Source organism: Meriones unguiculatus, chromosome 1 (genome assembly GCF_030254825.1).
Source record: "Meriones unguiculatus strain TT.TT164.6M chromosome 1, Bangor_MerUng_6.1, whole genome shotgun sequence".
In the NCBI taxonomy this organism is placed as follows: Eukaryota; Metazoa; Chordata; class Mammalia; order Rodentia; family Muridae; genus Meriones; species Meriones unguiculatus.
Window position 1 is genome coordinate 71,556,434 of NC_083349.1, and position 72,089 is coordinate 71,628,522.

Sequence of the window (72,089 nt, forward strand, 5' to 3'; positions counted from 1 at the left end):
TGGGCACACTCTGAATGAACCAGCTCTTAGTGCCAAAGAGCCGGCTGAGGCAGCAGCACGAATTCATTTCAAGGACAAGGACCGGGAAAGCTGTTAAGGTAGCATTGCTGTAACTTAACAGAATAAACTGTCAAGAAAGTGGAGGTCAGACCTGGTGAGGTTTGGCAAACAGCAGAACACTTCTGTGCTTACAAGCATCTGCCCCCGCTAAACTGGACCCTCTTCTCTTGGGTTCTAAAAAAGCAAATACCTCAGCAGAGAGACTCATCACACTAGTCACAGGGGTAAGCTCACTGGTATTCAAATGGTTTATTTTGTTGTTGTTGTTTGTTTTTCCTTTTTTAAAAAATATTTATCTATTTATTTATTATGTATATAATGCTCTATCTGCATGTACACCTGCAGGCCAGCAGAGGGCGCCAGATCTCATTATCGATGGTTGTGAGCCGCCATGTGGTTGCTGGGAGTTGAACTCAGGACCTTTGGAAAAGAAGCCAGTGTTCTTAACCTCTGAGCCATCTCTCCAGCCCTGTTGTTTGTTTTTTCAAGACGGAGTTTCTCTGTGTAATAGCCTAGGCTGTCCTGGACACCCTTTATCCATCAGTCTGTCCTCAAATACCCAGAGATACATCTGCCTCTGCCTCCCAAGTACTGGGATTAAAGGCATACACCACCGCACCCAGCTGACATTCAAATGTTTTGGCTTGCTTCACTTGGCTCCCCAAATTCTTTTGTTGGGATCACACTGCCTTATCCAGCTGAGAAGACAGGACAGGAAGCCTCAGAGACAGGGAAAGAATACAGAAGATTACTTAGCCTCAGCCATATATTCTAACAGGCATAATTCTGTTATTGCTTCCAAGATTAGAGCCAGACCTAGTAGTTCACAAATATAACCATGGCACTTAGGGGCTGAGGCAGGAAGATTGCTTTGAGTTCAAGGCCAGCTTGGGGTATACAGCAGAATTATGTTTTAAAAGCCGAGGAAAAAAGAGAGGCAGGGAGGTAAGAAGGGAAGAAGAGAAGCCAGAGGGAAGGAAGGGAAGAGGGAAGGAGGAGATGGGGAAAAAACAAAGGTGTGGGAAGAAGAAAGGGAGAGAAAAAGAGAAGACATGATGGCATCAGCTAATCTGGTAACCCCTTTATAGTCATACAAACCGCCCATGAGAGGCTCATTCTTGCCTGAAATTCTGTTATTTTATTGCACAGTTGATTCTAATCTATGCTTCCTATGGCCTGCCCATGGGAATTGTTTTTTACTTTTCATATTCCAGGACCCTGTAGCCATCTTTGTGCTCCATCTGAAAAGAGCCTGGCTGTCTTATCCGTGTGGGGACTGGAACCTTAAGGCCTTCAGACTCCGCAAGCTTGGGTCCTGTCAAGTGTCGTCTGTCTGTCATTGGGCTTTCAGCAGCTGCTAAGTGCCTTGGACATTAGTTTGCTCATCTTTGCTTGGTGACATCACAGTTTGTTCTCGCTGACACTATTTCTTAGGGGTTTGCTGAGTTTTTGTGCTAATCGCTCTGTGTGTAACCCATGGAGAGCGCACAGAATTTGTCTTTCTGTCTTCAAGCATATTTCTTCTCTTTCCTCACCTTCCTGTCACTACAACAACATGCACAGAACATCTCCCTTCTTGTCCAGATCGGCCATACTCAGAATCTGCACCACAACAGCCCCCGATGCTGCCTGTTACACCTAAAAGATCTATTTTCGGTGGCCATAGTCAGTTAAATGTCCTCTTTTCTCACACTGTTCCGGCTACCTCTTCTGACAATGCCCCCACTCACCATCTTGTTCTTGAGAATATCATGACAACGCTCCCCATGGCTTCCTTAAGCATGACTACACCCTGGCTCCTGGTTTCTTTCACACTCCAGTCCCACAAACCTCTCACAGAGGAAGTTGTCAGTACAGCGTGACATATTTAGGACAGATCTGCACACAGGAATGCTGCCTTTGGTTTACAGCTGGCAGTGGAAACTCCGTGTTTGCTGAATCCCAATGTAGAAATAGGGTCTGTTTCCTTACTGCTAAATCCCCACTGCCTTACCAGCAGAGTCTTGAGAGGAATGTTTATTGAATTATTAACCTCATTCTGGATTTTATAATCACCACTTGTTTTGATATGCAATTATCTTTCTAAGAACTTTGAGAATATTACTAGTGTTTTTTTATAGCTTACTGAATCGATCTTCGATTATTTTTGGAACATTAAAAATATTATCTGAATTATGTTATTGTAGTTTGTTATGGTGTTTTGAGAGTCTCACATGGAAGTCCAGGCTGGCTTTGAGCTTGTGATTCTTCTGCTTCTGCCTCCGGAGTGCAGATCAACCTCTGAGATATTCCAAGGCTCATGATAAGAATACAACGGTATGTCTCGGGCCGCAGGCCACTCCAGCATTGCTTTGACCTCTGCAGTCTAGAGACTGAGGATCTAAATTCAGTCATGCAGAAGATTATCATCTACATGACTGATTGCCAATAAAAACCCCTGACACAGAGGCTCAGATGAGTTTCCCTGAGTGATAATGCTTCTATTTTAGTGTTAGGAGAGTTAAAGTCAGTATTTGCAAACAAACAAAGATTTTAAGAGCTTTCCAACCCCCCCCCCCCCTTCTTGTGCCTGTCTAGGGTTTTTAGTAGTCAAATGCGGAGAACTAGTTCCTTTCAGCTCCTTCACGGCCAAACCAGGGGAGAACAGCTTCTGCCTCTCTGCCTTCTTGTCTGTGCTGACCAGGCTGTAAAGGAGCCCGCTGCATCGAACCTTGACCTTCACATTATCCTTGTTCTTGGTCTTGACTTCCTTCTGCCGGGCTGTGAGCAGAAAGTCCTTGATTTCCTCAATTTTCCTAGGCATGCACAGGAGAGCACAGAGACGGCACCCAAAGCACTCACAGCAGCAAGAGCGTTCCTGCCCTTTTTAATTCCGTGATGGAATCATAACCACATAGGACAGATACAGCTAGCTCTTCTCTGAATTTATAAAAATGGTGACTTTCTCATGCCTGTGATTCAGATTTGAGCATCTTCAGCTTCGCCTTTCTAGTTGTCAGGAACATCTTTCTCATCTTAGTTTGGAGACTCAGATTAAAGTCCTCAAAGTGGCTGCCATGGCCTGGTATCTGTGGTTCCAGAGAATACATTGTATTCTCCAAGCTTCTCCAGTCCTGGGTGTCTCTGTCAGGGACCATAACAGAGCCCTAGGAGCCATGGAGGACTCAGGGATGTATTTGGACCTGGTTGATATTTTGAATCTTACTCATAATTAACCTTTGGTGGCATAAGAATAATTGAGGGCAAAAATCAATTTAATTAGAATGTTAAACTTTAATTTGTACTAGCATTATTTTGAGACAAGGTATATCAGTTACTTTTCTGTTGCTGTGACAAAGCACACAATCAAGGCAACTTATAGAAGGAACAGTATATGAGCTTTGGTTCCAGACAGATAAGAGTCTGTTGGGATGTGGAAGCAGGTAGTTAGCAGCAGCTGGATTGGGATGCCTGGGTTCATATCTTGAGCCACAAGCAGGAAGCAGAGTGAAATCTGGGAATGATGCAAGGCTTTTAACTTCAAAGCTGGTTCCCAGAGACACACTTCCTCCAGCAAGGCCACACTTTCCAAACTACCCAAACAGCCACCAGCTGGAGCCCAAGTGTTCAAACATCTGATCCTGAGGGGACAGCTCATTTAAGCCACTATACAGTGTTTCACTGTCTATTCCTGACTGGCTTGGAACTTGCCCTGTTGACCAGGTTGGCCTGTAACCCACAGAGGACTGACTTCCTTTGCCTCTAGAGTGCTGGGATTAAAGCACAAAGAAACTTCGTAAATGGCAGTAGGTAGCTTTATTCTTTTTTCTAATCTACACATATAAAAAAGAGATAAAGGCACTTGAATCCAAGTATGGCAAGCCACATGTATAGCACGCGTCTACTCTTATACAGGTTAAAACTCCACACTCTCATGGAAATTGGCACTAACCTCCATTTTTAGTGGCTTCTATGGAAGGTGTTATGTGCATTCATTCATTTCTTCAACACGTTTGTCGAGTGTTGTATCTGCTGCTATCCCAGGCTCTGGAGACTGTGCCTCAAGAATTCAACACAGAATTGTTGTACTCATGAAGCTTATATTTAAATAAAGGAAGCCAGATATTAAACACATTTAGTAAAGTATGTGGTATGTCAGATGATGTGTGCCATGGAAAAAATTAGCAGGAACATGAGCTGCTATGAAAAAAATTAAAACAAGAGCTAGAGGCAAAAAAATGTCGAGAGAGAGAGTGTGAGAGAGAGCAAATGAGGTGCTATGTTCTGCAAGCCATTGGGGGCACTTCATCTAGGAGATTCTGGAGACTGGATCAAACGGGCAGTTTAAACCAAGGTGGAGTGAAGTTTATTAAAAGCAGACAGTCTTAGTCAGTGCTCTGTTACTGTGAGGAGACACCATGACCACAGAAACTCTTGTAGAGAAAACATTTAATTGGGGCTGGCTTACATTCAGAGGTTTAGTCCACTATCATTTTGGGGGGAAGTACAGCCCCATGCAGGCAGACATGGTGCTGGAGAAAGGTGAGAATTATGCATCCAGATCAGCAGGCAGGAAAGAGGAGAGAGGAGAGAAAAGAGAGGACAGAGGAAATAGGAGAGAGGAGAAAGAGGAGAGGGGAGAGGGATGAGGGGAGAAAGGAGAGAGGAGAGAGAAGAGAGGAGAGAGGAGGGAGGAGAGAGACAGAGACAGACTGGAAGGGAGAGAGCGAGAGTGAGGCAGAGATAGATAGATAGATAGATAGATAGATAGATAGATAGATAGATAGATAGAGAGAGAACTAGGCCTGGCTTGAGCATTTGAAATGCAAAGCCCATCCCCCCAGTGACACACTTCCTCCAACAAGGCTACACCTACTCTAACAAGGCCACACCTCCTAATCCCTGTCAAGTGGCACCACCCCCCTGATGACCAAGAGCCTGTGGGGCTGTTCCTACCCAAACCATCACACAGTCCAAGAACTAAGAATGTAGAGCCCAATAGAAAAGAGAGGTATGGTGGGTGGGGTGGAAAAGAGAGGGGAGGAGAAAAGGGGAGAAAGGAGTCTGAGATATAACAATAAATGAGGTGCTGGAGAGATGGCTCAGAGTTTATGAACACTCACTGTTCTTCCAAAGGTCCTGAGTTCAGTTCCCAGCAACCAAATGGTGCCTCATAACCATCAATAGTGGGATCTGGTGCCATCTTCTGGCATGCAGGCAAAAACTGTATAAATAATAAATAAATATAACAATAAATGAATGAGCAGTGAGGTGAGGGTTTGTCCAATGTGTAAGATGTTGGTTACTTCAGGAAATTGTGCTGTAATGCCAAGAATACTGTATTTGTAATAACTGCTTTGACCTACATTTGTTGAGTGATTGGTAGAAATGTAAGTGGACTCCCCTGACTGGGATCATTAGGAAAAATGAAATCACGGAGCGCATTATGAGAAAGAATAGCTCTAAGGAAATGTGAAAAAACAGTGAAGACAAATCTGGCTATCCCATAATTTCCACACTTCCACTGAAAGTATCTGGAGAAGAAGTAAAGTGATTCTTTTGAGTTATCAAAATAAGCCCACACGATTTACTCCTGGATTGGTGTATTCATTTCCGGATGTTTATTTAAACACCCACTAACGTGTGAGCCATCTGTGGGCCGGGGCGAGGTCCGCAGGTTCCTTGTACAGGTTGAGGGCATATTCAGATATTTGTATTTGAAATGGCAAATCCAAGAGAACGCTACATCAGACGAGACAGTGATCGCATCAGAAGAGTGTGAGCCTTCAGAAGCCACAGAAAAAGTATTTCAAATTCCATATGTACGTGTACACACACACACACACACACACACACACACGTAAAGGTAGGGTTTTTTTTGGGGTGGTGGTGTCTTTTACTTGTAGATGGGTGACCATGGGACAGGAAGTAACTTCTTCACTTAAAATACACAAATTTGTTATTTGTGTTGGTTAGTTTACATCGGCAACTCCAATGGGGAAACTAAGAGCATTCCATTAGAACCCTGGACTACAATTCCCAGAAGGCCTCGCGGCACAAACTTCGGGGGGGGGGGCTATGTCATCCGTGTGCGCCTCCGGGTACAGGCCGTAAAGTACGGCAGCCGCTGCGACAGAGGTGCTTTAGTCCGTGGCTGTGGACGCAGCACCAGACACTGCAGGAACGGTGAGGGCTGTGTATCCGAGGCGGCGGCAGCCAGAATCTGACCGCAAGTCCGGGTCTCCAACGCCGCGCCGGCTGCTAAGGTGCTGTCGCTCAGCGGCGTGCTCGCCGTGCACAGCCCGAAGGGCCAATTCAGCCAGGCTGCTGAACCGGCTGAAGGAGAAGCTGCTGGCAGGTACTGCAGCCGGGGTAGCGACCGGGCGGAGGCGTGCTCAGCAGCCGGGCGAGCGACAGGCAGGCTCCCGGAGATTTGTGTCTTCTCTTAGTGTTATTTTCTGACTGACTCAGTTTGCGAGCTCATGGCTCAAGAGAGAAAGCAGTGACCACTGAATTAACCCTGGACGGAAACCCAGCGCATCTTGGGTCTGTTACCCAAGCACAGGCGCTTTCAACAGTGGCCGTTTGAGCTTTTTACAGGAAGCATGTATGTGTGTAGACCTGGGCTCAGCTGGCATACGCTAGTCTCCACCCTGATGCTTGCAGCCCAATTCTCTATAGTTTGATCACTCCCAGGGTGCTTGTTTGGCTCTGGTGGATGAATTCCATCAGAGGAAACCCTGGCTTTGTACCCACGTTGGAAACTTAAAGATATACGTGAAAAGCACATAGATCGAGTTAGCTGGGGCTTAGCAGACATCATTTTCACTTTTTAGTGGGCATTATAGTTGATCTTCTACACAAATACAGGTTCTCGCTCCCCACCATGCAGACTAAGGTTCGAAGAGCCGGGTATATTTTGGAACTTGCTCTCCATTGCTCCAAATTCTGCTGCAATTTTTGGAGCACATTCTGAGGAACAGTAAAATAGAGTTTGGCCATTTTTCTAAGCATTCTTCCTGTTGATTCATTTGCACTGGAAAAATTCTAGAAAAGCATAGTTCATCAACACAGATCATTTAAAACAGTAGCATTAAAACAAAACAAAACCCCTTAGTTTTGTTTTGCATGTGAATATGTGTGTGTGTGTGTGTGTGGAGACCAGAGGTGATGTTGATCATCTTCAGAGATGGCTTTCCATCTTGTATGTTGAGCCAGAGTACCCCACTTGAATCCAGAGCCTGCCAGTTAGGCAAGTCTGGCTACTGAGCTTCAAGTGGCTGGCTCCCAGCACAGGGTGCCAGGCAGGCTTCACTGCCACCCTGTGTTTATGACAGAGGGCCAGACTGGTCTTCAGAACTGCATGGCAAGCCCTTCACCCTGGGAAACCCCCCACAGGGCCTTTTGCTGGATTCTCAGGTTAAGCTGTGCCTGCAGTGGCCTGTAGAGACATGAACAGTGGCTGTTCTCCCCTAACCAGGCTTATAGTCCTGTGGTTTCTGCAGGAGATAGTTGTTTAAAAAAAAAAAAAAAAAAAAAAGTCAGTTGTTCTTGGTTCTCCAGAGTTTGGGCCTAGCTTGTCTGGGCAACAGTACGGAAACCTCTTGCCTTATTTAGTGTCTCCTGGAAGACTTAATCTATTTTTGTTTGTTTTGAGATAGGCTTGGCCTCACTGTGTTGTCAAGGGTAGCTTGGAACTCACAGTGATCCTCCTGCCTTAGCTCCTGGATGTGAGGCTTTCAAGTGTACATCTCCATACCTGATTTAAATTTGGTTTTTAGACAGGAGCCAGACTATTCTGATAGAGATTTGCTAAATATAACAGGTAAAATACAAATTTAAACCTTTATTGACAAATAGGTACATTGTTTCTGACGCTAAATGCTGCCCATTTGTTAAGTGGATGGTTACCTTTGATTGTTGGCTCAAAAAATGTAGAATTCTTGGAAAGGGACTTTCAGTAAGGGGTAGGGATGGTCTGTAGTGGCTTGGTCTGTGGTATGTGAGGGATTGCTTTATTAAAGTTCATTGGTACAGGCAGACACGGCCTGCTGTGGGTGGTACCCTCCTTCAGACAGTGCATCGTGAACTGTGCCCCTGACTGTGCGATCAGCTGTCTCCAGCTCTGCAGTGATAGACAGCAAACTGGAATGGTGAGCTAAAATAAACCCTCCTCAAGTACCTTTGCCAAGGTGTTTCACTGCACGTTCGTGTGGCCAGAGCGGAGCTTTCTGTGTGCACTCCAGCCCATCAGGAGATCTCATTAGGGGAAGCACTGTGCTCTTATTGGGAGTTTTGTGTTTCCCTTATAGATGTGTTGCTTTCATTTGGCCTGCTTTGTTAGTAAAGTGAGTTTTTGACTAACGAACATGGCTTTTAGGGAAGCTTTTCACAGGATTAGAGCTCAGAAGTTTCTTGGGAACTTCATGAAGACTGATTTCATGTTTTCAAGGGTGTGCATCACCAGGCTGGTTTCTGGAGAGCAGTCACTGAGGTGTTGCAACCCCTCCCCCCAGAGCATGTGACTGGACATTCTTCATTCATATTATCGGAACTGTCCTTCCCCAGTCCTCACCACTGGTCAGAAAGCACATTCTGTCCATCCAGGTGTGACACACACTCATTATTCACAGTCAGCAGCCATAGGAAACATTCTTGCCTTCCTTACAGGGACCCTGATACTGGACAGTCCCTTCTTGGCAGTGACTGAACCTTTCAAGGCCTAAAGCTTGCTAAGATTTTCTAGTGAGAGAGGACCTTATATGTCATCCATAAACGCTCATCTGAATATTTGGTTCAGAGAGGCAATGGTGCTGTCTGCTGTCTGTGCTGTGTGCTGTGTGCTGTGTGTGTGTGTGTGTGTGTGTGTGTGTGTGTGTGCCCTGCCCCGTTCATGGGCTTCGAGGAAGTAGTGCCATAATCACAGTACGAGGAGAACCTGCCAAGGTGTGCGGAGAAACTGGAGTGAGATGATCGAGTGTGCCCTCGGCCCACATTTCCGACCTTAGAGGAGAGCGCTGTGTCTCACCCAGCATGCCCTGCGAGGTGTCCCCCTGTGTAACAGCTTCAGCGTGTGCTCGCCTCCTCTGCTGTTCCGGACAAAGCGTTCCAGCCTCTGTGTGAAGGACCAGGGTGAAGAGAGCAGTTTTACCAAGAGTTGGGAGGTACAGAATTATAGACAACTGAGTCAAAACGAAAGACTCGGTACAAATGATGTGGCTGTGGCCACATCACCAGCAAAAAACACATTTTACAATGTACAGCAGGTTCAGCATGACAGCGCGTGCTTGTGACAGTGAGTGTGAGGCCTGAATGAGTTCCAGGCTGGCCAAGGATACATGGAGAGATGCTGTCTCAAAAAAACAAAGCAACAGAAACTGTACAGCCATGGCCAAGAAGAGAGTGCTGACCACTAAACATGAGGAACCGAGTTCAATCCCTCAGACTCACATAAAGAAAAATGGGGTAGTGACACAAATTTATAAACCAGGAGCTGAGGCATGGGGGCGGGCATCTGCTTCATAAGTCCCAGGCCAGTGGGACAGCTTTTATCAGAAACTAATGTGGAAAGATGAATGACACCGGAGGTGACCCCTGGCCTCCACACACACACAGATACTTCCGAAATTACAAAAGAACACTGTTGCAAAGTCAGGGAACTAAACACTAGAACTCATTTTCTTCAGAAAAACAACTTTTACTTGTCTATTTACTTTTATATGTTTGAATGCTCTGGCTGCACGTGTGTCTGTGAACCATGTGCATGCAGCGCCCACGGAGGCCAGAGGAGGGCCTCAGAGCCCCAGGAACTAGAGTTACGGAGGGAAGTGGGCCACCACGTGGATGCCAGGAATTGAACTCCAGGTCCTCTGGAAGAGCAGCCAATTTCTTACTTGCGGAGCCATCTTTCCAGCCCCAAGAAAAACAAAAAAGTGAGTCAGTATTTAAGCTTACTCGGTGAATTCTGTAATACCCCAGCAGTGAGAAAATGACGGAAAGCTGGCTTCAACATGCCAGCTGGCCGTACTCCGTTAGCATCTCTAAGCGTCTTTGATCTCTGCCTTCCCTGGACCTCCAAGCAGAGCATGTCAGGGCAGTTTCTCCTCCACCTGGGTCTCCAGCGCCGCTAAGGTTGGAAATGTGGGCCGAGGGCACCCTCACTCATCTCACTCGGTTTCTCCGCACACCTTGGCAGGTTCTCCTCGTACTGTGATTATGGCACTACTTCCTTGAAGCCCATGAACAGGGCAGGGCACACACGGCACAGACAGCACACAGCACCATTGCCTCTCTTGGGTGTGCGTGGGTCTTTGAGCAAAGGTTTGATTCCGAGCAGAACAGCTAACACACCAGGAATGAAGCTGCTGTGTCCAGCACTGCTCAGGCATGGCCAGCATCCCTGAACTAGGAATACAGGAACTTTTTCCACCTTTTCCTGGGTTGTGACTGGCTTGCTGTGCCTTGACTGTGTGACCTGTTTCCTTCTAAGGAATCTGGAATTACGGGCTGCCACACAGGCAAGGTACCTGGGTGACTGTTTCCAAACCCCAAACAAAACTTGGATACTATGTTTCCTAAGGATTTTCCCGAGAGAAACGTCATATATACATTGTTGCATTTCAGCACAATTGCTGGGAGAGCAAGCCACACCTCTCCCTAAGCAGGAGGTTTAGAGCCCTCCAGTGTCCTATTCCTGGTTCATCCTGACTGGGGCAGGAATTTTGTTTGTTTTTTCAAGACAGGGTTTCTCTGTGTAGCCTTGGCTGTCTTGGACTAGATCAGGCTGACCTCGAACTCACAGAGATCCGCCTGCCTCTGCCTCCTGAGTGCTGGGATTACAGGCGTGTGCCACTGTACCCAGCCATGTCAGGAGATCTTCCTAAGTCACAAGTGTCCTCTAAATCCTAAATCCTATCTATTTTGAGCCTTTGGACATGGGATAGCTGTGGGACTACTGACAAGACACAGCATACAGCTTTTGGGGGCTGCTGTGACTGATTTCGTCTCAGACTTGTTCACTTTGACCCTGATAGCTCTGGAGGGGAAGCCTTGGTTTTTCACAGAGATTTATTGGATTAATTGTTTGTGAAAGAAAATTGGCAGTAATGATTGAGAGGAGAAAGATCATTTCTCCTTTTAAATTTCTGGTTTTAAAACTCCGGATCTTACCTTCAAGGACTGCTGTGGTGTATATCTGTAGGTTAAGGTGTGTTTTCAGGCTTTCTGAGGTTGCATCCATAGGCACAGGAATGCGTGTGTCACTGTCAGCCCCATAGACTGGAGACAAACTTTCATTGCTCTTGTCCACAATACTTCACATGACTCACCTGCCTGCCTTTGCTTCCCGAGTGCTGGGGTTAAAGGCATGTACAACCATGCCTAGCCCCAGAAAAACTTTTTTAAAAGAAGAAAATAAAGACACTAATGAAAAATGGGGAAGCACAATGAGAAACTAGTAAAGGGGTTTCCTTCTAGGCCATCTAAAGTCAGCCCATCCAGTGTGTGCAGGGGAGGGCTTGGGTGAACTTGTAGACTTGTTTTTCTGTGACTAGTACTGGTGATGTCCTGGGACCGATGCTGGGGTGTTCCTGGGGCTGACGCTGGGGTATTCCTGGGGCTGATGCTGGGGTGTGCTTTGCTGTGGTTTATGTGCTGCTCTTTCCTTTGTATCAGGCTTCTGCTTCCTTCCCCTGCCTGGAGAGTCAAGGCTGGAGGCCAGTGTCTCTGTCACAGAGTCACCATGCTGCTGTTCTGTGCTTCTCAGCTGTCCTGTTGTTCCCTTTGTTCTTTTGTGACTTTCCTATGTTCTTTGTCTCTGTCTCTCTTTTGAGTTTCCATTCTTCCCTGCCCTGGCTCTGCTCTTGCTACTGTCACATGGAGCCGCTTTTAATCTGCCCTCTTGCTTGGAAGTACATTTTAGGAACTGTGTTCTTTGTAATGTGCTGCAGATTTCAGATCTAAGGCAGTGGTTCTCAGCCTTCCAAATGCTTCGACCTTTTAAATCAGTTTCTCATTTTCAGTGACTCTCAGCATAAAATTGTTTTTGTTGTTACCTCGTGAATGTAATTTTGCTAATCTTACGGAGTTGTTATGTAAATATCTGATGTACAGGAAATCTGATGTAAAACTCACGTGAAAGAGACATTTGACCCCAAAGGGGTTGCGACACACAGATTTTGAACCGCTACTGTAAGCTGACAATTTGAGAATAAAATAAGGATCCTCATTCTGTTTCATATGAAAATAGTTAAGAGAGCCTACAGAATGAACTAATACGTTAGGAGGAAGGGTGGTTCCCTGGAGTGAATCTCAACTTCATCTCTACACGCCCTGAGCATGCTGGGTTGTGTCACAGGGGCAACCCGGGTTAACGCTGCTGATCAGATCACTTTAATAAGATTACCCCGAGTTTCTAGATAAGCCCAGTGAGCATCCTTAAAAGCAGAAGAGGCTCATATCTTTTAGTTTTGTCGGTCTCCTTGTGGGGCTCCTGTCCCCTCCATGTCCCTCTATCCCACCCCTCTCTTCCTCCATAAGACTCCCTACGCTCTGCCCAAAGTTTGCCCTGAGCGTCAGCATCTGCTTCAAGCACTTGTTTGGATCCTTTCAGAGGACCCTCTAGAGTAGACTCCCATCCTGTCTCCTCTCATCCACCGCTTCTAGTCTGTCCTGTTTGCCCTTCTGAATGAGATGTCAGCATCCTCCAGGGGGCCCTGCAGAGACCGATGCACTAACTGAGGCCCATGCATGGACAGGACCTAGATGCCCTGTGCAGATGTGGCCAATTGGCAGCTCAGTCTTTATGTGGATCTCTGGGTGAGGGGAGCAGGGGCTGCCTCTATTATGAACTTGGTTGACTGCTCTCTGATCACTGGCCCCTGATGATGCAGCCTTGCCAGGTGTAATGAGCCTGTAAGACAGCAAAGCTGTCAGGAGCAACGTTAAGAGACATTTTTGGTGATAGTGACTGGGCAACACCTCTAAGACATTGAGAGCTTGTAAGACAGCAGAGCTGTTAAGGATAGAGAAGAAGATATTCGTAGTAATAGTAACTAAGAACGCTCTTAAGGCACCTGACATGTGTGCGTGCGTGTGAAAGTGATAAGTTAAAGCTTATCTTTGGGATAAATGTATAAAAACTGGAGCCAGAGCCCACTCAGGTGCAGCAGGCCAGATTCTTTGGTGAGTACGCTGAGAGACCGCCACTAACCAGCCAATTCCCGAATGGCTGCTTGAAAAGCCCAGACCACCTTAACAAACCGGTTCTGACCACCTTATCAGACCGGCCCTGGAAGGCGGCTCCCGAGCAACCGCAGCTTCCTTCGCATCTGAGGCCTGGCTGGAGCAGGGACGCTCTGAGGCCCGTCAAGTCATCAGAAGACTCATCTGAGATCCGGCTGGAACTGCGAAGTTCCGGGACCTAGAAGACACCCGATGCTGGAGACAAAAGTGTCCGAGCCCGTACCTGTGGCCAGGTTGTATTCCCCATAAGATGTATAATGTGCTTTGCAATTCTTAGACATCTGTGTGATTTTTGTGATTAAAGCAGCATTCAAAAATCATTCTGGCGTTGGCTTTTATCAATACCTTGCCGCCCTTTGTGGCGCTTGGTTAAAGTCCTCCGGCATAATTAAGCGCTTGTGACACCAGGCCGTGGAGGAAGAGGATCCAGGCAGTCCTGATGAGACTTAACAAGCTGTGGGCAGATGGCAATGGTGGAGAACTCCCCCTTTCAGTGGACTAGGGAAGGGGATGGGGGGGAACAGAGTGGGAGGATGGGACTGGGGGAGTTCAGAGAAGGGGCTACAATCGGGATATATAATGAATAAATTGTAAAAAAAAATTAAATGGAAGGAAGAAAGGATATAATAAATGACATGATTTTTTAAAAGAATTATTTTTTATTAAAAATTAAAAAGTGGAAGAGGCACAAGACAGTTGGCCATGTGGCAGCGGAAGCTGCAGTGGAGCAGTTGCTGTCTGTGAGAAGGAAGGGACCACAAGGCTGGGAGCAGCCTCCAGGAGCTGAAGAAGCGAGGCACTCCATTCCCTCAGGGAAGCTTTGAGCCGAGCTTGGAGCGCAGCCACGCCTAGACTTCTTTTTAAACTGATGTCATTGTCGGAGCCCATTGTGAGCTGCCTTAGGTTTCTGACCTGAGAACCACAGCCAGGACAGCAGGGCTGCTGTGACCCCTGCCGACACTTTGTTACACAGTAGGAAACCAACCCGCACCTTTACGCCAGTCCCTTAACATGGAAACTAAGTTTCTACTTCCCACTTTAAACAGGAATGCCTAACTGCAGGCTATAAAAGCACAGTGGAAATTTCACAAGTATCACAAACAAGGCTGATAATACATTACTTATGATTGTTATTTCCACCAATAATTGTTCTTAACTTAATACATTTGCCATATTTCTCCTTAGCTCTCTATTCATGCTTATTTGTTACTTTGCTTTTGTGTCTGTCAGTGACACCAGAGGAGGGTGTTGGATCCCTGGAGTTACACTTGTGGTTGGTTATAATCTGCCCATGGGTGCTGGGAACTGAACCCCAGTCCTGGGAGATCAGCTCCTAACCATAGAGCCATCTCCAGCCTCTGCCTAGGCCTATGTGAAGACTGAGTTCTGCTTCATGGTTCTCTCTCCTGTTTTTTTACGTAACAAAAATGTTTTACATCAGTATTTTACAACAGTGAAGTACAGTTGTGTGATCAGTTCTCCAGCTCGGGCTGCTGAGGCTGTTGCCAGAGTCCTGCTTATATGGCTGCTTTAGTAGAAGCGTCTTTTAAGTAGGACCTTTCATTCACTTTGAATTACTAAGATTCCCAGAACTGTAATGGCACCCGCTTAAGCTGCTAGAGAATTAGGGAGACCCCAGTCAGAGTTTCCAAGTGTAGGCAGCTGTGGAAAGGCAGCCTGTTGTGCCCTTGCTAGAGGCCAGTGTACTAGGAGACAGGCTTTGAGATGTACAATGGTTTTCTTTTTTTAATTTAAAAAGATTTAAAATTATTAAAGACTAAATTTCAGTGAACATAGAAAATTTGGAAAATGAAATGGTAATTATGAGAAAACCCCTTTTAATTTTTATTTTCGGTTTATTTAAATTATATCCCAAGGGTGCCCCTCCCTCCTCTCCTCTCAGCCCCCCCATTTCCCTTTTCTCCCCTTCCTCTCTCCCCAAGAAAAGGGGAGCATGTCCCTCCAACCCCGTATCAACCCTCCCCAGCACATCAAGTCACATCAGGCCTGAGCATATACAGAGTTTTTACCTCATGAGCAAGTGCTGCCATCTGGAGAATATTGATCTCTTCAGGGCCACTGAAGGTGAATGGCCTTCGATCTTAGTTCTCGAACTTTTAGGATTCTACTTAGAGATAAAGGGCCCATCCCAGCGCGGGTCCTGGGAATCAGAGGCATTTGGGATAGGCTTTATGAGTGAGTCGGGCTTGAGCTAGATTCTGAAGATTAAGCTTTGCGGGCTAAGGAGCTGGGACTTAGGAACTGAGTTTGCTGTGAGCTGCGCAGGGTGCATGCTGAGGGTTTCAGAAACAGTTCTGACACGGTCTGAGCTGCGGAAGGAAGGCTGCAGAGGAGAAGGGCAGTGGTCAGGCTGCTGGCGGTGGGGCCGAGGAGACCAGGCAGTTTGTTTGAACTTCAACCCCACCTTCTATTCTTCAGCCATGAGGAGCTGGGCAACATTCTTAGTCCCTATGGGCCTCAGTTTCTGCATGTCTGTGCTAGAGATACTAGCATGACTTACCAGGGTTAAATGGGGGAATGAAAAGACAGAGTGGAAATTGAATGGTAAGCTGCTGTCAGTGTTGATGATAATCTTTTCCAGTTTGCCGGCCATTTTGCCTCACTTCCTCTGAATTCTGAACTGTGGAGTTACATTATGTTCCTATGGTAAATACTTAGATCCTTACAAAAAATCATCTGCTTTTCCATAAAGAAATTGTGAAATCCACTCTCCCATCCCTGGTGGGCTGTGTGTAAGGACAAACAGAAGGAAGTGGCAGCCCCCATGCTGCGGTCCTGTCTGGCTGAGGCGGCTCTGGAGGCTCTCGCTGCAGCTGCAGTTCTCTCTGTTGTACTGATTGGCCATGTTCCTCTTTTCTTGATTGTGTACTGCCTGCTGCTAATCATCTTTAATGGTTTGTTAGCTACCATGATGGCTTTCGCTTTGTTTAGTAATGAGTCCTGTCAGGATTTCATCGGCACTTGGACATGGCTAATTATACCATGTATTTTTTATGGTTCCTGTATAAAATCCCAGTGCATCCTTCGAGACTGCTTTGAATCTTCATCCTTTCATTGACTGGTTTGAGGCATTTGCTGTGTTTAATATTTGGGAATGGGAAGATACTCTTTTTTTCCCTTTCTTTATTTAGACTGTCTTAGTTGCCCAACATCATCTAACTGGAGTCATAAGGCCCCAAACTATGTTCAATGTATATTCTTTACAGCCTTGCACCGCATAGGCCGCTAAATTATGGACAAGATATGCAAATGTTTGACAAAGTTTCCCAACAGATTGTGAAAATGTTTCTTTCTTTCATAGAGGTTGGGATTGGAAGATGAACAAAGATGCTGAGCAGGATGTGGTTGGGCCCAAGGTCAGCCTGTCAGAATGTTTCCTTTCTACTTTGGTGTTCTCTCAGTGGTTGTCTGTCACAGAGGCGCCTGGTCGGTCCTGCTGTCCAGAAGGTTAGAGTCTGTGATGATGGAGCAGAGCCAAGAGCTCCCACCTCGGAGCACAGGCAGATGGCGGAAGCACTTGGGGTGGTGTGGGCCTTTGAAACCCCCAGCTTCCTCCCAGTGACACACCTCCATCCAGGCCATGGCTCCCAGTCATCCCCAGACAGTGCCAGCAGCTGAGGGCGCGTACTCAGACATGTGAGGCCACCCTCACGCAAGCCACAGTGACCTACATGTTGACCTTCATTGACTTAAAAATGAAAGGATGAATGAAACCCAGGGGCCGGGGAGATGGTCAAGGTCTCCAGCGTGTGTTGTCCTTACAGAGGACCCAGGATCAATTCCCAGCACATATCTGATGGTCACAACGAGCCGTAACTCCAGTTCTGCGGATCCGGCACCTTCTTTTCATGTTTGAGGGCAACAGGTACTCATGTGCTCACACATACATGCAGATGAACCATTCACATAAAAAGAAAAGAAAAGGAAAAAAACCCTAAGATTCCTTAACTGTAATGAAAAAACAAACAAACAAATTGCCAGACATGGTGATGCAGGACTGCAATTCCAGGGCTTGGCATTGGAATATTCCAGGACTGACAAAGGAATATGGCAAGTTCAAAGCCAACTTGAACTACCTGTCTCAAAAATAAAATAATAAAATAAAATAAAAGTATAATTTGCATGGACAAGTATCTTTCCTGTTCATCACAATGCCTATAAATAACAAGGCTATGAATCAAACAAGTAAACTAAAATTATTTTAAATTTAAATCTTAATTTAAATTTAAATTCTATATTTTGAATTTTAAATATATTTAAATTTATATTAAATATTTACTATATAAATCTATATTAAAATATAAATTCTATATTTAGATTTCTTAATATATGATGTTTCTTAAATAAAAGGAAGTTACAGATTATAAATCCTACTGGAAGATTGTGTGTGTGCGTGCGTGTGCGTACACACACACTAGTGCTACCATGCCTGGCTCTTCACAAGTTCTGGGAATTTGGACAGTGTTTGCATGGTAAGTGCTTTTCCCACTGAGCTCTCATCTCCAGTCCTGGGAGGGTTTTTTTAACCCTTGGGATTTTTATAAAAACAGGACCATTTTGTTAACTGTGCTTTTTAATTAAAACATGTTTTATTCAGTAATTATAAGTGAAGGAGAGACACTGAGGTTCCTCTGAGGATGGCTCAGTAGTGCTTACTATGCAGGCGTGAAGCGTGAAGGTCCTCGGCACTCAACATAGATGCCAGGCGTGTGGCGTGTGCCCCGATGTTGAGGGGCGGAGACAGGCTGGCTACCCAGTGTAGGCAGGAGCTCAAGGCCCACACACAGACCCTACCTAAGCGAGTGTGGAGGGGGATTCAGGGGAGATACCCCACTGTCAGCCTGTGCCCCCACAGACGCACACAGGAAGGCAGCAGGGCCCTTTCAGAGGATAAATGCTTTGCCTGTGTACGGAAGTGCCCTCCACTAAATACAAGTGTACTGTTTTAGGCGCTTGGGAGGGAGGGAAGAGAGAAGGTGGAGCCCTGTGTGCCGGGTGGGCACTTGGCACAGGAGAAGGAACAGTGAAGAGAAAGTTTGGGTGTTAAATTTGTCCACTGCCACAGGCTCACGCCTGCCGGGCACCCCCCCCCACAGGAAGAGTGTTCGGACATGAGTGAGCCATGGTTTACTGGCAGCTGTGTGCACTGTTCTTCAACATCACGAGAGTTCGCAGTCTGTTCTGATACAAGGTTTCACCAGTTGCCTTAGCTGTTTCTTACCTACAGAACGGAAATGATTCTTGTTCTGTAGGTGAAGGTTATTTTTTACATTATTTGGTATTTTCTAAAAGATTTGCAATAAACAAATCACTTTTGTGTCAGAACAGAAACATAACAAAGACATATTTACATTAATAATTTGTTCAGGCTCCCCCCCCCAGGCTAAATTGGTTGAGGTCACTGAGACATTTGCTTTCATTCCTCCCACAAAATCCTGAGCCTGTGCAGTGCTCTGTTACTGAGAGCGCTTGTGCATTCCAGGCGTGTTTGCAGAGCATGATGACTGAGGATGTAAACACATCTGGCGCGGCTTTATTTGGTACAAACTGCTTTGGCGTTCAGCTGGGAAGGCTGACTGTCGGGCAGAGAGCTCAGGGTCCTCAGATGACGGGAACGGGACTACAACAGCCCCGGTGCGGCTCGGCCGGAAGCTCTGCGCTTCACAGAGATCTGGATCAGGCATCCATGTTTTCCCTTTCTCACGCTTTCAGTTTTATGTTCCACATTTCTTAAAAGGACTAAGGCATTCTTTTTTGGACTTATTTTGGATCACATTTTTGTTAGAAAATAATTCGTAACTTAATAGATGTGTCTGATAGACTGTGTTCCTTACTTTGTCTGCTGTTGTGATAAAATACACAACAAAAGTCTCCCTGGACTCCCAGCTCCTGGGCTCCATCCAGTATGGTGGAAAGGCATGGTGGTCGGAGCAGGGCCCCCGGCATACAGTCTAGGGAGCGGAGCGTGACGGACCCTCATACTCCGCTGGCCTGGGACCTCAGCCCGTGGACGGTCCAGCCTACACTAGGGTGACTCTTCCGCCTTATGTAACCCAGTGTATGCAGTTCCTTACTCATGCCTCCAAAGGTCGCCATCAGTGCTTCCTAGTCTCCTCAAGTGACAACAGAGGTTAGCTGTCCTGTGTGGCACACTCGCGTTATTGTGAGGCCATATACACAGACATCTTTACAAGCAAACTTTTTCAGTAAACAACTCCATCATGTGTATGATGTGTCTTTGCTTGTTTGAGGCAAGGTCTCAAGTGGCCAGCACTGGCCTGAACTCCTGATCCTCCTGTCAGTGCCCCTCAAGTGCTGGAACTAGGGGTGTGCACCACCATGGGACTACGCTGTGTCCCTCCGCCAGCCCCGGGTGGAGTGCGACATTTTCTTTCTAGCTCGGTTAAGAAGATGTGGGTGACTGTAGCCTCTGTTGGTGCAGACTTGCTGGTTGGTTTCGGTCTAGCTGTGCACATGGCTTTTCAGCTGTCACGCTGCACGGAGCACCACCTGTGCAGGTGGCCCTGCCTCCCGTCCTTCCAGGTGGCGGTGCTCCGTGTGCTGCATGAGCGTTTTGTGTACTCTCCCCTCACAAGGCCGGCCACCCCGGAGGCAATGCTCTTCCGCCACGGCCGAGAGCCTTTCTGCCGTCGAGAGCATCCTTAGCAGTCTCTCCTGCTCAGTACTCTTTCATGTAGTCGCTCTTGATTAACAGGCAGCATGCTGGATTATTTGATTGTGCTTTTTTACTTTCTTTGTTTGTTCGAGGCCGAGTCTCATTCTGTAGTGAGCTGGCCCGGAGCTCACCACTCCTGAGTGCTAGGACGAAGTCTTCAGGCCGTCCACTGTGAAGACTGGCGACTGTGGGTGCCAGCTCGCTTCTTCCCCAGATCACACCTGTGTGTAGTAGGGTGGAGCGGCTTCGCTGCTTCCTGTCATTCTAGGGCGATAGGTGCTCAGTTGTGTCTCAGATCAGGGTTGAAGCTGGGAGGCCCAGCCTGTGCCTGCAGGTTCTTCCTGGGCTTTGCTCTGCCTGTGGCCTTATTTCTCTTAAACCCTGAGTTTGCTTTTTTTTTCACTGCTCTGTGAGGTTATGTGCGTAATGCCTGTGGAAAGCGTCTAGCTTTTCCTCACAGTTCTTCAGTACACAAAGTGGCTCAACAGCTCATGTCGTCCTTGTCCCCGAGGACTTCCTGTGTCATCAGGTACTTTCCCTGCTGAATTTCAGGCCTGCTCAGTTGCACTAACTGCGTGTTCTGTATACACCTGAAATCAATTTTATCTAAACAAGTTCTGTTGGGAATCTTGAATGTGGTTGATTTTTCTTCTTTAAAAAAAAAAAATCCTGTAGTTTTTCATACTGCGGAGAAAACAACACTCATCAGAAAGAAAAAGCTTTTTCTTTTCTTAGAAAAAAGAAGCAATTTCTTCAGACAATTTTACATGTTGAAGGATTTGGGTGTGAAGAAAATTGGTTCACAAGCCAGGCATAAGTAGTGGCACACACTTTTAATCCCAGCATTCCATTCAGGAGACAGAGTGGTGGATATCAAGGCCAGAGCTACCCAGTGAGACCCTGTTTCAGAAAAACAAAACAAAACAAAAGGTTGAAATCCACATCAAAATAGGTGTGCATAAAATATGCTTTAGATAAAATTATTCTGGGAGATTGGACTGATGTCTGTGTAATGTGAAAGGAAGGCTGTGCTTCCCTTCCCCCTAAATTAACCAGTTAATTCAGCAAAAGCTGGGGGAACACGAGTGCTCTGAGGAGGTTCTAGAGAGATGCCTTGACAAGCTCTCTAATGATGAGGAAAGCTGGCTGCTCTACAGATGTCTTAGACCAGATGCCGAGGGCAGAGTGGGCCGGTGAGGAAATTTGACCCTACATGGCGTACAGATGTGAGGCTGACCCGGACCTAGCAGGAGGAGACCAGCTGGTGTCTCCGGTGAGGCTGGCATGCCTCACGACTGAATAGGTATTGTTGGCCACATTTCCCCACCCTGGGTGTGGGGAGGAGGCAGAAGTCTCTCCAGGAGTGCCAACGAGTTAGGGTCAGCAGTCATGAAACTGAGCTGGCTCTTTCAGTCTTCAGAGGCTAGGTCGGTTTGTTCCTTTCCCCTTTCCTCTTAATTTTCAAACATTTCATAAGAGCAGTGGAAATTGAAGCTGACACTGAGTTGCTGTGCAGAGCTGTTCCTTCCGTGATGAAGACAGTCAAAGCCTAGCACTTTGGGTTTCTAAGTTTAAAAGATGTTCTTCATCCTGAGTAATAGTCCCTGCTCCTGCCCTTTTTCCTTTTTTTGTACAATCTTGAATTGTGAACTTTCAAGTCAAGCTTGAGCTGAGTAGAGGGAAAGTTATTTTAGTCCGAAATCCCAAGTCCCAATGAGCACAGAATGCATGGCATTGTCTGCAGGGTGTCTACTTGCATGTTGCATGCTTTAGCACATCTGTGAATAGCAGCATTTCACAGCCCCGGTGTCCACCCCGGGACTAAGTGACTCCAGACCCAGCTCTGGCTCAGGCGACTGAGGAGATCCCACAGGAGCTCAGTTCTGTGTGGGCCTGCCTTGTTTCTTCTTTGCCATGTCTTTTTGGTGGTGAGTTGGAGGTTTGGTTTGTCCGGATGGCTTTCCCAAGTGGCTTATAGGTGACTGAGTAGAGCATAGTTTTACTCTCGTTAGATGCCAGTTTAAGGTAAAGTGAAAACAGCCATCTTTTAGGTCATCAGTTCTCAGTGGCTCTATTGAAATCACAGTCATGTTAATAATCTTGCCTTTTTTAAAACTTTGCAATCTCAGAATAAAAAAAATAAAAATCAAAGAACAGGCCTATCAGATTATGTCAGAGGCAGTCCCTCTTCCTATTACCATGGAACCCACTTGGATACTACGCTGTCATGGGCTACATCTGTGCAGGGGCTCTAGGTTATCTCCATGCATGTTCCTTGGTTGGAATATGAGTCCCTGGGGAGAACCCTGTGTTCAAATTTTCTGGTTCTGTTGCTCTCCTTGTGGGGTTCCTGTCCTCTCCAGATCTTACTGTTTCCCACTTCTTTTTTTTTTTTTTTCAATGCAGTGTATTCAGGAACCTTGAATAATCATCTGACCCGGGGGAAAGCCAGCCCACAGCTTAAATAGCCTCTGGGTAGCCAACCCCAGCATGCCACGTGGGCAATGCAGATAGGTCCACATACATGGAAGCAAGCCAGATCCTCAGTCTTAGCCAAATGTGGAGTTGTTTGTGACAGAGAGCACTCACCATCGAGGGGGGAGCAGCCTTACCAGGCCACAGAAGATGACAGTGCAGCCACTCCTGATGGGATCTGATAGACTAAGATCAGAAGGAAGGAGAGGAGGACCTCCCCTATCAGTGGACTTGGGAGGGGCAAGCGAGAAGAAGGGGGAGGGAGGGTGGGGCTGGGAGGGGAGGAGGGAGGGGCTTATGGGGGGATACAAAGTGAATAAACTGTAATTAATAAAAAATAAAAAAAAGATTAACCCCCCCCAAAAAAAGAAGGCTGAGTGTATAGCTCAGCAGAGGGGAGTATGCTTAGCATGTGTAAAGACACACAGAGAGAATAAATTTTGCTTCTTACAATCAGTAAAAAAAAAAAAAAAAATCAAACAAACAGAACCAGAATTCCTACCACACGTGCACTGTGATCGGGAATGGAATGTATGTGTTCATTTTAAATTTCTGATACAAGAAGTGTTGGAAGATATGCTATATATTTTTAAAACTTTACCAACAGGACTGGTGAAATGGCCCAGTGGTTAAGGACATTTGTTCCTCCTGTGGAGGACCTGCGTTCAGTTCTAAGCACTGACGTGATGGCTCTCAGCCACCTTTAAGTCAAGTTCCAGGAGGTCTAACTCCTCTGACTTCTGCTGGCACCAACACTCATGTGTGTATATAAATATGTGCATACAAAAATACTCGTGCACATAAAATACAAATAAATAAATCTTAATTTAAAAAAATTATGCCAGGGTTTTTCAGTAAGTCCTAAGTACATGAAGGGGATCTCATGCCATCTAAAAAGGACCCACAGGCTGGGGGACAGAAGGAGAACACAGGAGGTCTTTGGGAGTCTCCAGCTGTTGCCTAAATGTCTACAGTTATAACAGAAAAGTGAAGAATTACACACATAGCCACTCCTCATGCCTGTGTGAAAGACTGCCAGCTTTGTATTAAGCTGATATTGTCTCTGTGTGGTCGGGAACGCAGATCCCTAACAGTTTCTAACGGTGGATGTGTGCAGGCATCATTTGGAAGGCCAGTAGATGAGCCACCCCGTCAGGTGTTAACCACACCAGGGCCCTTCCCTTGGGAGAGTTGTCTTTAGTGTCCTCCCTTTTCACACAGCAACGCCCTAAGAGCTGCCGCGTCGCTGTGGCCTGTTTAATTTCCCACATACCAAGGAAAACATCTAGTCCTTGCCTTCCATCTGCTTTATGTACACAATTTATATTGAATACCTACTGTTGTCCATCTTTTGGAGGTGAGGGTTTGGAAGCTCCAGAGCATGGGAGATTAACAGGGTGGCTTTGCTGTATGGTAGAGTTGGGGACAGATTGGCCAGAAGGGGACAGGAGCTCCACAAGGAGACCAACAAGTCCAACAAATCTGGGCCCTGGGGGTCCTGCAGAGACTGACCATCAACCAAGAACCATGCATGGAGAGGACCTAGACCCATGCTCAGGTGTAGCCCATGGCAGCTCAGACTCTGTGGGGGTGCCTAGTAAGGGGAGCCTTTGACATTGAATCTGTTGTCCCATCTTCGATCACTTCTGCCTGGAGGGGTGGTCTTGCCAGACCACAGAGGAAGAGGAAGTCCTGATGAGACTTGATGGGCTAGGGTCAGATGGTTAGGGGAGGAGGGCTCCCTGTTTCTGAGGACTAGGGGAGGGGAAAAAGGGTAGAAGAGGAAGGGAGGGACCAGGAGGAGATGAGGGAGGGGCTACAATCAGGATGTAAAGTGAATAAATTATAAAACAAAATACAAGAAAAATGAAAAGGGTTTGTTGTTTAGTGAAGAGAAGAAAATCGAGGTGGTTCACTTGGCTTGTTCCCAGGACATCCAGAATCCAGAAACCAACATGGATGCTGGATTCTTGGCAAGCATAAGCATCCAATCCAAGCATGGTATGTAGCAGTCTACTGTAGGTGCATTCAAAGGCTCAGTGTGTGGCACAGCAGCATGATTTTCTCACAAGCACACACAGTGCGTTTCCCCTCCCGACCTTCCCCCACGTCTGGTGTTTATGCATGTGAAAACCAGAGGTCAACCTTGGGTGTCTTTCCTCAAGAGACGGTCACCTTGGTTTTGGAGACAAGGTCTCTCCTGTTATCACCTGGGGCTTGCTGACCTCGTTAGCCTGGTGGGCAGTGAGCCCCAGAGATCCACTTAACTCTGCCTTCCAAGCACTGCTTTCCAGATACGCCACTCTGCCTGGCTTTGTGTGTGCTGGCTTCTCCCCGTGGAGCAGCACTGAGCCGTCTCCCAGGCTTGCTCTGCTGCCTGTGGGAACTCAGTGAGACCATGTGGTCAGGCCGGTGCTAACTCTGAATCGCTCTGTGCTTCCGTGTGTAGTGTTACCATTGCCCACTGGGGGCAGAAACTGTTGCCTTAAATTCTTTGCTTCTTCCCAGGAGGCACCCATTATTTCCCTCCTTTAAGATTAGCTGATTCTGGGGCAATTAGAGGTACTTAAGCACTTCGCCATCTGTGAGGGAGCCGTAACTGCCTTTCCACCAGTTCAAGCTGGAGCCTCTGCTCCAGCCTTAGCTCCTCTGCCTTCCCGAGGGATGCTGACTCAAGGCTGCTGAGCTAAAGACAAAAGCCACATGTCCCAGGGCTGCGGCTGAGTGTGGAGTTATATGAAGTTGGTTTTTGCCAGGTCTAATGAAACTTTCAAAACAGTGATTCCGAGGCCCTGAGGACTTTCCTTCTGTGTTGTTTGTGCTGAGGAATATGAGCCGTGTGCTGTGAAGGTGGCTTCGTCACGGCCTTCGGCTGTCACAGCTCTGCACACTGCGAAGTTACAACATCCCTTTACAGGTTCATCATCAATAAATTTACATTTTTGCAAGATACGTTGAGGTTCCAGACAGGGTGTCACTAACATAACCTACTGAGAACTTATGTGGCCCTGGCTGGCCTTGAACTCACAGACATCTGCCTGCTACTACCTCCCAAGTGCTGGAATTGAAGGCTTAGCAGCACAGCTGGCCAGAGTGTCGGTCTAAGAGTCACGTGAGCACAGACTCATTTCTCCAGGAAACCATAGTCCCTCCACCCTTCTCTCCACTCCATGAGAGCTTCCTAACAAAACCAGAGTTTGTCCAGGAGGGCGGTGGAGAGCACACATCATGCAGAGACGCCTTGGGAGAAGTGGCCTGTCCTCAGCTGAGCGCCTTAGCTCGGCGAGCTTGGGCACAGTCTTACTGAGAGCACACGCTGCTGTTTAAGGCGCTTCTGTTGTGCTTGGTGTTCTAGACTTGTGTCACCCGGTTTCCAGTACTTTAGTTAGTGAGCGACCAGTTCCTAAGACGGCGTTAGCACCTCCTGGACTAGAAGCAGGTCACTTCCCTTGCGTCCCTGGTGAAATTGTCGGTTCTGGGACACCCTGATGTGGTTTGTCATTCCGTTCTTTCCACTCGAGGGCACAAAATGCTCCCGTTTTGCAGAGTGTCGTTTCCAAAGTCCACACGTCCTCACGCTCGCCCTGCTCAGACATGGTGTGACGTGTGTAAGCGATTCAGGCCTTCCTTTCACACCGCAGTGTCTCAAGGCTCACACCACGCGGCACCTCCTACAAAGGAAACGCTGTGTAAGCGCTTGTTATACCAGTTATTTACGGGTGATGGCAAATCTGCACATAACCAGCACGATCCTTTTATTTTTAGAGTATTTCAAATCTATGGTTAATTGAATGTGTGTATCTGGAACTCCCGGTGCAGAGAACAGAATGTGTTTGCAGTTTCCTAAAAAACCAGAGTGCCTAATGTAAGAGTCATTTTGGAAATTTGTAATAATAGACCATAAAACCATTTTAATGGTTTTGTTTTTCTTTCTCTTGTTGGCTGGTATGGGGTGGTTGTGAGTGCTTTCCACACAACAGAAGCAAACCCACGAGCAATTTCAGGGTGTTGTTTTGGCTTCACTTTCTTTCAGGTGGGGAGTACGGATGGAATGCCTTTGTAGACTGCATGCTGAGCAGCCCTGCGCTGCTCATGGTGGCTTCGCTCATTCCTGTCCTAGAGCTGCAGCGCCTCAGAGACCTGAGGACGCTACCCACACGCTGGCTCCTACTGGGAAGCGAACAGAGGGAAAGCCAATGGGAAGGGGCCTCCATGCCGTTTTCCTCTTCAAAGACCTTTCTGTGATGCAAAGTGCAGAACTTAAGCAGCACGTGGTGTCTCCATTGGTGATCCTCACAGCTGGGAGACGGATCCAGTAGGGTTGCAAGTTCTAGATCAGCCTGGCTACACAGTTAGACCCTGCCCCCAAAGAAAAGTCACAGCAGAATTAAAAACAAGTATGGTGCTTGACATTTTCAGGTCTCTGTTGCTTGAGCAAATTGGCAGTTGCTCATCACATCAAAGCTTATTTGCTGTGAGTTTAATAAAGATGATCTATGTGCTTTTCCGCATGCCTTGTTCTTGTGATGTTCAGAATTATTTGTATTTATTGCTGGGATGGAGGGTGTTTCCCCCATGTATGAGTAACAAGACAGTTACTATCGTGTTGGATTTGACCTATGTCATGCCTCTGCACTTTTTAAAGTGACTTCCCAGCTGTAGAGATGAAGGTGCCCAGGTTAACACTGGAGAAGCCTGCATGTGCCTGTGTTCTGGAGTGAATAGACCTGGCGGGAGCACTAATTCTCTGAAGTAGAGGGGAACTCCCCAGGGCCCACCCTAATTTGTCTGCTCTTCTCTTCACCACTTTAGGAAAGTGTAGCTAAATGAGCTGGTCTCCTAGCAACTCTGCTTCACAGGGGCTGTTTCTAACGCAGTGTCGCAGTGAGCTCACCTGCATTGTTGTGTCACCCGTGGTGAGTCACTGTGGGCATTCCCACTTTCCCATGCATCTGCCAGTGAGCAGCTGCCTCCCTGTGCTGCTGTGCTGGTTGCCCTCATGACACATGCTGAACCCTGCCAGCAGCTTCTCCAGCCCTGCTAGCATCTGTGCCACTGTGCTCGCTCAGTTAATCAAGTGATATAATGAAAATTAAAGCCACTGACGTATTTCCACACTTTAGATGTTGAATTATTCTTGAACTTATTATTGGAGTTGGTGAATACTAGGTGACCCTTATTTAGCCGGAGCTCAGCTATAAGTTTCAGCCAGCAAGGCACAAGGCAAGAAGCAATGTAGACAGGCAGTGTGCGCCCAGGTGCTGGCGACAGTTAGTGACACATGGATGTCACTAAACACAGATATAGCTCAGCCTCCCACGTCCTCAACCCCATGTGCCAAGCGTGGGGGAGGGGGCTTCAGGAGCTGTGGGGGAGGGGGCACTGTGGCGAGGGAGCACAGTTGGAAGTTTTGATTTCTGCCTGCCCTGTCCTAAGCTGGGCTGTGAGCATTTCTTAACCCCATTGTTTGTCATCTCCAAAATACTAAGGATTTAGTGTTATCTTGTTACTAAAAGGTGACAGGGAACCTCACAGACCATGGTGGTCACGACGCTGTAGAGGCAGAGCTGATAGGAGTTGGGCCAGGTCCTCGTGGTCGTGCCAGACCGTTTTTAACTAGAATTGAGGCCGGGAAGTTAAAGTGCTGCAGCCTGATTGCTGGTGAGGTGGGTGGCTGGGTAGGAGGTTGTCCGTTGTGACCTAGGCTTGGGTTATGAAAGAGGCTAGGGATGCTGCTGTCCCTTGCGTGGGGGTGACTCGTGGAGCACCGAGCTGAACACCTTTCTTCCTAGCCTTCAGCATTTTGGCATTTGTCCAAAACTCTGCTGGGCATTTGCTAATCTGTCCTTTGGTTTGTGCTGAAGAAAGCTCGGATTAAAGAGCCAGCTCGGTGGGTGAGGGATGGCTGCCCTTGTGTGGGCACCAAGGTCTGATCCCCAGGACCCTGCGGCCTCCTAACCTAGCCGACAGGGCCGTCTCCACAGGCAGGACCCCGTGGTCTCCTAACCCAGCCGACAGGGCCGTCTCCACAGCCAGGACCCTGCGGCCTCCTCACCCAGCCGACAGGGCCGTCTCCACAGCCAGGACCCTGCGGCCTCCTAACCCAGCCGACAGGGCCGTCTCCACAGCCAGGACCCTGCGGCCTCCTCACCCAGCCGACAGGGCCGTCTCCACAGCCAGGACCCTGCGGCCTCCTCACCCAGCCGACAGTCTCCACAAGTCGCGCGCCAGCTGGTTTGCTTATGCGGTAGCCAGCATGGTGGCAGGCGAGGACTTGAGGTTGTCTTCTGGCGTCCACACGTATGTCCCCGCCATGTGTGCATGGGTGGACACACACATACCCTCCAGGCACGTGGACACATTTGAGAACACACCCACTTATACATACTCATTCTCTCTCATACACGCATATGCTCACATATGCGCTTACACTCTCTCTAACACACACACACACAGACTCACACATGTACTCACATGTGCACACACATGCACTTACAGATTTCTAAAGAGTGGAGGAAAGCCCTGTGTCCTTGTGAGACAGAGTGGCTTTCACGCAACCCCAGAGAGAAGCGTCCGCCGCGCCGTGTCCTGAGCCCTGTCAGATCCGAGAGGGGGACAGCTCCAGACGTGCTTCGCAGATTGGCAGGGTTTTTCCATTTCCTTCCGTAATCATCAAGTATTTGCTACCTGGTGCTACAGTGAGCACCAAGGACACAGGAAGGGTTTGCGCTCTGGCCCTGCCTCAGGGGCCGACGGCCTCGGGGGAGGTCGTCTCCGGCCCTCTGCGGCAGGGCTCCTTAGGCCTTTGGTTGTATCTTGAGCTGCAATCAGAAACCCTGGCCTGTCTGCCTACACAGACATTTAAAGCCAGCATAATGCAATGCATGTACAGAAGAAACAATTTACAGTGTACTGATTGTACAGTGTACTGAGTGTACTGATGTGTAGATGCAGGCGCAGTGACACAGCGGCATGTCAGCAACTCAGTAAGGCGAGGGGCTAGCAACCTCCTGTGTCGGCACTTACCTGGGTTTAAGCTTGACTATTAGAGTTTTATAGAGTGAGCAGCGGAGAAACTCACAGTTCAGTTCACAGCCACCAAGTGAACACCAGGTAGAGAAACAGGTTTCTGGAGCCCCACTGACCCTTGTCCCCGTGAGCCCTCCATCCCTGTGAGCCCTCCATCCCCTGCCCCCAACTTTACCCTCTCAGGCTTCTGACTGGGCCAGGAGTTAGGCAAGGTGAGGGAGACAGTGCTGGTTCAGGTCTGCTGCTTCTCTGTGGCACTGCAGCACCAGCTGGGCTCTCTGTGGCTTTGCCTCTGGGCTGTGCCCTTGGCCCGTACTTCTTGTCTCTCAGTAGCATTTCTATTTTCTGGAAGACTTTGTTTCCAGTTGAAATGACTTCTAACATTTGGTAGCGCCTACTGGTGACGTCTGCGATGTGCTTTCCGAAGGAAAGTTTCAGATTTGGAATTTCTGATGCGCTGTTCTCTGCGTCATCTTGCTGTCTGTCCCCGTGGGCTCGTCCAGTGCATCTGCAATTTCAGACTTAATCGCTGTGATGTTGTTCAGAATATTCCCTCGTGATTCTTTTACCTTGACATGATAGCAAACTTTATACAGTTGGAAGAAAACAGCAAGTAACATTTCCCCACCAACCAAGAGCAAGGGCAGCCAGTGTGCCCCGCCCCCTCAGCCGGCTGCACTGGGAGTTAATTTTTGTATATAATCTCAAGTCTGGCTCCCGGAGGTGTATGTGTGCGTGTGTGTTGGGGTGTGTGTCTGGGTGTGACACACATGTGCATGTGCACGCTGGTTGTTCAGTTATTTCAGCATCAGTTTTGAAAGGCAATTCCTTCTCTACATTCTTTGAGCCTCTATCAAAAGGCAGCTGCCGTATCTGCGTGCTGTAGTCTAGATTCTTTATTGCAGTCCTTTTATCTTTGCCTGTTTCTCTGCTAGTTGTTCTGTCTTGATGATTAGATCTTTATAATAAGTACTGAAAAGAGGGTGTTAGTATTCTGACTTATTTTTCGTTATTTTTCTTTGCATTTCTGCATGAGTTTTTGAGTAGGTTTCACTGTGTGTGTCTCCTTCCCCCTCTCTCTATATTTTTACCCCCCGCCCCCGTTTCACCTACCCCCAAACCCTCAGCCACAGGCCAGATGTGTGTGGATGCTTGCTGAGATTTCTACACTTAGTTGAGTCTATTTATCAGTTTGTAGAGAACTGACACTATCAAGTCTCTCAAACCGTGAAACAAGATCAGCTCTGTTTAGGTGTACAGTTTTGGCAGGCGTGACCAGCTCTGCGTTTAGGTGTGCAGTTTTGACAGCCATGCATCATAGTTTTCCAGGCATTCTTCTGTGTCTTACCTCCATGGAATTGCTGTTTTGTGTTTTGATGCTCTTGTGAACACTAACTTCTGACTGTTCATTGTTCCTATATGGAAATGGGTTTTTATATATTCATCATTCATATATTTTATATATTCATCTTTTATTGTTCAATCTTGTTAAATGTGTTTATACTAATTGCTTTTTCTTTAGATTCTTGATAGGATGAGTCTAGACTTTTTCAGACCTCACTAAGTGGCTCATAGCCTTTTTAGAGTCTATGTTGAGTATCAAAGGTGTTCAACAATTCCTCTTCCTGGTTAAAATTTAGATCTGTGTAAGGACTTTTGACAGTTATTATGTTTCAATGTTATGCAGGTTCGCCATCTGTATGCACAGCCTAGAACTCAGCCAGGTCCAAGGCACCCTACCACATCTCCCTGTGTGATTGCCTCGTGTCTGGGTGTCCCTGACTGCCCAGCCGCTGACTTGCTCACTGAAATCCTGATCTTCATCTTCTGCCGTTCCAGCAGAAGCACATTTTTAAGGTGTTTGCCTCTTCTCCTTCTCTCGGAGATTGTAGCCCTTGGCACATGCTATGTTGTGGCCGGAAACAGTGTTTGAGGGAGCTGTGGGCGGCTCAGAAGCTGCAGGGGTAGCAGGCCTGTCCAGTAATGGCTTTTGTGGCAGAGCACTGCGCTTCGCTCCATCTTCTGCCTTCAGCTCTGCAACTCAGGTAACAGCTGCTGTGCCGTATGCAAGTAGTGACTGCATAGCTTGTTCATATGTATGCTAATTTTATGGGGATGCAGGTGTGTGTGTGTGTGTGTATTGCTGGGGATTGAAATCATGATCTTTTTTCATGTTAGGCAAATGCTTTACCACAGACCTACAACTCTAGCCCAGAGAATGGCTTTTGAAAATACAGTTCAGACGAATGATTTTACACCGATGGCTTATTATCTCACTGAACAAGGAATGAAATGTTCCCCTGGCACTTGTGATACCCCTCTCTTCTTTGGGCTCATCATGGGATATCCTTGATGTGGAAAACTTTTTCTGCCTTTTTCACATTTTTATGGTGGCAGCATTGTTAAGTTGTGGAGCAGCGATCTGACGGGACAAACCTGGGCTTCAGACACAGGCAGCACGAGTCATTACATGCACTGTGCCACAGCCCAGCTTCATTATAAAATAACCTGCTCTGTGAGCTTCCTGTCTGGCCGTCCTAACACTGGGTAAATGATCGGCCTAGTGACTTTTAAATGCCCTTCAACTGGAGATTCTATTATGCTGAGCAAATTAAATTTCAGTGAGAACGTCTTGAGTGCTGACTTTATGGTGTATTATCTCAGAAGAAAAACTGTCTTTGTCTTCAAAGCCCAAGATTCTGTTGGTGAGCTAATAGCTCCAAACACTGTGGATAATGGCAGAACCACAGCAGGTAGCACAGATGCCCAGGCTATGAAGTACAGTGACAAGGAGCATGTATTGTGTGTGTGTGTGTCTGCCTGTATGTCTCTGTGTTTGTGCGCGTGTGTGTGTCTCGGTGTGTGTGCGTGTGTGTCTGTGTGTGTGGTGTCTGTGTACATCCAGGAGAGGAAGCTACCGAGGCAGGACAGAGGCCAGCACATTCACAGGAAAGGGATGTTGGGGAAGAGCTGGGCCTGGCAGGAATGAACGCTGTTTAGTCTAGTTTGGAACTGACTAGCTGATGCAGTGGAATGGTTTCACCAACTGTGGTGTTCTGTTCAGCAAGGCCAGCCTGGTGGTAGCATGGGCAACCATATTTGGCAAGCTCAGATTAGCACAACTCTGGCATCACCTGCACTTCTTTCTTACTATCACAGTAGAGTAGAACGTTGACAGGAAAGTCCTCGGCTGCCTTTGAGGCACGTTTCTGCGCCGGGATGCAGGCGGGCAGCTATCCAGGGTCTGCAGCACTGGAGGCTGCTGCAGAAAGCCTGTTGAGGTTGTTGGTCTTCAGCGTCTGAGCCTTGCTTGTGTTTCGCTTACAAGGCCACAGCAGGCTGCGACTGTCCTGCTGGGTGGACATGGCATTCCCCATGTCCTTTAAACTTTGTCATGGTTTTGGAACAATTGCAAGCACAATAATTTTTGTTTAATATTTTTCAATTAAAATCAAATATACATTTGCCTAAACAGTTTAATTTTTCTATAAAATAATAAAAGCATTGACTGATCTAAATGAGTTATAGAACATTTCCAAGGCATGGTTTCTTGAAGTAGATGTAAAGCCTCATCTACAAATACGGAAACCCAGACACTGAGCGTGCGTGTTGTAGTTGTCAGTTCTGCGGACACAGAGCCGTCCTAACGCTGCACCCTTCTGTGGGATGCACCCAGCCGAGCTGATGTGACTGACGAGCGGCAGGCTTTGTGCAGACGACTGCCCAAACCTTCTAAAGCCACCTTTACAAATGCCCAGTAAGCACGCCAAAGGCCTTGCTTTGTGCGTCCCTTTTCTGCATTGGTTTGCTTTTGAGCTGACTGCGAGTGATCGTTTAGAAGCAGAGAGAAGTCACCAGAGCAGAGGAGGGTTGAGGAGGCAGATCAGTAGCCCTGCTTGGAGACAGAGTTGAATGTGCACACATGAAATGTATTCCATAGCATAGAGCAGTTTTAGAGTCTCTCAAGTGAAGCCTGAGGTGCAGCTGTGCCACTGTCCTCTCTCCTGTACCAGACACTCAGGCAGGGAGCCGAGAGAGCCGAGAGAACCGAAGCGCAGTGGTGCGGCCGTTCCTCCGCCTGCCCTCGATGGCTCGGCATTGATGGCTGGAGGCCATGTCTGTAGCTCATTTCAAGTCTTTCTTAGATTTTCTAAATGCGCCATTATAATCCCCGATATATATATGATGCATTATTTTAAGTGGGGTATAATTAGGCTAGCATGGGCATTGAAATAAGAGAAATAAGGTTTCTATTAAAAATATCATTTTTTTTTTGCTTTTCATCCCATTAATATGTATTTTATTCTTTTCATCAAGGCAGCATTTTCCCTGCAGGAATACACTGCAGTTCATGATATTTTTATTCTATCTATCATCTATCTATCTATCATCCATCATCTATCTATCATCTATCCATCATCTATCCATCATCTATCTATCATCTATCCATCTATCCATCTATCCATCTATCCATCTATCCATCTATCTATCTATCTATCTATCTATCTATCTATCTATCTATCTATCTATCTGTATATCTATCTATCTATCTATCTATCTATCTATCTATCTATCATCTATCTATCTATCTATCTATCTGTATATCTATCTATCTATCTATCATCTATCTATCCATCTATCTATCTATCTATCTATCTATCTATCTATCTATCTATCATCTATCTATCTATCATCTATCTATCTTCCTTCCTTCCTTCTTTCCTTCATTTCTTTCTTTCTGTTATCTATCTACCTACTTATCTACCTATCTTCTGCCTATCTCTCTCTCTCTCTCTCTATCTCTCTCTATCTACCTACCTATCTTCTGTCTATCTATCTATCTATCTATCTATCTACCTATCTTCTATCTATCTATCTATCTATCTATCTATCTATCTCTATGTATCATCTATCAATCTCTATCATTATCTCTCACTTATCTACCTATTTATCTGTTTTTATTTTTTATTATAACTATACCACACGAACTGGATGGTGGGCTCATGCCTCAGATAGGGAGGGTGTCTTGCTATGACAGAGGCTCACATACTACTCATTCATGTGGCTACACATACAGCTGGGTACATAGCAAACTCAAATTTTACTTTTTTGATTTTTTTATATTATTTTTGTTTTGTTTTAACTTTTTATTGATTTGTATACCCCACTCACTGTCCACACATCTTCACTTACAAATGTTCGTTGCAAAGAGTTTGAGGCCTCTGGCTTCTACCACACCATCAGTACTAGGTCCTCACCCAGAATCCTCCCAGTTATCCTGTTGTTGCCCTGTGTCATGGAGATCCTGCAGCTTTGGGTCAGCAGGACTGGCCCTTCTATACATTCCAACAGTTCACAGATGGTCTAGTTTTGGGGTAGGCCAACTCAAAGCCCTTTCTCTGGGCCTGGCCAGTAGCTGAGCTGGTCAGCCTGCCAGCTCTCCCTTATCTGCACCATCAGGGCGAGCCTTTCAGCACTGCTCTGGCTGGGCCACCTAATGCCATCATCAACATCAGCAGGAGGCAATATCAGCTCTCATGCTGTCAGGGCCAGCTCACCACACCCAGGCCTCCAGAGCCAGCTCCTCTGTGCTGCCCAGTCAAGGCACAGGGCCCACTCTCCCAAGTGTTACAGCCGGGCAGACTTGCCTGTACCCCCTCTACCAGGGGCAGCTCTACTGTCCTGCCCAGGTGAGGTGCAGGGCCTGCCCTCTAAGTGTGCAGCTGTCGAGGGCAGGGCCAACTCTGCCGACTGCCACAGGCAGCACGGGGCAAGGCAGGGAGAGCCTCACCTCCTTACACACGCCACCTCAAGGCAGATGAGTGACCGGTCAGCTCTTCACAATCACGCCCTTGGGGCTGGTTTACCCATGTCCCTGCCTCCAGGGCCAGCTTCACTGTGCTGCCTGAATGAGGTGCAGGATCTACTCTCCCAAGCGCTCCAGTGAGAGATGGGGCCGGTTCTCCACGCTGCCTCAGCCAGTGAAGGGCAGGGCCAGCTCTGCACAGTCCTTGGATATCTACATGGTCCTGGGTGGCTGCCCAGACCAGGGATGTCCCCTTAGTCTCAAGTGGTGATGTGAGCCACGGACATGGACACCAACCCCTGCTGCTGCATAGCTACGACCCAGACATGGCCCTCAGTGGCGGCACAGGATGAGACTTAACCATGGCCTCAGATGGTGAGGCTGGCTCCTCACAACAGGCTGGTCCCCTCTCCCTCACGTCTCCTCACAACAGGCTGTTCCTCTGCTCCCTCACCTCTCGTAACAGGCTGTTCCTCTGCTCCCTGACATCTCCTCACAACAGGCTGTTCCTCTTCTCCCTCACATCTCCTCACAACAGGCTGTTTCTCTTCTCCTTATCTCCACCTCCATCTCTGTTCACCGTGCTCAAACTGTTCTGCTTTGCTTTCCTCCTGTCTGTTTACCACCTCCTTGCATGTTGTAGGGGTTCCCACTGCAGATGGGCCACGTGGCTGGTGGGCCTCTGCCTGACCGCCTCTGGCATTCGTGGTGTGGTGGCAAGGGTGGCAGCAGGCAGGTTTCTGGGTGCCCCTCCCCCGTGCAGTGTGGTCTCTCTGTCCTCTGCCTGCCCACTGTATGCAGTGGAGAGCGGCTTTCTGGGCACCTTTCCCCAGCAGCGCCGGTGGCAAGGCAGGTGGCGGGTCTCTGATTATCTATTTATTTATTTCTGTAGGTACCTGGTGCCCTCTGAGGCCAGAAGAGGCAGCAGATCTGCTAGGACTAGAATCAGAAAGACACGAGAGCTGTCATGTAGGTGTGGGGAATTGCACTGAGGCCCTCTCGAAGGATAGCCAGTGGTTGTCACCACTGAGCCATCTCTCCATCCCTGTAATTTGTGTTTTCTTGATGGTGATGATGATGATGACTTTTCAGAGTTGTAGGGACTGTTGCCTCTGTGGCTGTTGTCAGCTTTCCTTGGTTTGTTTTTGGCAGATAAAATCTCTTCTTGGTTCATTGGCAGATAAAATAACACAAGAAGACATTGAAGGCATTCTGGGGAAGTTTCCTGGGAGCACAATGCAAGTACTCCCCATAAGTTCAGCTATTAAATTGATGGTTAGCCACCAGTTAGAACCGAGTGGGCTTTCTTTTGTGGTGTTTTAGCCTGGACATTGCAAGTATCGAAAGGGGAGGAGCAGATGCAGTGTGGATGGAAAGCCTTGATACCCCGACAGAGTGGCTCACGTTCTGCGCTGGATGTTAGCACACCCTGGCCTCTGTGCATCCCACTTCACCAGCTTTTCAAGTCCTGTCTATAGATGTCAGGGCAGTGACAGAGTCAGAGGTGCCACCGCCCCCAAAATTACAGTCAGAGGACATGCTGCAGCAGACCTGTGGGTCAGAGCCCCGACGCGTGCTGCCTGTCCAGCCCCAGGGTCTCCCCAGCACAGCAACAGGGAGAATTCCAACCGTGTGCAAATGTGAGTGTAAGTAGCCTCGCTGTTTGTCTGGGTGCATTAGGGCAGCTGGAGTGGAATGCCACAGCCTAAGGAACTAGTTCTCACGGTCCTGTGGCTCTGCCCAGGATGAGGCTGGGGCACACTCTTGTGCCGGGGAGAGCCTGCCTTCTCGTGGTGTCCTCATGTGTCAGAGTGATGATGGAATTTGTGAGGGCTGTTTCTGACCCGGGACACCCTCTGAAAGGCCTCTCTGCCCGATGCCAGCATCTCTGTGACTGGCAGGGGGCACGCATCACTATCCACGCCCGTATGCACAGCCCTGCCGCACACTGCTGCCCTCGCCACTCCAGGATACTTTGGATCTGTTACTGACAGTTCCTTTAGACTCTGGGTCTCATTTGTATTTAGAAATAGGTTTTTCTCCCAAGAACACTGAAATACATCTATGGCAATGTTTCAAGATTTCTCTCAAATGTAAAACTTTGACAATTTTCACAAAATCAGCATAAAACGTTTGAGTCATTTGTTAAACTAAGTTAATGAATGTGTCTGTGTAAACGTACATGGGCATGAACGGCTTCAGTGCGCTGACTGTCCACGGGGCTCGTTTACTGTGGACGACATTTTCGGGCAGAAGCTGCCTCTGAGCTGGGCACTAGTGAAAGGGGGCTCCCGAGGTCATCGCCGGGAACAGTATTTCTGACAGGAACTCAGTGGCTGGCTCTTTACCTCCCCACCTCCCAAGGGAGGAGCAGTCCTGTTAGGCCACAGAGGAGGATATTGCAGCCAGTCCTGAAGATACCTGACAAAACAGGGTCAGATGAAAGGGGAGGAGGTCCTCCCCTATCAGTGGACTTGGAAAGGGGCATGGTGGAGATGAGGGAGGGAGGGTGGGACTGGGAGGGAATGAGGAAGCGGAATACAGCTGGGATACAGAGTTAACAAAATGTAACTAATAAGAAAAATTAAAAAAATAAGTTAAAAATGAAAAAAAAAAAAAAAAAGGAAACAGATAATGCTCCCTGCCCGAGTCAGTGTCAGAGATACATAGGGACTTCCTCCGGATGCCGTGGGAGACCGTGCAGAAAGACGAGTTGAATTTCAGGAGTGTGTCCAGGGCACAGAGCCGCTCACCACCCTCATTCCACGAGGCTTGAAATGTTCTCGTTGCCTCACTGTGCTCTCTCCTCATCGCCCAGGTTACTCTGCCCTGAAGAAGGATGGACAGAGCCTCTCAGCGCTGATGAAGAGCGACAAAGCAGTCCAGCCCAGACTGGGTGGGCTAGTGGTGGCACTCAGAATCTCCCCCTGAAATTCCAGCCACCATGTTTCATGTGAGGTAAGATGGAGAGACAGGACAGAAGCCATGTGGCATGCGGCTTTATTTTATTTTATTTTATGCTGATTCTGCATGCTTAGGATGGGTCCTTATGGTTTTGAAATTTTTTTAATGCAAGAAAAGTTATGGTTTGATTTTGTGAAGTAAGTGTAAGTAACCCATAGAGGTTTGGAAATGCATAACTAGGCTGGTTTTTATCTGTTTTACAGTCCTATAAAGTTGGGAGTAAAGTACTTTAGGTCTCTCTAGAGAAGCAGCAAGAGGACATGGATTTTCAGTATTTTAGAGTTGGGGCTGGAAAGATGGCTCAGCAGTGAAGAACAGGCGGCTCCTCCAGAGGACCTGGGTTTGATTCAAAAACCCTCAGTAACTCCTATCTCAGGGGATCTGATGCCCTCTGATGCCCTTTGACCTCCTTGGAAACAGGTACCACACATGGTAGTGAGACATATGAGCAAAGAAAGAACCCACACATATCACAAGAAAAATAAATATTCATTTAAGAAGTTTTTGTTTTTATCTTATAGATACTTTTTCTTCCATGTTGATTCATACTTAATGCATTTCATTTTTGAGTAAATATTGATTTGTTTTGTTTTTTGAGACAGGGTTTCTCTGTGTAGCCCTGGCTGTCCTGGAGCTCCTTCTGTAGACAAGGCTGGCCTCGAACTCAGAGACCGACCTGCGTCTGCCCCTGGGATTACTGGGATTAAAGGTGTGAGCAACCGTGGCCTGGTTAACACTGATCTTTTAAACAAAGCGTTGTTAGTTTTGGATTAAAGGCAATGAAAGCAGACTGGCTTCTACCCCGTACTTTCCTTGTGGGCTGCAAGTTTTTGCTGTGAAAAGAGGGAGGAAAGTGTAGTTGGACGCCTGGTCACATTTTCAGTTCAGGCTGTCAACTTGAGTATGTGATCCATATCTGAAGGGAATTAAAAACCAAAATACTTGTTTACCTAGGTTTAAAAGTGTGCAAAGCTGTTAGACTTTGGGCTCCTGAGATTGACCCAGCCCTTCATTTCACAGCCATTGTGAAGAGAACCCCTTCCCCATGGCATTTCTCAAGCCTATCCTTCCCTCACCTGCACGGCATCTCTTCTTTGGCGTTCTTATTTGGTTCATAGTAAATCCTGCCAACAAAGGTGCAATTAAAAAAAACAGGGCTTGTTATTTTTTTAATTATTTTATTTTATTAATTACACTTTATTCACTTTGTATCCCCCCATAAGCCCTCCCTCCTCCCCTCCTGATCCCACCCTCCCACCCCCTTCTTCACGAATGCCCCTCCCCAAGTCCACTGATAGGGGAGGTCCTCCTCTTCTTCCTTCTGACCTTAGTCTATCAGATCCCATCAGAAGTGGCTGCATTGTCATCTTCTGTGGCCTGGTAAGGCTGCTCCCCCCTCAGGGGGAGGTGGTCAAAGAGCAGGCCAATCAGTTCATGTCAGAGGCAGTCCCTCTTCCCATTACTATGTAACCCACTTGGACACTAAACTGCCATGGGCTACATCTGTGCAGGGGTTCTAGGTTATCTCCATGCATGGTACTTGGTTGGAGTATGAGTCTCTGGGAAGACCCCTGTGTTCAAATTTCTGGTTCTGTTGCTCTCCTTGTGGGGTTCCTGTCCTCTCCAGATCTTACTATTTCCCACTTCTTATATAAGATTCCATGCACATTGCCCAGCAGTTGGCCATAAGTCTCAGCATCTGCTTTTATAGTCTGCAGGGCAGAGCCTTTCAGAGGCCCTCCGTGGTGGGTTTCTAGCTTGTTTCCTGTTTTCTTCTTCTTCTGATGTCCTTCCTCTTTGCCTTTTGGGATGGGGATTGAGCATTTTAGTCAGGGTCCTCTCTCTTAATTAGTTTCTTTAGATGTACAGATTTTAGTAGGTTTATCCTATATTATATATCTATATGAGTGAGTATATACTGTGTGTGTCTGTCTGCTTCTGGGACAGCTCACTCAGGATGATCCTTTCCAGGTCCCACCATTTACCTGCAAATTTCATGATTTCCTTATTTTTCATTGCTGAGTAATATTCCATTGTGTAGATGTACCACAATTTCTGCATCCATTCTTCAGTTGAGGGGCATCTGGGCTGTCTGCTTCTGGCTATTACACATAAAGCTGCTACAAACAAGGTTGAGCAATAAATGGGACCTCATGAAACTGAAAAGCTCCTGTAAAGCAAAGGACACCATCATCAAACCAAAACGACTGCCTACAGACTGGGAAAGAATCTTCACCAACCCCTTTTCTGACAGAGGGCTGATATCCAGTATATATAAAGAACTAAAGAAGCTGAAAAGCAGCAAACCAAGTAATCCAGTTAAAAAATGGGGAACAGAGCTAAACAGAGAACTCTCTGTAGAGGAATATAGAATGGCAGAGAAACACTTAAAGAAATTCTCAACGTCATTAGCCATCAGGAAAATACAAATCAAAACGACCCTGAGATTTCACCTTACACCCATCAGAATGGCCAAGATGAAAAACTCAAGTGACAACACGTGCTGGAGAGGTTGTGGAGAAAGGGGAACCCTCCTCCACTGCTGGTGGGAATGTCAACTCTGGAAATCAATCTGGCGCTTTCTCAGACAACTAGGAATAGCACTTCCTCAAGATCCAGCTAAACCTCTCCTAGGCATATACCCAAAAGAGTCTCAAGTACACAATAAGGACATTTGCTCAACCATGTTTGTAGCAGCTTTATTTGTAATAGCCAGAAGCTGGAAACAGCCCAGATGCCCCTCAGTGGAGGAATGGATGCACAAATTGTGGTATATCTACACAATGGAATATTATTCAGCAATAAAAAACAAGGAAATCATGAAATTTGCAGGTAAATGGTGGGACCTGGAAAGGATCATCCTGAGTGAGCTGTCCCAGAAGCAGATAGACGCACACAGTATATACTCACTCATATAGACATATAATATAGGATAAACCTACTAAAATTTGTACATCTAAAGAAACTAATCAAGAGGGAGGACTCTTGCTAAAATGCTCAATCCCTATCCAGAAAGGCAAAGAGGAAGGACATCAGAAGAAGGAGAAAAGAGGGATGTACAAGTTTACATTCCCACCAGCAATGGAGGAGGGTTCTCCTTTCTCCACAACCTCTCCAGCATGTATTGTCTCTTGAGTTTTTCATCTTGGCCATTCTGATGGGTGTAAGGTAAAAATCTCAGGGTCGTTTTGATTTGCATTTCCCTGATGGCTAATGAGGTTGAGCATTTCTTTAAGTGTTTCTCTGCCATTTGATATTCCTCTGTTGAGAATTCTCTGTTTAGCTCTGTACTCCATTTTTTAATTGGATTACTTGAGTTTTTGCTGTTTAACTTCTTTAGTTCTTTATATATATACTGGAAATTAGTCCTCTGTCAGATATAGGGTTGGTGAAGATCCTTCCCCAATCTGTAGGCTGTCGTTTTGTTCCGACGACAGTGTCCTTTGCTTTACAGAAGCTTTTCAGTTTCATGAGATCCCATTTATTGATTGTTGCTCTTAGAGCCTGTGCTGTTGGTATTCTGTTCAGGAAGTTATCTCCTGTGCCAATGAGTTCAAGGCTCTTCCCCACTTTTTCTTCTAAGCGGTTTAGTGTGTCTGGTTTTATGTTGAGGTCTTTGATCTACTTGGACTTTAGTTTTGTGCAGGGTGATAAGTATGGATCTATTTGTATTTTTCTACATGCAGACATCCAGTTAGACCAGCATCATTTGTTGAAGATACGGTCTTTTTTCCATTGAATGGTTTTGGCATCTTTGTCAAAAATCAGGTGTCCATAAGTGTGTGGATTTATGTCCGGGTCTTCTATTCGATTCCATTGATCCACCAGTCAGTTTCTATGCCAGTACCATGCAGTTTTTAGTATTGTTGCTCTATAGCACAGCTTGAGATCAGGGATGGAGATACCTCCTGAAGATCTTTTACTGTAGAGAATTGTTTTAGCAATTCCGGGTTTCTTGTTCCATATGAAGGTGAGAATTTTTCTTTCAAGGTCTGTAAAGAATTGTGTTGGTAATTTGATGGGAATTGTATTGAATCTGTAGATTGCTTTTGGTAAGATGGCCATTTTTACTGTATTAATCCTGCCAAGCCATGAGCATGGGAGAACTTTCCATCTTCTGATATCTTCTTCTAATTCTTTCTTCAGAGACTTGAAATTTTTTCATACAAGTCTTTGATTTGCTTGGTTAGGTTCACACCAAGGTACTTTATATCCTTTGTGGCTATTGTGAAGGGTGTTGTTTCCTTAATTTCTTTCTTGGCCCTTTTGTCTTTTGTATACAGGATGGCTACTGATTTTTTTTAGTTAATTTTGTATCCGGCCACTTTGCTGAAGGTGTTAATCAGCTGTAGGAGTTCCCTGGTAGAATTTTTGGGGTCACTCAGGTATACTATCATATCATCTGCAAATAGTGATACTTTGACTTCTTCTTTTCCAATTTGTATCCCCTTGATCTCCTTCAATTGTCTTATTGCTCTAGCAAGGACTTCAAGTAATATGTTGAAAAGATATGGAGAGAGTGTGCAGCCTTGCCTTGTCCCTGATTTCAGTGGGAATGATTTAAGTTTCTCTACATTGAGTTTGATATTGGCTTTAGGCTTGATGTGTATCACCTTTACTATGTTCAGGTATGTGCCTTGTATCCCTGATCTCTCCAATACTTTAAACATGAATGGATGTTGGATTTTGTCAAATGCCTTTACAGCATCTAAGGAGATGATCATGTGGTTTTTCTCCTTCAGTTTGTTTAAGTGGTGGATCACATTGATGGATTTCTGTATATTGAACCACCCCTGCATACCTGGGATGAAGCCTACTTGGTCGTAGGCTTTGATGTGTTCTTGGATTTGGTTTGCAAGTATTTCGTTGAGTATTTTTGCATCGATGTTCAAGAGGAAGATTGGCCTGAAATTCTCTTTCTTTGTTGGGTCTTTGTGAGGTTTAGGTACCAAGATGACTCTGGCTTCATAGAATGAGTTTGATAGTGTTCCTTCTGTTTCTATTTTGTGGAATAGTTTGAAGAGTATTGGTGTTAGCTCTTCTTTGAAGGTCTGGTAGAATTCTGGGCTGAAAGCATCTGGCACTGGGCTTTTTTTTGCATGGTAGACTTTTGATGACAGCTTCTATTTCCTTAGGGGATATAGGACTATTTAATTGGTTTACCTGGTCTTGAGGTAGCTTTGGCATGTCAAGAAAATTGTCCATTTCATTTAGAAATTTTGTGGCATATAGACTTTGGAAGTAAGACCTAATTATTGTTTGGATTTCTTCAGTGTCTGTGGTTATGTCCCAGGGCTTGTTCTTATGTTTCCTGATTCTAAACAACTTGGAAAATGATGAAAAAAAAAAAAAGACCCTACAAAGGATTTTTTTTTTCCATTTACCCCATGAATATGCAGCCTCTCCCGGGGCAGATAAGTATTGAGTGCGCAGGGTTCCTGGCTGTGTGAGTCAGAAGTGCCTCACTGGAGAGTGTGGAAGGGCGAGTGTGCAAGACTGTCTTCTGCAAAGCTGAGCACCACTCAAATGCTGGCACACCCTGGGTTGATCCCGCTGCTCCACCCCCTTCCTGTCTCAGTCGTCCCCAGTTGTGAGGTGTAGAAAAGAGTTAAAATCCCCAAGTGGTGAGGAGATTAACCCTTCCAAATCTCCTCCCTTCCTTGATGCAACAAGGTGGGGCGTGGTGTGTGTGGCAGCCCCGAGGGACTCGAGCTCCGCCAAGTGTGAGCTCGGGCACTGTAAGTGTGAGTTATTTAATGATTTGTCTTTGGGAGTACCCCCGAGGGAACACTTAGACACACAGGCTATCTTGTAGTGCCCCCACGCACAGTTTTCATTGCCAAAGGGATTTTTCCTTGCTGTGTGGTTATAGGTTTTCAAATGTTATAACATCTGAAAATTTGTAAAACTACGGCTCATGATAGAAGAGCTGAGATTTCTGACCGTTTCAAACAGTAAATGAATGAAGTGCACAAATCTGGAAATATTTTTTATCATCCATAGCTCATGATGGCAAAGCTGGGATTTCTGTTTAAAACCCGTTAACTGCCCAAGGCTGAGGCACTAATGCGGCGTGGCTCGCCAGTTACTATGAAATGTGGTCCTGACTTGCTGCCTACTCCACGCTGACTTTCCAATCTCACAAACACATATGCTGCTGGATGAATAATTTATGGCTGAGCGCATAAATACTTTATGGCTCGATTGTTTGCACAGTGCATTTCCACGTGTGTTGAAGAGCACGTGGAGGTCACTGCTCCCCATGTCACCACTAACGCTCCAGCTGCTGACTGTGGAGAAGGCTTCTCCACCGAGGCTGGGTCGGTGACATCGGCAAAGGTAATGGAGAAGGAATTATGAAGTGTCGTTTAGAGAGTTAGAGAGTGATGCTCCTCTCTGATGGGAGAGGGAGATTTCTGTTTCCGTTTTTCTGAGGACCGGCTGAGGAGTGGAACTGCTGCTTTCAGCTCAGGTGCATTGTGGGTTATATCGTGCACTTATGAGCTCCGGCAGCTGCCAGCAGGCGCCGGTAATGCGGAGGGAGGCACAGGGAGAGAGAATGAACACAGTGATAATGGATGGGAAAGCCAACAGTTTTTCAAGTAAAAGGCATTTTAACTCAAAGTAGGGGTCAGGAAAGAAAAGATTCACTTTCTAAAAATTATTTACATTGATAAAAATAAATTTAAAAAATATGAAAACAAAAACTGGAAGCCACGCTCTTACAAGCTCTGCCTCTGAATGCTCTGGCTTTGCCTCTGCTGTTCCCTGGTCGCATGACAGTGGGCCGGTCACATGATCCTGTGTGCAGAGTAAGGGCAATAGCTACCTCCTGGGTCGCTTCAAGTGCCAATAAGAAAACACAGGTGTAAGTCTAAATCACTGGACAATCTTCCCTGCTGAAGCACTGTCTTTCCTCAGGCTCTGGCCTCTCGGGCTCGGATCCTGAGAGGTCCGAGGTGAGTCCTGTTGTTGGAATCTGCCTGGCTCACCTTGCACTTTCTCTTTGGGTGCTGGAGAGCTCTCTCCTGTGCCAGCGTGCTGGAGCTGACCTGCATCAGAGAGGAGCCCTTTACACTCAAGAGCGCACCCTCCCCGAAGACAAATGGACCATTAGCGGCGTCGCACAGCCCCTTGAGCACTGCACGTCCCTTAGGCCAGATGAGCTGCAATTTAAAACATCAAAGTCTGAGGCGTCTGCTGGCCAGGCCTTAAGCTGTGAATATGTCACTCTGAGGGAGGCAAAGAGGGAAGATAATGCAATTAAGTCCCTTTGAGACTTGCCTGGGAGGCTCATGTCCTGGTTGGTGCATATTCTGACCCAGGAATGGCCACGAACCTCGTCAGCTCTTCCAAAGATGTCTTCCTGTCACTGAGTGATGATTGGATTGGATTCAGATAAATGTGCTTTCTGAATTTGATCTTCACATAGTCTTTTTCCTATGAAGAAAGTTAAACAGTTTCTAATCACAGAAAACAGAAGTCTGAGCTGAAGTTCCCTTAGTGTCATAGAAGCCTCATGTTTGCTTTGTTTAGACTTTGGGGGCGGGGTTCTGTTGTTTTGAAATCTCTGTATATTTGAAGTGCTCAGTAGTGAGCAGTCCCGTGTGCCTCTGGCTCTATGAAGTGCTGGTGGGCTGTAGTCTTCTGTACCCGTGTTCTTAGGTCTTGAAATGAATGCGTTTTTCTAATAAATATTTGTAAGTCCACAAACTTCTGCTTCCAGCACTAACTGAATGTAAGTAGGTTAAGATGTGACTAATTTCTTACCCCACTTTGAACAGAACTGAGTTCCTGTAGCAGCTATTTCTGTGGTCATCCACGTAGCATCAAATTACTAAAAATGTGATTTTTAGAATATAAACTAGAGAATGTATCTTGAATTAAGAATTTCGCCTGCTTGTTCTTTAGTGCATCTGTGTCTCCCATGGAACACTGATCCCTGGGACATGGTTTCTGTAGTTATTGAGAATATGGTCACTTTTAAAAACAGCAGATTTCATGAGTCCTTCATTTTGTTGTTGTTGTGGGAATAGTTATTCATTTGTTGAGTGTTTTGGGTTCCTGTAGACAAGGTCGCTTTCACTGAGCCCTGGCGAGTGGTCAGCGGTTGAGAGGACTCACTGCCTTTCCTGCAGGCCTCAGAGTTTAGATGCTGGTACCCACCCACATCAGGCGGCCCCTACAACCCCAACTCCAAGGGACCCAACACCAGTCCTGTCCTTGGGGGCACCTGTGAACACGTGTGCCTCCCTACACCCACAAATAAAGTCATTACTTTAAAAGATACACAGATTTAGCCCAGGATGGTCCCACTCACTATGTAGCCAAGGCTCCTCCTGTTACTGCCTCCCAAGTAGAGAGAGTCCAGGCATGCACCAGCATCTCATGTGGGAATGTGGTGTGCCGTGCAGTGTGACAACATTAAGATCGTTGTTGATTTACCAAAGTGTATTTTCAAAAAGCAGATTTACTAGACGTTTCATAAAGTACAAACGTTTCTGTTTCTGTACCTTTCTTTTTAAAGGTTGTTGCCTCTAACCCTGTGAAGTGAATAGGCTGATGGTCTTATGTGGCTGATGCCCTGTAAACCTAACAGAGAACGTTGGCGGCCTCACCTGAGCATCCTCAGCACGTCGGCGGCATAGGGAAGGTGGCTCAACGAGTGAAGGCACTTGTCCCCAAGACCTAAGACTTGAGTTTCGGCCCCTGGGCAACCTACGTGATGGAGGGAGAGAAGCAGCTCCAGTAAGCTGTCCGCATCCACCCCTACCCCACACATGAGCAATGAATAAAAGGTTTTTAATTTCAAAACTAATTCTCAGTGTGAGATTGAGAATAATGAGAATAATATCATGGAAGATTTAAGACGTAGACGCTTGTTATTTTCAACCTGGTGTCATGGGGAGGCCTTAATCTCAACTGTGAGTGAGTTCCAGGCCAGCCAGGACAGAGTGATGCCCTGAATGTTTGTCATTTTACTTTCCCTAGTGCAAATTGTGTAAGCAAAGCTAGCCGCTGCTCCTGTAGCCACCAGGACACCACAGACTGGGTAGTGTGTCTTCATGAGCAGCTAGCTGGCTAGCCCACACAGCTGAGGGAGTTCTTTGTTCTTTAAAATTTACATATACACACTTCTAATAGGAAAGACTGTGAAATTTGTGAAAATTTGTGAAAAAGTGAGCAAGTTCTAGAAATGGTAGCCAGTTTTTTCCTTTTGTCTGAAAATGGTGAAGAAATTGTGCAAATTAAAAAATGACTCCTAACGTTCACCCATCCTAATGCACCCATTTCTGATTTTGTTTTTATATTTTCCACATTATTTACATAATTCAGGCACCTGTGCTCTTACTGACTCTTCAACTCCTTTCCTGTTGCTGCACAGTAAGTGCTTTTCTGTTTTCTTAGGGCACATTCTTACAGCGCGGGTATTGTAGATGAGGCAATAAGAACAGATTTTGGTTCCCTGGGTTGCAACATTCACAGTATCACCATTGTTCAGGGATTTTATATATTTTGCCAAAGTTTCTGTGCTTTGCTTTTGTGTAACTTGTCATTTCTATCAATAAATGTCTTCGTGGATTCTTTTTTATGTTATGGGAGTTATTTGCAGTAGGTGCTTAGCAGAAGTATTTTTCATGGCCTGTCTTAGTTTCTTTCCTAGGTCCTGTGGTTAAATGCCTGACAAAGGGACCAGAAGGGAAAGTGCTTATTTTGCCCCCAGCTGAAGGATACAGCAGGGCAGAGCAGGGAAGTCAAGAGGGCAGTGGCTGCTGCAGCTGCTTGCTCAGGTCCTCGGTGAGAACCGAGCTTTGCCGGCTTCCCCTATTTTCCACAGGGCGTGAACCTAGCGAGGGGAACAGCCCTGAGTGCTGCTGGGTTAACACTGGTCTGCTGCTTCAAGGTCATCCTCCTAGGCATGGCCAGGGCCCGCTCCCAGGAGACTCTGGAGCCCACCAAGCCGGCACCAATAGCAGGTGTCTCCTTTTTAAACTTTATTCATTAAAAATGTAAAATATTCTTAGCTTTCATGGGTAGCTGAAACCAAGACACAAACACTGAAAAAGTTCAAGACTCATCCTCTTTCAGATTTTAATCAGAACACTGAAGAAATATTTGTGATTTAGGCCTTAGGATACTCACCAGGGTAAAGTCATTTTACTTACAGGCAAAAAGGAAGCTAGAATTTTCTGAAGATACCTCAGCCTGGAACATAGCAAGCCACCTCATTTTGATTATTTAACTCTTAAATTTCTGGAAATATTGTGTTCACCTGAAAGTTGTTTAAAATAGTCATAAAATTATTTTCTGGTCTTAAATTCCACAAGGATTAAAATAATAAGAATTTGTCCCCTACAAATTTAAAATTGATGTTAACGAACAAGGGCTAAACTAACATTCCCCTGTGTTCACTGGCTCTTTCTCAGTACTTGAATTAACTCAAGGCTACTGACTCACCAGGAATCAGCCATTACCATCCACTGGTACAATTTATGCCCCTCTGACCAGTGTGAAATCCATATCAAACTTACAGTGAACATTTAGAGGTTCAATTAGAGGGTGAGTTGTTCTGTTTCAGAGGAAGAAAGTAATTTAAATTGTATCATGATCTGGATAATGGAAAAAATGTGACTCAAAAGCACTTTAAAGTGCTGATGCATTTATTAAACAGACAAAGATAACAGTATGAAGTTTGGGCACTGAAGTTAAAACTATTATTGTAATAGCCTTATTACATAGAATTTTAAGGCTATTGTAATATATTGCTGTATATTGTACTAGAATTGAAATAGAAGGACTGTCGGCTTGCCCTGCTCATCTGTTAAATACAGATGTTAAGTATGAATTTCATGGCAGTCGACTTGGCAATGTCTTCATTTACCACTAAGTTCATTAAGTTCTGCAAATAAGATGCTGAAGCTAGTTAGAACGTTGTTAGGAACTGTTTTCTGCTCCATTTCTCTAATAAAGCAATGTAGTAGGATAGTGTCTGCCGTTAATCAGCTCTTTGATTGGTGGTGAATCCCTTCATCTTTGAAGGACTCAGTTTACCGGCCTTTCAGACAAAAGAAACAGTCTGCTTTTTCCAAGACTCTCCCACATGTTAGAGTATGAGGCTTTCCAACATGGGTCATTGTGTTCTCAGGAACTCTTTCCCTGGGAACATGGGCTTTGCCACATTCCCTCATTTGGAGGATTCTCACCCTGCGTTTCTTTGCACACTACATCTCTTCTGGTTATTAGTCCTTTTGTATGGTCATGTTTCATTGCGAGCATCCAACTCCTCTTTCATAGCTCCTATCACTTTCTCTCTCTCCATGCTGAATCCTGAGTTTCCTCAAACCTTTTTTCCAGATGCTTCCTTCTGCTATTTTTATTTACTAACAATCATTTATTTCAATGACATATTCTGTTTTTATTTATAAAACACGGCAATGTATTATATAGTATATGTAATTTAAAATCAACCTCTTTGTGTGTGTGTTGTGTGCACCTCTCCATGATGCAAGCGATTGAATCCAGAACCCGATTCATCGTCAAGTGTTCTGCCACTGAGCTATATCCCAAGCCATGTGCTGTCTTATTGCATTGTCAACTTTTCCATGAACATGTATTTTACATTTTTGTTAGTTATTTGATATGTATACAGGAAAGCATTCATAGGTATATAGCTTTGTGCGTTTTCAGAGATGGAACACATAATGACTAGCGTGTAAATCAGGAATCAGACCACGCCTAGCCCTGCCTGCCTCTAAGCCCCAAAGCAGCTGCCCACCCGCCCCTGAGAGGACCCACTTCACATCTGCAGCCCTGTGAGCTGGGGCCTGCATCTGATGGTTAATTACTTTGCTCACCACTCTACTTGCTGTCTCTTGCTAATAGACTACAAGGTACCCCAAATGCTGCTGTGTAATCTTGCCTCCAGATTATCCCTGTTTGACCAATAGAACGCCTGCACCTGGGCAGGACAGAAATGAGGTGGTCGTGGCCAAGGTTCAGGGGTGGAGAGGACGGAGGGATGGGGGAAAGACAGAGACAGGTGGAGGGGAAAGAAGGATGCAGAGTACCTTGGACAGGTAAAGAACCACGTGGGCGGGAGGAGGAGCGCTGAGGATCCACACAGAGAGAAGCCGCCCAAATGGAAAGTGTGTGCAAGTATCAAGGGCTATTGATGGGAAGTAGCCCAGACAGGAATGATGTCAGCAAATGGCTTGGGATGTGGGGCTGAGAAGTAACAAGGTAGCATAGGGGGTAATAGCTCTAGAAGGCTCCCATCCTGTTCCCTCTCTTCTGGTGTCTATTCTGTTTGCCTTTCTGAATGAGAATTAAGCATCCTCCCTAGGGTCCTCCTTGTTACTTAGCTTCTTTAGGGCCATGGATTGTAGTATCCTGTATTATATAAGTGAGTATATACCACCTGTGTCTTTCTGTTTCTGGGCTACCTCATTCATGATGATCTTTTCCAGGTCCCTCCATTTGCCTGCAATTTCATGTTGTTGTTGTTTCATTTGTTGTTGTTGTTTGTTTGTTTGTTGTTGGTTTTTTTTTTTTTAATAGCTGAGTAGTAGTCCATTGTGTAAATGTGCCACAGTTTCTTTGTCTGTTCTTCTGTGGAGGAACATCTGGGTTGTTTCCAGATTCTGGCTATTACATATAAAGTTGTTATGAATATAGTTGAGCAAATGTCCATGTTGTATGGTGGAGCATCTTTTGGATATACGCCTAGGAGTGGTATAGCTGGGTTGAGGTAGGGCTGTTCCTAATTTTCGGAGAAAGCACCAAATTGATTTCCAAAGTGGTTGTACAAGGTTATAGTCCCACTAGCAATGGAGGAGTGTTCCCCTTTCTCCACATCCTCTCCAGCATGTGTTGGCACTTGAGTTTTTGATCTTAGCTATTCTGATGGGTGTAAGGTGAAATCTCAGGGTCGTTTTGATTTGCCTTTCCCTGATGACTAAGGATGTTGAGCATTTCTTTAAGTACTTCTCAGCCATTGGAGATTCCTCTGTCGAGAATTCTCTGTTTAGCTCTATACCTCATTTTTAAATTGTATTATTTGGTTTGTTGGTGTTTAATTTCTTAAGTTCTTTATTTATTTTGGATATTATCCCTCTTGTCAGACGTAGGGTTGGTGAAGATCCTTTCCCAGTCTGTAGGCAGTTGTTTTGTTCTGATGACAGTGTCTTTTGCTTTACAGAATCTTTTCAGTTTCATAAGGTCCCCATTTATTGATTGTTTATCTTAGAGCCTGAACTGTTGGTGTTCTGTTCAGGAAGTTGTCTCCTGTACCAATGATTTCAAGGCTCTTCCCCACTTTTTCTTCTAATAAATATAGTGTTTTTGGTTTTATGTTCAGGTTTTTGATCCACGTGGACTTTAGTTTTGTGCAAGGTGATAAGTATGGATCTATTTGCATTTTTTTTTCTTTTACATTGAGACATCCAGTTAGACCAGCACCATTTGTTGAAGATGCTGTCTTTTTCCATTGTATGCTTTTGGCTTCTTTGTAAAAAATCAAGTGTCCATAGGTGTGTAGGCTTATTTCTGGGTCTTTGATTTGATTCCATTCATCTACTTGTTTCTATGCCAGCACCGTGTGATATTTCTTTGAGTGGTTTATTTGTTTTCTGTCTAAAAGCCTCAGTGTGCTTGACTGTATCTTCCTGTATTAAAGATTTTATTTTTCTCCATTATCGTCTTCATACGCATAAATTTAACGTCATTTTATTGTGTTTCAGTTATGTTAGGGTATCCAGGGCTACTTGCCATGGGATGACTGGGTTCTGGAGATACCATATTGCTCTGTCTTTTGTTGATTGTATTTTCACACTGGCCTTTAGTCATCTGGTTATCTTTGGCATTGGCTGGTAGTTCCTGGTGGCTACTAGAGTTCTTGGGAGTGCAAGAAGAGCTCTGGGCAGGAAGTCGGATGTTCCTGCAAAAGCCCTTTTCAGATTGGTGGGTATGGTGCTGGACTGGCAGATGTATGATCCTGGGGACGAATTAGACTCAGGAGCCTGGGGCCCTCCTCTCGCCAGAGGAAGTCCCAGAGCCAGCTGCACAGCCACTGGCTTTCTTGCTCTGAAGTTAGTGAGGTCCAGCTGCCCAGACTGTGCTCAGACACTGCTCACTGGGTGCAGATGTTCTGGAGAACCTGTGAGCTCAGAGGTCTGGCCCGTCTAAGGGAGACCTCACACCTGAAAGGTGTCCCAGGGACTGTGAGAGTGGGTGGCCAGAGTCTGAGCACCATTGGGAACCTGGAAACTTTCCCCAGGATTATCCAGGTGACTGAGGTTGGACCTGGCACAGATGCTAGAGTTTTGGGGTCCACAGCATGGCCTGTTGGTATCACTCTTCAATTACTGCTGTCCTTCTGTTCAGATACCATGCACAGTTGCCATCTTGGATCCTCTTGTGATTTTCTTTATCTTGCTTTTGCCACAGCAGATACCACAGATGGGATAGCTCAGCCAGCATGGTCTTACTCCTGATCAAGCCTCTCCTCCAGCTCTGAGTCCTCTGAGGATGGAGAGGAAGGTCTCTTGACCCCTCCCTTCACACTGGGTACTAATCTCATCTTGGCGCTCTCTCCTATGACCTCATCTCAGTTTAATTGGTTACCAGAGGCTCTGCTATGTAGCAGTTGTGTCAGGGATTGGATGAAGAATGTCCCTTAAAAGCTCATGGTTCAGCCCCAGTTGGTGGCTATTTTGGGGGTGCACCTTTGCTGGAGGAAGTGCGTCTTTGAGATGAAAAGCTTCACACTACTTACAGTTCACTTTCTGCTTTGTGCTTAGAATCGCTGATGTGAGCACTCAGCTTCCTGCCTCAGCCTGCTGTGGCGGGTCCTCATCCCTTGGAAACCATAGCCACAAATCAACCCTTCCTTCTGAAAGCTGCATTTGGTCATGGAGTTTTATCACAGCTACAGAAAGGAAACCAATACAAACATCAGCATACAAATGTTGGGGATCAGAAATAGCATGTGACTACTGCCTGCAGCCGTGGCCATTGTGTCCTGCTGTCTGTTTGCAGCCACTGTGCTTTGCACAACCCCTTTCTCTGTTTTACCTGATGGTGCACTCTGTGAACTCTTTAGTCTTTGCTTCCTGCTAAAAATGCAAGTGGGTTTCCTTAGGCTGCTTCTAACAGTGGAGTCTAGCTTGTAAGGGATTCGTGTTTGAAGTGTTGGTAGCTGCCAGGGGCAGCTTTCAAGGCTCAGCAGCAGTACCCAGGAACTCTGGCAGTTCCACGTTGGCATTGGCTCTAAGTAGTCTCCACTTCTTACCATTTAGACTAGTGTCTGTGTCTTCACAGTGTGGCTTTAACAGTCCCCCACCACAACCTGCCCAGTTACTGTTGCTCTGATTTCCTAGTCTATTTTCTAGTTAATCTTGTCTGGTTAGTGTTTTCTAGTAATTCATTTACTTGAAATTCTTTATTCATTTATTTTTAAAACTGAGTCTGGGGGTGTGTCTGTCTGCATGTGAGCATGCACACACGAGTACAGGTGCTCACAGAGGCCAGAGGCATGGAATATCCTGGAACTTGAGTTACACATGGTTCTAAACCATCTGACACGGACACTGGGAACCAAACTCCGATCCTCTGGAAGAGCAGCACGCGCTCTTAACCACTGAGACATCTCTCCAGCCCTCACGTAGTCAGTTTCTTAGAGAGTGTGTTCTAGTAGTACTTGCTGAATTGCCTACTTTGCTGAGGCAAACTGTGTCCTCTGTGTTGCCCAGTGGAGTCTGGGTGTCAGCTCGCCCTGTGACTTACAGAGAAATCAGGAAACAACAAACCGAAATTGACAATGCGCTGGGAACTTTGATGACTAGCAGTCATGTGACCCAAGTGACTTTTACAGACTGCTCGGCAGGCTCTGTGGGAGCACAGTTGCAAAGAGTGAGCACAGTCAAGGCCAGCCACTTCAGTCTCAAGAAACAGCCTGTAACACACTTACAAGGTTAAAGCTGTGTGGTTTATAGTCATGTCTTCTGTGATCTTCAACCACGATAAAATTAAGAGGAATTCTTAATCCTCTTAATTTTATCAGAATTCAGAGAATTCCTCCAGCCTTTAGAAATTAAGTAACAAACTTTAAAATAACTTATGGGTCAAAGAAACATCACAATGAAAATAATTTTAAATGGAATCATGCAAAGACTACAAAACACCTAAAGCACTGACAACATGCAGTTTTGTAACCTAATAACTGACGTCTCTGGCAATCTTTCTGGTTTGTTTTGGTTGTTTTTGTTTTTCGAGACAGGGTTACTCTGTAAGAGCGCTGGCTGTCCTGGAACTCACTTTGTAGACCAGGCTGGCCTCAAACTCACAGAGATCCCTGTGCCACCACCACTGCCCAGCACATCTCCGAAAACCTTTAGCCAGTAATATATCTGTTAAAACAAACAGGCAAACGAACGGTTTCATTCACAGAAACAAGGAATTGGTTATTTGTCCATATTTCTGTCTTGTCTTCTGTCTGTCTGTCCATCCACGGTATCTACTATTTGTTCTACTGGAAAACCATGACTATCCACCCACTTCGATTGTGCTTGCCTGTTCTGTATTCTATCCAGGGTGTGTTTGTTCCCCGTCTCTCAGAGGAATTTTTCCACCTTTTGGACTCAGTTTCCCTTGCATCACTCCTAGATACTCCAGAGCATTATCAACATTTGTTACTATTAGGGTAGGCTGACACTCCAGTGAGGCCTCTGCACGCTCAAATTATCCTCCCCAGCATTTATAGTTGAAAAGATTTTGAGATTATTTGGTCTATTTTTGCTAAAAATAGAACCCGTCATACCTAAAAGTGTTTAAGACAAACTAATTTGCAAAAGTAACATTGTAGTTAATTTCAGTTCCTTAGAAAACAGTCTGCCAAACGCTACAGTTGGAGCTTGCTCGGTAGGATATTGTTGTGCCAGGAGGAGGACCCGGGTCAGCCTCTCATCCATGTGGAAAAGCCAGGCAGTCCGTGCTGTGACCCCAGCCCTGGGGAGGCAGACAAACCGAGAGCACTCGGGGGGGCGGTGCTGGGGCTCCCTGGCCAGGAGCCTGCAGACTCCAGACCAGTGAGAGGCTGACTCAGAACACAAACGGAAGGCATCCTGAGGAAAGAAAGGCAGCTGATGCTGATCTGTGGCCTCCACCACCGACATGCCACATCTGCACACAAAATCAAAATATGTCAAGCAGCAGGCTAATGAAAACACTTTTTCATGTGTTGGGGTGTGGAAGACCTCACTTTCTCATTCTTCCATTCTAAGAGAAGACAGCCCAGAAAAGTGGCTTCTTACTCCAAATTATTGCATTAACCCAGGCTGTGCTTAGAGGCCAGGCATCAAGTCACTATTGTCCTCTGTTCACAGAGCTGGCGATATGCTTGAAGGCTGATGGCTGGTTCATTTTATTCTGTGTAATTTCAATGCGTCAGTTGTCAAAATATTCACAGGTGACTTCCCCGGGCCGTGGTAAGGTATGGCACACAAGACACAGCAAGTAGTGGTGGGGCCGACCCTCCATCACCAGTGAGTGTTTGTAAGAACAGGCGCTCACTCCCGAGAAAACCTGTCTGTTCCTGCTGGAGAGAGGGAAGAAGACAGCGTGCCGTTGGGACTGAGTCGCCCTTGAACTGCAGATCCAGAGTTGAGAGGAAAAATCCGCTGAGGGAGGAAGACTAGTCCTGCAAAGACAGCGGCCACACCTGGCTGGCCAGTCAGGAGAGCCTGGTCTGAAGAGAGGAAAGGATCTGTCCTTTGGGAAGACGTCCTCTGGAGCCTTGAAGGCCAGGATTCAGTGATGCCTCAGGGGAGACTGGTCCTTGTGGCGGCTTCATTATAAGGAGGTTTCACTAGCCAAATGGGTAGAATCGGGAGGCCGACACCCCGTTAGAAATGAGCCCAGTGCAGTAATGGCAGATTGGGGTCATAAGCTACAAACTGGATATCATTTGGTGATGGACAGTTAAATGAACAGTGAAAAAGAAATTGATGGTCCTTAGTGATTTGCTAGATAATTGAGGGTTATGAAATTGAAGGACAAAATGATTAGCAACCGTTTTTCTTAAAGGAAACGAAGCTGAAATTTCCTGTGAGTAGCATTTTCTTAGATTTTGGGTAGTTAACACTTGCCTGTGATGGGGTTTCCACCATGCATGCTCCTCTTTTGTCAGAGCCTCTTAGAGAGGCTCTCCAGAGTGTGGTGCGCAGAGGTCTGTTGATGTCCGTCTCTTTGGGACTTCCTACCTATAAGTGGGAACACTGGGTCCTGCTAGTAGTTGCAGCATGGCCTCTGGATGATGTTTTTCCAGCCCTGCTGCCGCCATCGGCTATTGACCTTAGATGAGTTAACTTAGCTCCTGAAGATAAGTTAACTTAGCTCCTGAGCCCAGTTTCCTCTATTGTAAAGTGCAGGCATTAATACTCTTCTTCACAAAGTCCTGAACCCCAGATTAGTATAGTTCTTAAGACCAGGGACTAGTGAGCACTAAATCGCTTCATATACCACCCCTGTCTTCAGGCAGAGAAGGGTGAAGTCCTCCTGGGATGCTTTCTCTTATTTGGTAGCAAGATGTAACCTACAAGTCTCCTGGCAGCAGAAATTATTGGATGCTGATATAAACTGCTGATGCAAGTAGAAATGACCTTGGAGCATCGAGATGTCCACATTTGCACAGTAGGTTTGTTAACTGCCCTAACCCGTGTGTGTGTGTGTGTGTGTGTACATATATATGCACATATGTAGTTCATTTAATCTTTGCTTTTAAATCCAAACCATCAGCCTCTCCATATCTGAGAGCTTGTCTTTGAACCAAGCACAACTGTTTTCTATAAAATTGCTACCAAGCAGTCCTAAGCCTGCTTTGCCTGTACATATATGCAGAGACACAGCGTTAGACCGCGGTCCATCTTCTCTATGGCTTCACTTTGCTCTTTGTCTGCAGTCAGCCACTATCTGAAAATATAAAGTGGAAGATTCTAGAGGTGAATGTTTCCTAAGTTCTACGCAACATTTCTTATTAGTGTGTGGCTGCTGTTCTTTTAGTAGTGTAAATATGTGTGTAGGGAAGATGGCAAACATGAGTTTTGTACTACAGCTGGAGGCATTTGCTGGGGATCTTGCAGTGTGCCCTTGCAGTAAGGGGTTAATTACTGTAAAACCTCTCACTTAAGTCACTTAATCAGTCCTTCCAGCTGGTCCAGACATCAGTATGGTCTGTCTTTATCTCTTATTTACATGAAGAACTTGATGTGGCATTGTGGGCGGCTGTGCTGGCTCACCAAGAGTTGCACCAGCGGTGTGGCAAAGTTAGGGCTCTCCACACTCTTCTCGTGGCAAATGGGTGTTGCAGCACATCTGGAGAGAAGTGACTTGAGGTACAGATGTGTAGTGGGAGGTCGGAAACACATGTTGTAATGTAAAAAAAAAAAAAAGAAATGTAGAAAGAAAGAAACAGAAAGAGAGAAACAAAGAAATTAAATATAATCTGGGAATAAAAGCAGAGACCAGGACATTTGTTTCCCATCCTAGCATGGCAGAGAAAAGATGCTCTGGTTGGAGCCTGAGCACTGGCTGGAAGCGTCCAGCAGTGGTTTGATTTGGAGAGAGCCCTCTTGGCCACATCTGGCTTGGGGCTGCCCCTTGCAGGTTTTATAGAGACAACCTGGGCTCAGTTCAAAGCCAAACAGCAGCTGACAGAGCTGGTGGGTGAATTTATTAGCACATTTAAATATGTGCAGCTCAGCTAAGCAACAACGAGAGCGGAAGCTAAGTTTATACACGTTATCTGAAGTGTGTAAACACTAAAAAGGGAGATTATTCTTTTAACACACACAGGGGCACGATGTGCAGTAACAGGATGAAAACTTAAGTTAAGCCTATAAAGGCTTTTTTTTTTTTTTTTTTGCTGATAATGAATCTGTTAGGGCTGGTTGTGGCATAGCCTTTCTCTAGAGAAGCAATAGAAATTTCAAGCCTTGTGGTTTTTAGAACTTTCTTGGGAACTAGGTGTTAGATGTTAGAGGATTGTTAGTCGTTTGGTCGAGTGTGACAATGGCCTTATGGCTGTATAAGGAAGTGTCAGGCGGGGATACAGTCTGCTGGTGGGGTGCTTGTCTGGCATCCATGAAGCCGCAAGTTCAGCCCCCCAGCATTGCTGGACATAGTGGTGCACACCCGTAAACCCAGCACTAAGGAGGTGGAGGAAGGAAGATCAGACATTCTAGATCATCCTTGACTACATAGCAAGGCTGAGGCCAGCGGAGGAAAATGAAATCCTGTCCCCAAACAGAAAGGGAGGAGGCAGCAAGCTGGCTCAAGGGTAAGGGCATTGCCACCGAGCCTGAGGACCAGAGCTCAGTGCTGAAAGGGGAGAACTGGCTCCAGCACGCTGCCCGGACCTTCACACAGGAAGCTGTGACACACACACGTGCCCACAGACGGCCATTCTGATAGAGATATCCCTCTCATTCTAGGAGATCTGAGCTGTAAGTGGGCCTCAGGGCCAGAGCTGAGAACACAGCGCGGGGCACGGAGGGCTCCTGAGCGGCTGTGTGCTCAGCCTGTTTCCTTCACCTGCCATGAGGAGAGCAGTGTAAATTGCGACAAGCCAATGCCTCGCTGTGATGTGAAGTTGTGTTTTCCCATGCCCCCGACCCAGAGGAATGCACAGGAGTTTGCATGTGTGCCAGGATGATTTTCTGCTGGAAATATCAAATAGGATGGACATGTCCTAGTGATTGTCCACCATGAACTCTGAAAGCAGTGTGTAGATATTACTCGACAGTTTTTCTCGTCTGTGTCAGCGTGCCAGGTGAAGTCAGTGACTGTATGCCACGGAAAATTCTGTTAAAGGTTGTGCAAAGAATCCTTCATTCCTTCCACATGTGATGCTTTCTTTGTTGTTCAAAACACCTTGTAAGACACAGACTCACACACATGCACACACACACATGAACATCACAAGACAGACAGCCTTCAGACCCATACAGCAGACAGACAGAGACCACCACAGAAGACACAGGGCCAATGAAGAGGAGAATTCAAATCTGGGCTGACTCTTGCTTAAGTGACATCTTGGGGAAGTGATTTGACATTTTTCCTTGTTGTGATACTGACACATTATTGGTAACTCTGGGTTTATTATTAATCAAGCCAAATCTCTCTCTCTCTCTCTCTCTCTCTCTCTCTCTCTTTCACACACACACACACAGAGTTAATAAATGTAAAACATGTCAGCCTTTTTCCTGTATTACATACACTGGATTATTGACATGCAACAAAGTATTATAAAGAGACTTACTTTAAAACACTACAGCAAAGAGATGAGGGATGAGGGAAAGAAATAGAGGGAGGAAGGAAAGAGAAGGATGGCAAAGCCAGGTGGCAGATTTGGGTCATCGGAATCTTAGGGAAAGTGCTGAGAGCACATTTTACCATTTTTCTGATCCTTCACGTCCGTCCTTGAAAATGCTTACGATAAAAGTGTTGATTATAATAAAAGTGTTGATTTCCTGAGCAAAATTCAGCAATACTTCAGTCCTGGGTTCTGGGACTTAAACTACCTTTCGTGAGGTGAGCAGACTGGTGGACTGGGACCCAGGACCTTTGCCATCTTGCTCCTGAGATGAAAGGCCCATTCTAAAGCGGAAGCTGGAAATCGAGAGAACCCTTCACAGTTCACATCTCTTGTTCCCAGAGATGGGTCTTTTAAGGCACAAGCAGGTTGCTGAGCCATTTCTCACTCCACCCTTATCTTCTGTCACTGAGGGAAGGTCCATCGTATTGGAAACAACAGAACCTTGGTCTCTCAAATAGAGAAGCTCTCCCCTGTTGTTATGTTTGTGAAGAAGAAAGGGTTATTCGTAAAGGGGTGTGTGTATGTGTGTGTGTGTATGGGAGTGGGGGTGAATGTAATGTGCTTGCTCAGCTGATGGACAATACTCCTGTCCCAACTCACTGGACTTAGAGTCATGTGCCTCCATTTCCAGCTGAAGGAGAAAGCTTGGAAAACCTCATTTTTTGAATTTTGTTTTGAAGGTTGAAACAAAAGCATAAAACAATAATAATAAAAAAAAACAGGTGGGGGATTAGTTCTATAGGTAAAAGTATTGCTAGACAAGCAGGACCAGCATTTGAGTCCCTGTACCCACAGAAATGCCAGGTAAGTGAGCCAGTGACCAGCCTGTAGTTCCAACAGGTCAAAGGCAGACACAGGCTCCCACAAGCAGGAAGCTAGCGAGGCCGGCAAAAGCTCAGCTCTGGGTCCGAGTGAGACCCTGCCTTGATAGAGAAAATGCAAAGAGGAAGACATCAGACACCAACTTCTGGCTTCCCTGTACACACACACACACACACACACACACACACACACACACACAAACAAAACCAAATCAAAATGAAAGAGAATTGAGTTGGAGATGTAGCTCATTGAGAGAGTGCTTTGCCGAGCTCGTGTGGGCCTCACTGCTCTGCATGGTTGGTTGTTGTTGTTTTTAAGAAGAATTTATAAGGCAACTTCACCTTCTTGCTTTGAATGTTCATGGCAGGAAGCCTAAAGTGCTTTTGTAGCGCCAGCCTTGTCTGTTTTTTACTTTGCTGGAGGAATATAAATATTTGATCTGGATGCTGCTGACAGCAATCGAGTATGAACAAAGCCTGACATCCAGGAGCTGTCGTGTCTGAAATTTTCTAGGAAGAACAACTAGGCCAGCGTGTGGCAGTAACAAAGGTGGAGGCTGGCGTGATGTGAGAGAGACTGGGCACGCAGGACTGCGGCAGGAGAAGCGGGTTGATGGTGTGTGCCTCAGGCATCCTCTTGTGTGGCCTCAGTAACTGCTGTTGGCCGGGCTGGCATCTCCCACCAGGGCTCTTGAAGAGGAGGCGATTAAGCTTCCTGGATCTTCCTGCCATGTCATCCTCCACCTGCCTGAGGTGACATTCCCCTTCTTAAGCTCCTCACACCCACCACAGAAAGCTGAGTAAGCCACGCCTTGTTTTCACCATATCCATGGACGGCATTTCCTCTTGTCCACTCTTCCAGAGGCAGTGGGTGTGCTGGAGCCTGCCCTCGATTCCAGCACTCAGGAGGCAGAGGGAGGTGGGCCTCTGAGTTAGAGGCCAGCCTGGTTTGTGTAGAGTTCCAGTACAACCAGGGCTGCGTAGTGGGACCCTGTTTCAAATAAACAACCAAAAGAAAGTCTTTGCCCGGGATGGGGAGATGGCTCCCCTGGGCTTTGCTGGCTAGCTGGTCTAACTGAATCAGCAAGCCCCAAATTCAGCAAGAGAAACCTTGCTCAGAAAACTAAGCAATAGAGCTGGGCTGTGGTGGTGCATGCCTTTAATCCCAGCACTCAGGAGGCAGAGGGAGGCGGACCTCTGTGTGTTCAAGGCCAGCCTTGTCTACAAAGTGATTCCAGGACAACCAGGACCACATACAGAGAGACCCTATCTCAAAAAGCCAAGAGAGAGAGAGAAAGAAAAAGAACGCAAACGATAGAGGAATATACCTGTCATCCACCTCTGGTGTCCACATGCATGTTCCCACATCTGTACACACAAGTGCACATACAAATATGTACACACATGCTTTGACAGAATGTGTGTGGTACAGTCTCTCGCTCTCCTCCAAGCCTTTGTACACCTTTTCTAATCCCTGTCCAGAAGATGGTTTTTCCTTGACTACTCTCTTGGGCTGTTGTGGGTTGCTGTAACACATATCTGATTCTTGGGAATGTGCCTAGAGGAGAAATTGATTGACATGCCCAGTGCATGGTGCTAGCCAGCACCCACCGTCTCTGGCTTCATCACCAGAGAGTGCATTATGGCGGGAGCAATCACTCTGTAAGTCAAAGGAAGCAAGAGGCACAGGCCAGTTCTGCACCTTCTAATTGTTGCTTCGGGAACTTAGCCGAAGCCGTGAGAGCTGGGCCCCTCTGAACAGCCACTTCCCTGGGCCCCAAACTCTTCAAGGTCTCAGCACCTCAGCATCGCACTCGCTGGGCTCCTCACCAGGGCTGGCGTGACTTCACACTTACAGTAATGAAGTTGGTTTTTATTGACCCAGTCAGAACTACTTCATATCCATTTCAGGTACCTCAGCCCCTCAGATGTCAGCTTGTTATTATCCTTAACATCCGTTACAACAGCAAGCTTAGCGGCCCGTCTTCCCTGCTGCACATGGGCTTTGGGTGAACAAACACTGTTTTTGGCCACAAAATAGAGCCTAGTCTCTGTGCTCAACCCATTGAATAACCCCGGAGACTGAAGCTCCAATGGAAGATGGTGAGTGCTTATCACATGCAGGGGCCTAGACCTAGCGAGCGGCCTTCACCCAGCACATGCGCACTGTTAGGGCCGCCGGCTCGCCAGTCCGGCTCAAGGAGAGCATGCCCACTGCCCAGGAAACGTAGCTGTCTCTACTTTAGACTTTCACCCAGGGCCGTCCCTCAATGGGCAACAGTTTCCCCTACTTCTGCGTCTTGAGAGCAGGATGATAAATAGTGCAGTGATGGCACAAGAGAGAGTAATTCTGATCTGCCGCACTGCCGCATCCGCCGCTCAACTTCAGAAGCCAGGAAGGAGCGGAGACTTACCCAGCCTGCTGCCTGCAGTCCGAGGTGGCTTCATTTGTTTGTTTGCACTTAACGGAGGTGGAGAGATGGTTGTTTGCTTTGGTTTCTTCCTCAGTAAGAAGCATCTTAATGTAACTAGTCTGGACATCTGTCCTACTTTCAAAAATTGCAAGTTTCGATCACTGCTGAATTGTCTGGATCTCAATCTGTCTGCTCTGCATACATTTGCATTTATAAAAGCAGAATCAGGCTAAAAGTCTTTCTAATGTAATCCCCTAAATGCGTGAAGTATTAGATGGCTTCCCCCCACTGGTTCATGCGTTGCTAGGGACTTAAAAGGATCATTGATTTGAATTATTTAATGTGTACAGCAAGCTGAGTTTCCTTAAAAACAAAAAAGTAAAGAAGAAGAACCTTTGGGTATTGCTTTAGTTTTTTTTTATATTCTATCTATCTATCTATCTATCTATCTATCTATCTATCTATCTATCATCTATTGTCTATCTGTCTGTCTAACTGTCTACCAAGGGCTTGTAAGTGAGCATACTCACATGCAGGACAGGGTTGCTTTGTGAGCTCTCTATCTCCCACAGTGTGGATTCCAGGGTGGCCGGGTTTTGTGGAAAGTGTTTTCACCCACTTAGCCATCTTGCCGTTCCTGCTGTAAATTTTTTAATTGAAATCTCATTAATCTTGGGAAATAAGTTTAAATGTACTCACATGAGCCCCCCAAAAGGGCCCGATTTTCATCATGATTTTAAAACATCCAGGAAACGTTTGATTCTAATGAAATGCTAGTGCTGAAAATTGGGCTGAAATTGCTGAGCTAAAAATATAGTTGTAACTGCACGCAATTTTAATGTTGTAACTTTTTTCTTTGAGGATTGGCACAGACCTAGAGACAAGGAAAGTTCTAATTTGTAATAAAAATGTCACCCTGGATGTCTGTTGCCTCTTTTGAAAATTTAAGCTGGTTTTCACTCAATTCAGTCAAAATCTTAGACTTTAAATGTTGAACATCTTATTGTATGATCTAAGCCTCAGTTTTTAACTTTGTTTTGGTGTTTTACTCTCTTGTGGAAAGCAGCTGTGTGTCACATCAGCTCTACTTGGCTGCTAACATCTGGGTGAAGGGGTCTATTTTAATCTGTGCTCTGTTTAGAACGCAGCCAGAGTCTTATTTGAGCTGTTAGAGTGGCTTTGCATGGCGACCCGAGCGAGGCTCTTACTCAATTGCCTTGACAGCACGGCACACATGAAGAAGCCAAAGCTGGTTTCTCTGTGGCTGCCTGACTTGTGATGGGAGTCCGGTGGGGGATTAAGAAGATAACACCTTTACCTGTCAGCTAAACCAGGCTCTTTCCAGAGTGCAGATGAAATGCCAGGAACAATTCAAAGGCATTGGTTGCCCTATACCCACTGTCACCTGGATGAGAAAGCCTTCCACTAATACTGATAGCCTGTTGGTCTTGTTATAGAGCGAACTCGTCGGGAAATTCTAGCGAATTATCATGGACCACGGGGCCAAGGAACAGTAAGCATGGATTCTAACGTTTGGTGCAGCACGGCGCTTCCTTAGGGTCCCAGCCGGTTAAAGTCATGCTAGGATTTGAGAGGGCAGGTAAGGGTGGACGAAGGGTGAGAACGTGTTCTAACGAGAAACAGGAGCTCACTGAATATGGTGAAATTTTGTGATTGGCTAAAAGCCTTAAGAAATCAGAAGAAGCCAGCAGCCTGTCAACACGAGCTGGGCTGTGAGCTGCACAGGGCTTTGCTTCTGAACATGGAATAAGGTTTTCATATTACACACCCTGAGATGCAGCTACTATACCATTTCACACCAATTCTCCCTGAATTAATACTTCTTAATAATAACCGCAGCTTCTCAAACCCAGGAGCTAGGTTATGTTTCTTGCTGTCCATGCCTCTTTCCTGGAAATCTCTGACGTCTTTCAGGAACTCCGGTCAGTCCAGCCACTGGCAGAGGCCTAATTATGGAAGGTACTGAGGGCAAGTATGCATGGAGCCTGCACGATGGTGGGGGCAGGGCTCTGCCCTCCCGGCGGGGCTGTATAACCCACTAGGAGAGAGAATAAAGGGTCCCACTCCGATGAGGTGTTAACTGTGCCGTGGTCTCTCTGAGAGCTCGCTTGTGAAATCCTCCTTGCACGATATGTGGTGGCCGGTAGTAACACGCTCGCCCTGCGGGTCCTCAGCACATTCCTGGTTGTTCGCCTTTAGTGGCCTTGCTGTGGGGTTTCCTTCTTGCTCAGAGAGCCGACACTAAGGTTTGACATTTGGCTCCCATTGCTCCTTCTCACTGGACACCTTGCCTAGAGGACCTGGGACATGGACACCGTCATCTTTCCCCGCCCACAGCTCCAGCCTGAGCCACACAGGCTCCTTCTGCTCCCCACAGGAGTCTTCCATCTGTGCTATTGGGGTAAGTCAGCACAGGGCGCAGGCAGGGAGTGTAAGCCCAGTGACTGCCACTGCATGCTTTGGGCTTGAGGAGTGTTAGCTGGCTAAGAAGGGGTCCTCAGGCAAGTCGGAAACTCCTGGGAGAAAAATTCATAAGGGCGCTGACTATCTGAATCACTGTGTTTAAACTCACAGTGTGCTGTCCAGCGGAAGGCAATTCCAAGGAAAATATAGAGAAGCTAAATGGCTTTTGAGTCCTTGGTCATTCAAAATCAGACTTATGAGGTAGGAGGGAAAGCAGCAGGCAACAGGATCCAGAGGATCAGGGGCAGGGGCAGCTCTGGTGGGGAGGACTGATGGGAGCTGCTGAGCAGGAAGGAGAAAGTCGTGACAAGCAGGGTCCCGGGGCACAGGGCACTCATGTGTCATAGGAGCAGCGATCAGAGCAGTCTTAGGAGTCCCTTGAAATTATTTGCAAAAGCTTTTTGGTTTGTGCCTTGTCCCAGGCAAAATGACTAACAGCAATTTACAGAGCAGTTCCTGCATGTCTGGCAGCACCTAACGGCTTTAATCTCACAATAACGCTGTGCCCTGAGTGCCATCAAACTGCCTGACACAGGACACCAAGGCACATCCGTTCTTAGTGCTTCGCCTAAGGTGACAACAGCCAGTGAGTGCAGAGCGAGGCTCTGAGCTGCCGTAGCCCACGCTTCTCACGATCAGACCAGCGTTGCTGCAAGACTGCGGCAAAGACATGGCTATAGATAGATCGATGGAGGGTATATAATAGATAGGTGATAGACACATAGATGATAGATAGGTGGATAGATTGGTAGAGGATAGGTAGGTAGATGATAGACACATAGGTAAATGATAGCTAGATAGATACATACATACATTGATAGAGGATATATGATAGATAGATAGGTGATAGACACATAGATGATAGATACATAGATAGGTAGATAGATGGATAGATGATGGATATATAGGTAGATCATACATACATACATACATACATACATACATACATACATAGAAAGATACATATATACACACATGCATACATACATACATAAGGAGCCTTTGGGACAGAACTAGGAGTTGCTTACAGGGAAATGAAAGGTGAGTTTGTAACAATGGGTGAGATCTGTGTGGGACTTGGGTTCCAGTGTGGGAGAGGCAAGCCCACCAAAATAGAGTCAAGGAGCTGGCCAATGGTCAGGGTCAAACTCCTGAGCACTCAAAAAAAGCTAGGGTTCCCAGACTTCTTCACATCCAAAGTCACAGATACTTGTTGAATGTAAAAGTTTGACTCCTGTTGGAGGTTGGTCTGATGCGTGTTACTGGCTCTCAAGGTGTGGGTACAAGTAGCCTTGCTGTGTAAACCTACCTGATTGGCTAATTAAAGGGCTCTTACCTGGGTGTGACAGAATGGGGTAGGTGTGGCTAAGGTTCCCCGGCTTAGAGAGGACAGAGCGACAGATGGACAGATGGACGGGAAGAGGGGAGGAAGGAGGATGCCACGATGGTTTAGCCTGGAAAATGAATCATGTGGGCCAGGAGGAAGGACTCCAATAATGGCATGAAAAGGCCCAGATGAAGAATACAAGCAGGTGCCATCGGAGTGTGGATGGAACTTAGTCCAGATAGGAAGAGTTAAGGCGGACGGCATTGGGTGGGGGCTGGGAGATGGATGGTGAGGATAATGAGCCAGAGTAGGTTCAATACCTGCCCTGTTCAAGGTAAACAAGGCAATTATAAGTTTAACCGATGTCTGTGTCTTATTATCTGTGATAATGGGTTAAATAACACCTCCGTGATAATCATAGGGCTAACAAGAAACATTATATAGCCTACACTCTTTTTTTTAACTTACAACAGACTTCCTTAATCATGCTATTGATAATATAAGTAATTTTTGGATATTTTAATGAAAATCCAAGCGTTGGAAAATTAGCTACTTGTGTTTCATACTATGTGCTCAGATCCACGTGGTGATTTAACACAGGCTCAACACACACACACACACAACACACACACACACACACACAGAGAGAGAGAGAGAGAGAGAGGATGGACTTGGCAGGAGAGGAGAAGAAAGATGAACAAAAGGCGAAAATGCCAAGAGACAGAGAAAGAACATGGTCAAGGAATGTCAGCGAAGGCCAGGAGGTCTTCAGTCAGAAGGTGGTGGGCCCTATGGGGTGTGATAAAACAGACGCTTCCAGGGCTGATTTTGAGCTTTCTTTATCTGAGTTAGAAAGCTGGTGAGTATGTAGCCATGAAGAAGAGTGATGTCACAAACAGAAAGCCTAGCAGGGCACATATTCCTGATCTTATGATGGACACCAGAACAGCGTGCCTGACCTCCAAATCTGTTATTGCTTTTCCTGGGGAACAGGCCACTGGAACTGGGGTGTCCTTGGAGAAGGAACGAGGAAGATTTTCCCCAAGCCTGGCTCATTTCCAGCTGTCTGAGGAAAAGCAGGAGACCATGTCGGTCAACACAGAACATCCTTAGCTCGGCCATGGCTGTGATACTGCTTGGTTCTGCTACCTTGGGAATCCAAGTATTTTTCAGTGCCTGCTTTTCTCCATGACAAGAGCCTGCACATCACAGGGCCACAGTCACCCACCCTGCCGCTACACGTGAAGATATGGTGCAGGGCAAGAGCTCCTGCCATGGCGGAGGGGGGAGAACTGTGCGTGTGTGCTGAAGAGACGGGAGAACAGCTGTGTCCCATTTACCTGCCTTAAACCCATGGGCATCCTGACCTTCCACTTAAAGGAATAATGATATGATAAATCACAACTTTCTCTTTGCCTGTTTCCTACTTTGCCCTAATTTTATACACGACGTCAGACACTCAGAACCTACCTTATAATTTAGCTCTGAAGTCCAGAAAGGCTGCCCAGGGAGAGCACAGCACCTTTTGATACACCAATTCGTGGTGTGTTGCCTCACCTAGAAAGCTGAGAAAGGAGCCCCTGGCCTGAGCAAGGGCAAGCAGGGTGCTGTGTGAAGTAGCCCAGCCTCTCCCACCCAAGACAGATGCTCTAAGGGAAGGCATAACTATTAATTATCTTTTCATTTTCGACTTCGGTGCAGGGAGTCGAATTAATTGTACCCTCAGTTCCAAGCACATTGCCACGCTATCCTTGCCAGCCCCCGCTCTTGTTTAATGTACTATTCCAGTTCCTGTGTCCTGATCAGGTCCCACCCAGCACCACCCATGGTGACTGATTATTCTGATATAGTTAATGCGTGTGTGTTCTAACATGACATCCAAGCTTGGGCTATCAGCCTGTCTGATGGTGCTTTTCAACGTGTCTTTCAATCTTTCTGTCTCACTAAAGTGGATTTTTAAAATCCAGCCTCACTCTTGTGTGCACATATAATTTATTGACTAAATTGCTAGGCAATGACTCACAGTTCTGGCTTCTGTGTTTGATCTCTGTGAAGGCCGCATTCAGTACTAAGCACGTTAGGCACCTTTCATTTGATCTGCAAAATAACTCGAGTGGTGTGTTGTAATTTTGATATAACTCTAAAATGGACTGAAAACAAGTGAGAATTACAGCAGGGGCTCGATGCACTTGGAAAGTGGCATGGCCTCAATCTGGAATGTTCCCCAGAGGCTCATATTTCAAGTGCTCAGCCTCTAGCTCGTGTGAGGTGGAGACAGATCACCCTGGGTCAGGCTTTGAAGAGTAGAGGCTGGCTGTGGTGCCTGCATGTTGGTCCTTGTGAAGCGTGTCTGTGACGTGCTCCTACCATGTGAACTCCGCCTTGCCACCCACACCATGATGGGTTGAGAACCTCTGAACCCAGGGGCCAGGCGGAGCCTTCCCCTCCTTAGGCAGCATCTGTCACACATGTTGGTCTCTGTGATGCAGACGGGTGTAGGGATGTTGCTCAGCATCCAAGCACGCTAACTCCTGGAGCTGCTTCTGGCTTCCTCTCTCTTCTTAGTCTTTAACAGCGTTGGCTCCAGCTCACCTGCCTTCCCTCCCTCTGCAGGGCATGGCCTGTGGGCTCCTGTAAAGAGTTGTTCTTTGGACTCATGGCATGCCAAAGACAAGGGGATATATCGAATCACTGGCTGTCATGCCCATTTTCTCAGAAGGGTGATGTTCTGGAAGCAAAGGCTGGCCAGGGCAGCTCTGGGCACGTGTGCTCAGCTACACCAAAACTTCATCCTTCAAACCCAAATCAACAGCCTTGGCACCTCGAAGGAAGGTCCTGAAGGGCCCCACCCCACAACTGGATGAAGAAATGATTGCTGATGATTCCAGCTACCTATGGGTGAGGACTGCTTACCAGACCCTGTCCAGAAGTCTGGAGACTTCGACCATGCCCCTTGAGTGTGTCACAGTCAGCAGAAGATGAGCTTGTGTGTGGACATGTTCTATGTCCCCAGGAATCGGGTTAAAAGAATGTCTTCATTACAAGATGTTTGTCATCAGCTGCCCTTGCGTTACCATGTGTGGAGAGCACATACCATGTATGGAGAGTAACTCCCAAGCCACTCCTCTCGAAAAACTGCTCATCAGAATACTTAGGATCCCTAGCCTTGTGTGACGGGGACCCAGGCTCAGCACCGAGGTTCTGCAGACAGCTGTACTGGCTTCTCTTCTCAGATCTGGCATTTTTCTCAAGCTTCATTTCCATCATATTCACTTTTTGTTTTGTTTTCTTTTTTTATTGATTCATTATTTATTACAATTTATTCACTTTGTATCTCAGCTGTAGCCCCCTCCCTCATCTCCTCTCAATCTCACCCTCCCTCCCTCTTACCACATTCATTTTTGAAGTAGCATATAATTAATATTTTTCAATAACCAGTTACGTTTGACCACTTTTCTGGCTCTTTCCTTACACTCAGGAGCTGATGCTGTATTTCATCCAGATTACTCACCTCGCTCACTCCGGAGTGCGTGTGCCTGATTTTGGTTGACTGGTCTTGTTTCTTGCCCTTAAGTGTCTGTTCCCTCACCAGGTTGTAGGCCTGAGTGACTATTCTGAATGGAGTTTCTAACATTCTTTTTCAATATGTCACCAGCAACAAAATAAAAAATAAAAATAAAAGTTAACGATTTCAAGTGCTCAAAGTGTTGCACAGAGCAAACCGACCAGTTACGTGTGAAGGCACGTGAGCACAGATAAGGTTGTGTGTCTGCGGAGAGAACGTGACCACCGTGCCCACTTCGAGGGCACGAGGCTTCCGTGCTGGCGGTGGGCTCACCAGAACTGGCTTCCAAGGCCCTGCGGTGCAACCGCCCACAGTCTTCTCTGAAGAGGAAAGCGTGACCCTGGTTCGCTCAGCCACGGCTGTGTGTGGTGGGGACTCGGCTTCCTGGGTCGATGGGTGAGCTCCAGGCTCCTCCGTCCTCGGAGACGGCGTGTGCTCGGAGTGTGTTACACCCTCCTGCAGAGCCCCAAGCCCACTGGGACCCGCAGGCTGCTCCCGGCTTTGCTGTGCCTGCCTTCTTACAGGATCCAAGCTCCGGGTGCTCAGATGAGTTGTGGACTCACAGCAGAGACCGCACAGGGCCGAGAAGACAGCGGGAGAGAGCGCAGGCCGCGCAGGGCTGCACCCCTGGGCTTCCTACTGCTCACTCACCAAAGCCACCGTAAAGAAAAGCTTGGCGCTGTGGGGATTAGGATCTATTCTTAACCCACCCCTGCATTTTGAATCTTGCCTAGAATTTCTAAGTAAAGCATTCTAATCTCAGGAAATATTAAGTCAAAATTTCAGTAGAGAAATACAAAATACTAAAATGAAGAGGAAGTATTACATCCGGGCTGACATCACAAATCAACAAGACAGGCACCACATGAATTTGCAAATGCATAAAGTGGTGTAAAATAAGGTGTGACTGGATCATGCAATAATTGGCTAGTCCTCGGGAAGAAATAAGATTTTTTCCCTTATCTTATTTCTTATACTAAATACATTAGAGGCAGATAAAAATCGTCTCTACGATAATCGTGTATCTTTTTAATGCTTAAACTATATGCTGAAGGGCAGGGAGTACTTTAATCCCAGTACTCAGGAGGCAGACGCAGGGAGATCTGAGTTTGAGGCTAGCCTGCTCTAAACAGTGAGTTCCAGGACAGGGATGATGTCCAGAGGCCCTGCCTCACACAAACAAAAGCCTGTTTACTGGGAAGCAGCATGCCACCAGTCAAACAAAAGCACACAACTACACATGGAGCAGGTCTTCAAAGGCGAGGGGTTTCTCATGCGTAAGTATGTGGCCCAGCCCCCTTGGCCCTGTTAGTGCTAAACCTTAGAACAGAGCACCAGGATGTGCTTTGCAAGAGGAGACCAATTAAAGTCTAGCCTCCCTGTCACTGTCACACAAGGAAATTGAGTTCTCAAGCCAGACATGGTTATGCTTAAACTTGCTTATTGAACCATGAGACACGGTACGTACTAGAAAAAGTTCCCTTTGATTTTGTTGTTCACGTCTGAGTGTTTGACTGCATACCTCTGTGTGTGTGTGTGTGTGTGTGTGTGTGTGTGTGTGTGTGTGTGTGTGTGCCTTCTCCCTAGTGAGGCCAAGAAGGGTGGCCAGAGCTCTTAGGATGGAGTCAAGAGGCTGGGAGTCAACATGTGGGGCTGGGAATCAAGCCCAGGTCCTCCAGACAAGCAGCCAGGACCCCTAACGGCTGAGCCATCTCTCCAGCCCCAAGCTGGGTGAATTTAACATGTAGATGTACCCCGAGGCCTGCAAGATGGCAGAAGACAACGGTGCTTTCTGCCACAACCAAGGACCCGAGTTCAATATCCAAACTCACATGGTGGAAGGGCGAACCTCCACA

General features: G+C 46.4%; 1 non-coding gene across 1 annotated transcript; it reads left to right on the top strand.

Annotated features, from left to right (window-relative positions):
- Nucleotides 1–6,161: 6,161 nt before the first annotated feature.
- LOC110540886 (uncharacterized) lies at nt 6,162–47,070 on the top strand. Its single transcript, XR_009594338.1, has 3 exons — nt 6,162–6,397; nt 38,107–38,246; nt 46,780–47,070. It is a non-coding gene; the product is annotated as an uncharacterized LOC110540886 (transcript).
- Nucleotides 47,071–72,089: the final 25,019 nt, after the last annotated feature.